Source organism: Mercurialis annua, linkage group LG1-X, assembly GCF_937616625.2.
Source record: "Mercurialis annua linkage group LG1-X, ddMerAnnu1.2, whole genome shotgun sequence".
Classification (NCBI taxonomy): Eukaryota; Viridiplantae; Streptophyta; class Magnoliopsida; order Malpighiales; family Euphorbiaceae; genus Mercurialis; species Mercurialis annua.
This window is the reverse complement of record NC_065570.1, coordinates 572092-644180: the sequence shown is the minus strand read 5'-3', so window position 1 is coordinate 644180 and position 72089 is coordinate 572092. Positions and strand designations below refer to the sequence as shown.

The window sequence follows — 72089 nt, the reverse complement described above, 5'->3', positions numbered from 1 at the left end:
TTTAATTATTGGGCAATCTTCTAAGCATACTATAATAAAATTTAAAATTTGGGTTTTCATTTCTTGCTAAGAAAAAAATAGATATTCTTACCTCACTTTTGGATCGTTTATCATCAACTTCAGAGGAAACTCCATCATCCACCATGGATTCATCACTTCCAGTGTTAGCTGTAAGAAGGTGCAATCCAGTCTGCAACCAAAATTCACCGTAAAATTTTAAGTAAGAAAAACAAATTTATATTTCTATAGAATTAGAACTAAAATTGTAGAATGAAAGAAATGGTTGACTTACATTCACACCAAGATTGGACCTTGGAGCGACATCACCATAAGAATTTTCTTTCTTGACAGAAATATTAGTAGCTTTTGAATCATCATGATCACGATCAACATCAAGATCATCGTTATTATTGATATCAGAAGCTACCCTATTCTTGTTATCGGAAAAGAAATCGAGTTCGCTAGCAGGCAGCCGGCTGCGATCATGATCGGCGGGAGAATGAGCTGGGGTAAGGTTAACCGGGCGGAAGGGAAACATTCTAACAGAATCACTCATGTCAAAGATATTGTTTCTCTTAAAATTTCCGTCCGGGCGGGTGGCGGTGGAGCTGGAAAAGAAAGAGTTGACGAGAGGGTGGTCTGCAGATTCAAGAGTAAGACCCCATCCTTTGTCCATATAAGATGAAGAAAATAAAGAAGTGATGAAGGTGGAGAGTGGTGTAGATATAGATGGAGATGCAGAGAGAGAGAGAGAGGAGATCGGAGAAGAAGAAAAGGTGTTATGTGTGAGAAGTCTGTGAAGTCTTTTACCGGTGCAATTGGGTCGGCTATAAAAAGGGTTGGACGTAGACCAAATTTATTAACAATAAATACTGTTAGATTTCCATTTTTCCATTTTTCAGTCTTTTTTGGGATTTTCATGCGTCAGATCCTGCGTCAGTTTGCCACCTGTCTACTCACTATTTTCTTCCTTTTTTGTTTACTTTTCCTTTTTCATCAATAAAACCATTTAATTAACCGGTTTTTAAGAGAACTTCTTAGATAGACCATCACATTATTCCTGGACTAATTTTATGCATAATAATAAATCATTAAAATGATGACAATTTAATAATATTACCATTCAAATGTATAAATAAATAATAAACGAATTTATAAAATTACCATCATTTTATGATGTGTCATTATGTGATAGGGTGAGTACACGGATGACGTGGTAAACTGAGTCTACCTAAAATTTTCTCGGCTTTTTAAATGAACAAAAAATCAAAGCGCCCCACATAGGATCTTTAACTCAGTTTTTATTTATTTGGCAACAAATTTTAAAATTCTTTATTTATGAGTTAAATAATCTCATAATTTATATTTTTATTATAAAAAATAAGTTAAGAATAATTTTCTCGCAACAATTAGGAAATTTTTTTAATTTTTATTTCGCATCACTCGTCTCTAATTTATATTTTATATGTTTTTAAAATGCAATTATAGAGTTATTTGATTTAAAAATAAACAAAATTAAAAATAGATGCTCAAATAAATATAAATAATTTTATACTAGAACTCCAAAAATTTAGGGAGTGCGTTGCCCTGTTCATTTTTAAATCGACTCACATTTTCATTTTGCAGCAACAAGGCCAAAACCAAAAGGTTTACAATATTTTTTGACTATGGATATATTTATTAATGTTGTAGAATCATTATCTATTACCCAAGTTAAGTTAAACGCTCAAAATAAATAACTATTCTTTACTTCATTTATATATTATTTTATCAATAACTCTCATGTGATTTTTATAATTCTTCAAGATAATTTATTTTCTATTTGTATTATGTGAGAAAAAAATAGTTATGAGAAATACTGAGGCAATAATTCTCAAAACTTTTCCAATCTTCTAAAATAAAAGAATTAAAAATTAACAATAATTTAACTAGATTTTTCAAAAAAATTGTACTATGTGATATTATGTAATAAAAAAGAATTATTAAATAGCATATATAGAAAATTTTATAATTATATATATATTTAAAGTTGGAGGTTCCGTGAGAAAAAATAAGTTCAAAATTCTAATGGAAACTGTTCAGCGCTTCATTTATAATTTAAGGTACTAAAATATATGTTAATAGTTATAAGTGTATTGTATTATGTAAATTGGATTGTATTATAGTATCCTTTATTTTCCACAAAGAACTTAGAAAAATAGAAAGAACAGAGAAAGAGAAGGGGTAGGTTTTCGTCAAGGAAGTGTTTGACTCTTTCCTAAATCAAATCCCTTAAGAAAACTATATAAAAAAACTAAGAAATCAAAGCTATGAAATAAATCCACCGCCCCGAATTAGGCGCCGCGTTCAACGTGACAAAATAAAAAAAAACATATGGAGTATAAATCTTACACAATTTTAAAGCTTTAAATATCTCCAAAAAAATAGTTTAAGATTTGTTTTGAAAGGTGTTAAGACATTATCTTTTGTTGGAAAAAATATTAGAGTGACGACTGGAATTTTTAAGATTTATTATTCAAGTGTCGAATGTATATTTCTTTTAAATTTATATTTAAACCTTTTATCTTTAAATATCAACTATGTCCTTTTAAATGTTTTCAATCACCAACAAAACTATACAAGTGAAACTTTTTTTTTTTGAAATTTAATAGTAGTATTTTGCAATTATACATTTATCTAGGTGAAATTTTAAAAAGAAACAAATCATATTACAAAACTAAATTTTTCTAATCTAAGCAACTAAATAAATTAAACTTTTTCTAATTTTTTTATAAATCTTACTAAAACTTTCAATTTCAATAATTCTATCATAATTATTAAAAGTCACCGCAATTTTAGCCAATCTCGATACTTGACATGTATTTTTAGGATTTTAAATGATGAATTAATTGTTTTAACCATATTTAACTTTAATTTGATATTTTCACATTTAGAATATCAAAAATAAACCTTTTAATATATAAGTTAACATGTCAATTAGGTAATTTTTACAATTATATTACTTTATTGTGAAATTATAGAATTGGAATAGAATTACGGAAATTAAATTTTTTATGTAGATTTATAAAAAGTAAAAAAACTTGAATTTTTTGGGTGATTGGGCCATTTTTTTGACCTTGTTAGTAGTTTATTGATTAAATATAGTTAAAAGCACTTGTTGGATACACTTTGAAAAATTTAAATACTAATCTAAAATAATTAAGGTTCAGATATTCAAATGGGATATTCAAAAAAGATTAAGCACCATTATCATTATTTTTTTTCTTTATACTTAAATTTGAGAAAGTGTTTATTGTGAAAAAGGAAATAAAGCCAGGTCAACGAATTTGACGGACATGAGTAGGGGGATGACTGGAGACCGGGTGTGGCAGTAGCCAAGTCGGAGGGCTGGGGCCCTCCACGAAGCAGAGACAAATTTCTTTAGACATCACGTTATAGTTCAGATCTGCTTTCTCCGGTAAGTATGTTGACTGTTTACCCGTGGGACCGAGTCACTTGCTTTGACTTTGAGCATCTCTTCTCTTTTCTTTATTCCTTTATTTTTTTATTTTTTTCTGGTTTAACTTGCCTAATTGTTTTTAATTGTGGTAGCATTATTTTCTTTTGATTTACTCTCACAATTCTTAAAGTAAAATAAAAAATGAGCATTTAAAAAAATTGCTTTAAGGGAAAACAAATTATGAAAACACATTAAATATTGTAGATTTTTAATACTCTTAGACAAATAAAAATTATAATTTAATTGTTGATATTTATAATTATAACTTTTTATGAGGTAAATATAAAAGAATTTTATTTTGATAATATAAAATGATAAATATTATCTTTTTTTTTTATGAAAAACAATAAATATTATTGATAACGTAATTAGCGACATAAAGGCAATAAAGCAGCGTCAACAACATAAAGAGTTAGGCAATTAGAGGACCCGGACCGAGCTACCTTCACTAAACAGCATACCGGACTACTAACTGCACGAACAGACGAGCTAAGAGAAATGATATCTCGGTATAAAACATGATCGATGCGGTGACCGAAATACTCATCCTAACTCAGCCAATTGCCTGACCAATTTCTAGTCCCACTAACAAACTCTCTGGGGTCACTAACAGAATCGGACACCTAAAAAATGTTCCTGCATCGCGTATCTTGCTTGATATATGAGACACAATGAGAAGCTGTCATATCAGTTAACCGATTTGTGGGGACCAAGAGAAAAGGAATAATCAGCTGAGGTAGGTTTGCACAAAGTGAACCTATATGAGACACCTAATGTGCAAATCATGAGATAATTATTTTTTTCTTATTTTGCACCTTCTTTTTCTCTTCTCTTCTTTTTTTTCTTTCTACAAATACTGACTAGACCGTACAGAGAGATTTGCCGGTGTTCCTCACCGGTATTTCTTCTAACGTTTCTGTTTGTTCTTGTTCTTTCAGATTCTGTTAACCCGATCAGACGACAGTGATTTATCAATTATGGATGGAGAGAATACACAATAATCATCTTAAACCTCCTACCCAAATTAATAGTCACGAAGTTTATGTTGTGTGCGCCAACTACTTGAAAAAGGCAGGACCACATATAACAATGTTATTTGCCCTTCTAGTCTTTACATCTTTAATTAATCAATTAAGCTACAACACTAACTTGTAGATTTAAAACATTATTAATTAATTGCTCAATCCGAACTCTTACTTCTTTCTATTGCACACGGAGTAACCATAGTTTTCTTAGTGATTAGGCTTTCACACGTTGAAATAATAGCATTGAATAAAAAAAGTAATTATTTTAATGTGGATAAAACATGAAAATATAGTTAGTGATTTTAGCACAGGGTATGGATTAGAAAGGTGGTAGCTAGCTTGAATTTGTATTCTAAACTTGGAAAAAAAATACTACATTGTAGCTTCCTTTATTTACCTTGACTGGCCAGCGTTTCTCTTTTTCAAGAAACTTGAGCTTAATTAGGAGCAACATACATAGATCGGAGAAATTTCGGCCTTCTTTTTTTGACTAATTTTCTCGTACGAATTTGACATTTTTTTATATTTTAAAAATATTAATATTTCCTCCTAATTATACATCACATAATTTAGCTATATGTTATGGTTACTAGCTAATTGGTCGAGCAATTGTTACACCATGATATACTTTTATCACCTATGCCATCTTATACTTTGAAACCGTTCAAGAATCCTCATGTTTGATGTAACCAATAAAAAAGAAGTAGAAGATTATGCTCATTACATGTATACATAATTCCAGTAGCTATTATTCTTTCAAAGCTCCAGTACATATAAATTGCAGACAAATTATATATAGGATGTCACATGAAAATTAATCTTATATTATAAAAATAACTAGCTAGCCGAACATCTTAATCAGTACTATTAAATGAAGTTCTAGTAATTATTTTTTTCGGTCTATAATATTTATCGCTTTTGAGAATATTTTTTGGTTCATAATATTTATCATTTTAATATGTATTCTCTCCACCTCGAATTAATTGTTCACTTTATTTTTTACACACAATTTAAGAAAAACAAATAATATTCTAAATTTTAATTAATTATCTCCATTTGCCTTATCATACCTTTATTTAGTGCCATGATTAATTCAATTATTTAATATAATAGCAAAAAATAGTAGACTTTAAATAAAAAAATATAGAAATATTGATTTTAAAATATTGTGAGTTACTAGAAATAGGCAAGTATTTAGAAAGAAAAAAAATAGAAGATGAACAATTTTTTTGGATGAAGAGTGTATATTATGTTATATATTTAATTAATTAATTAGAAATTGCCAAAGTTTGGACATTAATTCTAGAGCTTTTAATCATATAAAATCTAATAATATATATTAAATAGTTAATTTATTTAAAAATTTGAACTATTAGGCGAGATTATAATAATACTAATTATTATTATTGTCTAATAGGTAGAAGGTGTTTTAACTTTATTTTTGAGTTAATTAGACAAAATACTACAACTTCTCAACTTAATTAGATAATTACGTTCATATCTTTCTCTTTTGAAAAATACAATTTGTTCTTTTCTTTTTTGATTTTTATACTTTTAATTTTACACAAATATCAAATGTTCTTTTAATCTTTTCATAACCTAATTTCTTCAAATAAAAGTCATGGCAGCCAAGAGTAAATAGAGAGGAAGCAACTGTTGAACCACGTGAGACGACCGTCGGCAGTGAGACCGGCAATAGCAACGCCGATGTGGTCATCGACTTTGAAGATCTTCTTTTGGTGAGACGATAGCTCAGAATTAGCCCTATTAACGCACACGACAACCACGTGAGTATTAGATCAGAGTCCAATTGCCGCTGAGCCTTGCTTTACAGCCTCCATGGCATACTCTACCTAGAATAGCCGTCCGGCGGGGCTCCGATTTGGTTTCCGGTTGGGGTTGTTCTATTCTTTGTTGTGGCTGGATTCTTGAGTTTTGTTGGGTTCATTGTGGAGGTTTGTGGCATATTGTCGTGATTGTATAGATATAATCAATGGTCAGCCTGCACTCTAGGTGTTTGAAGAAATGCTTTTGAGAATTGTAATGTTTTTGGGGTGTTGGATAACTAATGGTTACTACTGGGTAAACCGTTTGGTAACTTTGTAATAAATTTTATTTTCAATATATTATAAATAAAATCGTTAGTTAACTGGTTGTCGTCGCCGGAGGTAGCGGACCTGTTGTGATGAAATTTATTTTGTTGCTATTTAACCAATCGTTAGTTAACTGGTTTTTCTTTTGTGAACAACGGTGGTGATGTGGTGGTGGTTCGATTTTTGGTGTTGCACTGCCTGCACTCTAAGTGTTTGAAAAAATGCTTATGAGAATTGTTATGTTTTTGGGTGTTGGATTACCAATGGCTAACATTAGGTAAACCGTTGGATAACTTGTAATAAACGTTATTTTGAATATATTATTAATAAAAATGTTAGTTAACTGTTGTTGAATTTTATTTTGTTGCTATTTAACCAATGGTGTACTAAAGGTATACCAATGACCTTATTTTTAATACATTGTTAGTTAACAAATAGTTAATCAATAATTTTAGATTTAAAAAGAGACGATTTAGGTTTTATTTGACGGTTGCTCTTGCGGTGATGAAAGCGGAGGGGTTTGTAATAGAATTTTCAACTAGTTTAATCGAAATTGAGGTTTAAATTTATAATAGTTTTGTTTGTTGGTTAACCAACAGTGTTAGTATACCGCTGGGTAACCAAAATCGTATTTCTGAGATTAAAAAAAATATTTTTGAGAATAAAAAATGTTATTTTTACAAAAAGAAAGTACAAATTGTATTTTTCAAAAGATAACTTTGAGATAGTATTCTTGAGAATATTTTATCTTTTTTTGATATTTATCTAAAGAGGTCTTTATTTTTCAACAAATTAAGCCCACGGATGGATTGGAAAAAGAATCCAAGAAAAAGTGGAAAAATTCTCTTTGTAGTCGATTGTCTTATTTAGACAATCTTTAATTTATGTTCAGACATACGGCGCACAAACTAAAAGGCTTTTTGAACTACTACTTCTGTAGAATTTATGGTCCCATTTTTTTCTAAAAATCAAGAAACTAAAGCTATGTATCTGTTCACATTTTTGGAACAGACAAAATTGTCTTTTTTTTGTACTTCAAATGAGTTAAGCTTTAAAATGTGCCTTAATCACTGTGTTGTCTGCTAAGTGATAGGAGTATTAGTTAATTAGAAGCATGAAAAATGTGGTTAGATAACTAAATGAGGAATGATAAGGCTTAACTAAACCACCGACTAGTTGGGACGAAGTTTGGAAAAAATTAAATCATATAAATACATGTTTATGCATGTTTTTTATTACAAAAATTTCGACTCAAACATCACTTTCTAATTAATAATTAAATTGATCTGCGTTCATATTAATTATTGAGTATATAGCTAGCGCCTTAATGGCGCAAATATAAACTTAATATTCAAATGGGTTATGTCGCCTTTATTTTCCGCGAGAAATTAATGCATTTGACAAATGAGATAAACCATCAATTGTGTATTTATTACTCCCTCCGTCCATTTTTAGTTGTCGTTTTAGGATTAAGGAAAATCGGAATAAGTTTATAATGTTGATCGCAGAATAATAAATTATATTGGTAATTATTATTCGTTAAAGCGGGTATTAGCGGGATTAAGGAAAAATTAAGGAAATCAAAATAAAATAAAGTATAACTCCCGAACTAATAATTTTTACACCGTCGTTTGTAAAGTATTTTTAAGAATTTATCGGTGAAGTTTTGTGTAATTCTGAGATCGTTTAAAAATTGAACGTAGACGTTAATTAAGGAATTGAGTTAAAGTACGAGATTGAGCTGCTTGAGTCTAGTTGTACTTTAACCAACCTATATATAAGTCATCTTCATCATTTTGAAATGAAGTTACAGACTTCATTTCATCTCCTTTCACGATCAAACTTCAGCATAATTTAGGTTTATCGTTTCTTAACCTAAATTTGACGGTTTTTGTTGCAAAAAGATCATAACTCGAAAGGCTATCAAGGTGAGCATGTTGTTTTGCCATTCGATTGATTGTTTTTTATGAGTATTTGGTTAGAACATTAGGGTTACAGCAAAAGCGTATCGAAGTGTCGCGACCCAAATTATTGAGCCGCAACCGGCGCTAGAGAATGGAAGTAATAGCTTCAAAACCCGTATCAAGCCTAAATTTACCAAAAACTTCTTCGCAAATAATATAACGAAATGCACGTCAACAGAAGCAAACATATATATATATATATATATATGTATATATATATATATATATATATATATATATATACATACAAGTATTCACACTACATTTTCTGATATCCAAGTGGGCTCTAGTTACTGTACCTCGTACAAACTAGCCTCACGGGATTCTATACATACTAGTATATTAAACATATCGTACGCAGCCTACAAAAAGATATAAACATAGACCACAAGTAAAACATAAACCAAAATGTATTGCTGTCAAGGCTACGACTCTGTCGACTCAGGACCACTACTGCAGCACTACGGAAGTTAAAGAACTATACATACGTAACTGACTTCCGGATCCCAAAACTGGCTTCTAGCTAGGTACAGAGACTAAGCACCTGAAAGACATCAAAAGTTAGGGGTCAGTATTTGGGAAAATACTGTGTGAGCTTGCATTTTACTAACGATATTATTATAAAAACATAACATCGCATTTCAAATAAGCATTAATATAAAAATACATATAAACAAGTATTTGATCCGTTCGAAACTAAAATCCTGAAACTTGACACGACTTACGAATATTCAAATCAGACTAATCTAAATGGTCCGACCCGGGAGTGTTCACACTCAACCACGTCGGCCGCGACCAATCTCTTAATCCCAAAGTGTGGGTCCAACCCACTAGATACGGGGCTCAGGCTACTTTAGCCGAGTTTTCGCTCGTATAGAATTCTTATCCAACTTCGAAATTCATATTCATCATTATATCATTTTTCATATTCAAACACACTAGACTGACTTGATAGTAGTGATCACACAGCCTATTGATACCCAATAGATAGTTAGTTTTTTCGGATCTCATACTAATTTCTCGTATATAAAACTTGATAGAAACATATAAAATCTCAACAAATCATATATAATGCGATGCGTATAAATAATACTCATATATATAAAATATAATATTAAATAACTTTAATACATAATACACAAAAGTAAAGTGCAACTCATAGTGACCGCTATCCAATCTATAATGAGGTCTATGTAATGGTATGCTCGCACTAGTCCACGTTTGGTGACTTCGCTGCTCTCTCGTACGTCTGATAAAACGTTTATTAGTTAGACGTAAATCTCATGTCTATACGTATAATACTTTAAAGTGCTATGTTTTAGGTCTCATTCTTATTATTATTCTCGCATTCAATAACTCTTAGCTGTAATTGCGACTTAACGAATACTACTCCTCGTATTCGAGAATCGTATAACGTTCTTAACGTTTTCCGTTATCGATACTCATGTGAAACGTCGAGTTAAAACCTTACATTTTAAATTATCGGGGTCTTTCATTTGCCTCTAAGGTTTAATGTTCGAAAATTGCGGAATCTAGATTAATTAGGGAAAAAAGCCCAATTTGGTCCCCCTTGGGACCCACTGTGCGGCGCACACAGACACTGTGCAGGCGCACACAGACACTGTGCGTCCACATAGAATGTGATGTGCGTCCTCACAGTTTGTTGTGCGGGCGCATACAGCCTTCGGCTGTGCGAGCGAACAGCGCGGCTCGCCGCACACAACCCCGGAAACGTCGTTTCCATGCTATTTCTCCGTACCCCGACACTCCCTACTCGTTTTCAACGCCTATTCTACAAAAACACGTAATTCCGTTTTCACCAAAACATTAAAACGACCTCAAAACGTCGAATTCCAATTTAAATATAATATAAACTAAAAACAGCCAATAAATTCGAATTTTCCACCTCCATAACTAAAGTTTACCTTTATTTGATAATTAAAAATAATAGAGCTTTCAATTCTGAAGAGATCGACGCGAAAATCGCTTTAATCGGACATCGAACGACGAAACCGCGAAGAAACGAGCGTGATCGATGAAAAGGAACTCCCTGGATGTAGAGGTGGCCACGGTTCATAACCCGGCGGTTCCGGTTCGGTACCGCCGGGTCACGGTTCAAAAAAAAGTGGAACCGGCCTGGAACCGCCTAAGAGACGGTTCCATGACGGTTCGGAACCGGACGGTTCCGGTTCCGGTTCCGGTTTAAGACGGTTTAGAAAAACAATTAAAATTTAAATTAGATTTTAATTACTAAAAAATATAATTTAACAATAAAATAACTCATGGAGATAGTATTATAAGAAAATAAAGATTTTAAAAAAAAAATTAAAATATTAACCAAAAATTTAACTAAAACAAATATACATATATTTTATTGTGAAAATAAAGATATTATATGATAAAGATATAATATGTATTTTAAATATATAATATATATTTTTTATCAACAGGTTCGACCCTTAAACCGCCGGTTCCGACCCGGAACCGCCGGTTCACGGTTCAACAAATCTGGAACCGGCCCGGAACCGCCCTTTGTACGGTTCCGGGCCGGTTTTAGTCCGGTTCCGGGTTTGACCGGTTCCGGGCCGGGTTTGACCAGGCCGGTTCCGGGCCGGTTCACGGGCTGACCCGGCCCATGGCCACCTCTACCTGGATGCTTCAATCTTCTCTTCTCATCTGATTTATTATTTCAAATGTAATATATATATATATATATATATATATATATATATATATATATATATATATATATATATGTAGTTTGGTCAAAGTTCTACTTTGATCCTTTCTTTCTTTATTTGTTACAAAATATCCTTTAAACTTTTCTTTCGTTCAATTTAGTCCACAACTAAATTAATTAACCCTTTAACTAATTCACATACGTATTATTTATATCCAATAAATAATACGACCCGAGAATTTATATTTTCCCGTCAAAACTTATAATTTCCATTTTTGAGCCGTAATTGGCTAAATTACCACTTTAGTCCCTAAACTTTATTTTGTAACTTTTCTTGACATTTTTCCTTCTTAATCCAATTCTAACTTTATAACTGAAATATAATATTAAACTCCTCGCAATAATCCTTTCGAAACCGACCTACTAAATTTACTTATCTTAACTTCTCGGAAAACATTCTGATACCGCCACTCTGACGACTCAAAACTGGACACGTGGCCCAATTAAATAATTCAATCTTTTGACGCATTACACGAAGTTACGTATTTGATTTTTTTAAGCATTTTTCCTATGTTTGTGCTGGTTTGGAGTACCGTTTTGATGATGGGTAGGTGCAGAAGTGTCGTTACCACGTCGGAATTGAAGTCGGGGTGATTTTTGTGTTTTTCATGAAGTGAGAACACCTCTTACGACGTGAGAGTAACTCTCACGACGTGAGAGTAACTCTCACGACGTGAGAGTGTGCCCTCACGATGTTAGGGACATCCTCACATCGTGAAGACTCTCCTCACGTCGTGAGGAAACATGCGAGGACCAATTCCGAGCCATTTTTCGTATCATTCGTGACCTATTTCGATGTTCCGAAGTTTGATACTTGATGTTTTGAGTTGTTTGAAGTTAACGGACTTCAATTTAATGGAATTTGGACATAGAATACAATTAGGGTTTGATATACAGAGTGAGACATTTAGATTTAAGGTTTAAGTCGTAAATGTAAAGTCGTATAGAGATAGTATCGAATGTCGATAACTAACGAAGGAATGAAATGAGATTAGACGCGGTTAGAACTCGATGAGTTACGTATATGTTTATATCTCGAGTCTAGAATGTATATAGAATTATATTCTTACTCGAGTTATATTTTTTTGTTTCCTAGATCCGGCGAGGCAACCAGCTACCGGACAAGGAGTCGTGTGATTAACGTTTTTGGAATAGCAAGTAATGAGTTTATATGTGTTTACTTTTAATGTACTGAAAATGCATTGTTTTCTAAATGCGAATTGTTTTATATGAATTGCATAACATGATGTAATACCCGTATTTTTATAAGCCACGTGTAAGGATTTTATTAGTTGAAAATACGTAAATTAAATTTAAACGTAAATTTAATTTATAAGTATTCCTCAAGATATATTTGAACTAAATTTTTGGATAATTAAACCCCTCTATTTTTAAAACTGCACAATTAGTTCGAATCCCATTGTGTCTTTTTTTAAGGAGTATGTTCAAAGATTTATTTGATTATCCAAAAATTTAGTTCAAAGATTTATTTATACTTTTATAGAAACTACTTAAATCTTTTGTCATTAAAAAAGAAGAAGAATATATAATGTTTGGATCGAACCGAGATGAATGAGAAAAAGGTAGCAGTTTGAGCCGTTAAACCACCAAACCTAATTGTTAAATGATATGACACCTTTAATGAGAATCTTGTTTTACACAACATATCTTATATAATAAAATTTCCCATTTTCATCCTCGTTTCTTTAAACAATCAAAAATGGCGGCATTACTTTATGAGAGTTTACAGGTCACATATTTTGAATTGGGTTTACGAGTGCCAAGTGAAGCACTCTTCAATGACTTCATAAATAGTATAAGAAAGAGTGGTGCAATCAAAAAGGATTTATTATAATCAAACATAGTCAATTTTTTTTAGCTCAAACGCCAAATTTTTCACACTCATGGACGAATTATGCTTACAGCTCCTCGGTGGAAAAGTGGGGAAGCAACCGTGGAAAGAAACAGTGAGAGTATATGTCTGTCAGATGGGGCGGCCGACGCATCTCGTCTCACCTTGGCTCTATCCTTAGCCTTATTTGAAATAAATGACTAATAACAATTAAATTCCATATGAAATTATAAAAATGTTTGGAGAATAGAAAAGTTAGATTCACAAAATTCAAAACTCTCGTGTACAATTTGAAGTTATCCGTCGTGAAAAAGTTCACAAATGCCCTTAATATTTTATATATAAGAAAAAAAGTTCACAAATAACCTTTATATTTTACAAATTAATTTTTTAGAAGTCTTTTATTGAATAAATTCTCAGAGATTAAATTTTCAGTAGCAAAACTGATCCCATCTCTAAAAGCTTCGCTCTCACGGTTACTAATTGAATCAAGCCTAAAGGACTCAAGTAAACACATGATTGGTATTGTAATAATGTTTTTGAGTTGTGTTTTCGACACAATGCAACCTGATTCGAATTTTTGTGTGTGTGTAAAATTTGATAATTTTGTTAAATGAATCTTTTAAACCATCTAATGAAATTCAGCATACACTATTCTTATGACTTACAGACATATTAATCAGCTTAGAATTGCGATATGCAGCTGTCTTCTTGGATCTCCAATCAATCTTTAACCATTCCGTGTAACCACTGCATCGGAACCCAATTAAATAGAGGGATGAAGAAATTACCTTGAACTCCAAATAGAAATCAGTCATAATCAATGTTATAACAATAAATCTATAACCTTCAATTTTTCTATCGGTATGAACGATTTGCCTTTTGAGCAGAGAAAAATCAACTCTCTGTGAGTGTAGAACACCCCGCTTGATCAAACGACTTCCTCTTATGCTATCAATGAAATGATTGAAGCGTACTCCATTTGCTTCACTGGCCTCCTCTTGCAAATAAAACTCAAAAAACCCCACCTGCAAACTTTCAAACGGTGCCGCCATTTCTATTGTCTAAAGAAAGGAGGAAAATGAGAGATATTATTATATTAGGTTTGCATGAAAACAAAATTCTTTTAAAAACTGTCTTACCATTTACCAATTATGTTTGGTGGCTTAGCGGCTCAAATCCTTCTACTTTACTCATGACCTTGGTTTGAATCCCATTGTCTCTTTTTTTTAAGGAGTATGTTCTTTTTTTAATGGCAAAAGATTTGAAAATGCCTTTAATATTTTACAAATTAATTCTTTAGAAGTCTTTCATTGAATACATATATATATTAAGGACTGAATTGATATTTTTCCTTTTCAATTAAAAGAAGAAAAAAAACTTTAGCGACTAGAGGTTATCCGTCGTGCAGACTTCATATTTTTCTCCTATTTTCGATTGATATCTTGTTATTGCCTTCTCGGCGTACACTATATAGCAAATGTTTATATCTTATTCTTTAAATTATATATAAATATATCAAATTTAGTCAGGACCCATTTGATCTTACACTCAGGGGCGGATCCAGCCTTAAGATTAAGGTGGCGTCCTCCCCCTCAATTTTTTTGAAAAGTCAAATATACTCCTTCAACTCTTTTCTTTAAAAAAATGGTTATTATAATTTAATTTCTATACAATTCGCTCTTTAAAAAAATAGTACCAACAAATTATTTCATTTTAAAATTTCTAATTCCACCCCTGCTTAAGCTATAATTATTATTCAAAAGAAAAACTTTATGCTTGCTGGTGTTTTTTTTATTATTCTCCCTTCATTATTTTTTCTAATTATATTGATATTTACTTCATAATATATTAATATTACATATTAAACTGTATAATTTATATGGTAATAAGTAATAACAGAGAGAATATTACAATAGAGAAATACAAACCTAAGTTTGGATCAGACAATACTTAAGAGTATACGAAAGTAGGGGTGTGTGTCGGTCGGTTTGGTTCGGTTCGGTTCCTAAAAATTGAAAACCGACTATATCGATTTAAGACATATTTGAAACCAAATTGCATAATATAAAATTGAAAATCGATTAATTTTTAACCAAAAATTGTCGGTTCAGTTCGGTTCGGTGTCGGCTCGGTATTTCGGTTTGGGCCTTATCATGACCCTTTAATAAATAGTCATCAAATAGACTGTAAAGACAGTAAAGTATAAAATATTACAGAATTACATACTTGTAATGTATCAAATGATCTATACCCCCATCCTTAAATTAGTTACAAGTTTTCCCCTATTAATAGTACATAACTACTAATACAATTATATAAAAATTCCCTCATGAATCAGAAAGTAGCAATATACAAAACAATAGAAATATTCAAAAATTACACAGTTCAAATAATCAAAAAAATGATTCAATGAAAGCAATAAAAAGAAGCTGCTTCCAAATTTTCAAGTTCAAACCAATTGCATAGTCTCTCTGTGTTGTATGTACACAGTCAGTCTCTTTCATCACTTTCAGTTGAAGCCCAGGCAAAAAAATGGACATTAATGGAGAAGCTGTTTTAAAATTGAAAGACAACAACTTCTAATTATTGAAATTAAAAATTGTACTAATTAAAAACATAAGTGTAGTTTTTTAAAAAAGGTTATAAAAACGGGGGCTCAGTCTAGTGCTTTTCTGGTCATTTGTAAGGCGAACAAATGATATGGTGGCTCAAAAAATGTGCCATTAAAATATCATATCACAACTATGCAGGCCTTACAATTTCAGTTTGTGGTGGAAGCATTATCATAGCCCAAAAATGAAGATTATAAACAATTTTGAAACTGAATTAAAAAGAGGAAAAGATTCAGAGCAGTCAATATAGTTTTAAAAGATTTAAAACTGAGAAAAGTAGAGTTCAAAGTTTGAACTTTGAAAAACAAAAGACAACTAGTTTTAAAAGAGAAAGTTAAAACTGAGTAATGCATCATATTTACAAAAAAGATTGAGTTAAACAAGGTTTTCAAACCAAAAGATATTAAAGCATTATAAAATAAAATACGTCAGTAAATAAAGTACAAGAGTTTAAAAGTTAGAAGTTCATACTTTGAAGTTTGAACAAAATTCAGCATTAGTTTTTGCTTCCACCACCAAAAATCATATTATCAGAAGGGACAGGGACATTAACTGATACTTAGATCAGTTTTCATTCAGAAGGGACATCAGGCTGGGACAATGATCTGATTTGGCTTCCACCAGAAGGTCCAAATTATAAATCCACCAAAAGCAAAAAAATGTGTCATTCTCTTTCTCAGATTGCAACAGGACCAACATTTGGCAATTCTGAATTAAAAAATCAAAGAGAAGAAGTTCAGAATGCAATGACATAATATAAGGCAGTTTAACAAAAAGAAAAAATAAAGGAGAGAATTGCATAACGTTTGTCAAATGCCTCTAACTCATCTAAGATTTCCTCCACAACAAAAGGTTCTTTAAAGCCTCTGAACCAATTTTGTGTGCATGCCAGAGCTTCCACCAGTTTAGGAATCAAAGAGCTCCTGAAGCTATCAAGGACTCTGCCTCCAGTACTGAATGCAGACTCAGATGCAACAGTGAAAATGGGAACTGCAAGAATGTCACGAGCAAGTTTGGATAGCACTGGAAACCTTTGTGCATTTTGCTTCCACCAAATCAAAACCTCCATATCATCATCCAGTAAATCCTCACTAAGGTATACTTCTAGTTCACTCCTTCGAGTACTTGAAGTTTCCATTTCCTTTCTATGCTTCTTGAATCTGGTTTTCATAACTGAAGCACCCTTTTTTGAACCAGAAACAGACACAAGAATAGATCTAGTTGCTATGGCATTGATAAACTCTAGCACAATAAAGACACTTAGCACTCATGACTCTACCACATTCATCATACACACGCTCGTAATGTTCCCAAACAAGTAATCTAGTAACCATGGGTTTCCTTTTCCTTATCCTAGTGGCCTCAGCAGGAGCAGCAGCAACAACAAGCACAGGAAGATGGATTGTTGAACCCTCTACCACCAATGGCACATCAACAAGAGCATTGGGAGTCCCAGTGGGAGCAATATTGCTCCTACCAGTCCCAACTTCTTCAACTGTTGGCATCTAAAAAATCAAAAACAAAATAACATTAGTACATATCCAAAAACTTAAAAAAAAAAGTTAAGAAGTAAAGAAGATGGTTTTACCATTGAATTTGCCATCGAATGATCTGCAACTGCAAAGGCCAAAGAAGCAGGTCTGTTGTACTCGTAAAAAGCTTCCACCAGGGTCCAGGACCACCACTTTATTCTCAAACAGAGATTAAACACAAAAAAAGTGCATCAATAACACTAACTAACAAAAGTTCAGAATAATCAAAATGAAGAACTAACTAACAAAAGTTCAGAATAATCACCTCTTTCTTTTGGATCTGATGTTATCAACACAAAACCAGTCTCAAAGACACAGATGAGATGACATGTCCATTAAATGCAAGCAACATACAAGAATCAAACAGACCCATTAGTTTTACATAATAAACAAAACAGAAAATGAAAAAAAAAAGAACACTTTGAAGCACAAACACTCACCAATAAACGTATTTGTACTGATAATTAACAGATCGTTAATAATAAGAAAAGAAAGGCATGTCGTTTTCTTTTTCAAAACACAGAAAGCTCTTGAGTTAAGACTTCAGTGATTCATAACTTCAAATCAAAAGATCCAGAGTACAAGAAGAGCAGCTATCAAACTAGAGTTTAATTGATGTGTGTATGATGATGAAGTGAGTCTGAGTTATGATAAGTGCAAAGAGTAACTGAGAATGAGGCTGGGTTAGGGTTAGGGTTTCAGTCGAGTCGAGAGAGAAATGAAAAGGAGAGAGGACAGAGAGAATCAGAGAGAGAAATGAAAAAGAGAGGCGCTGAGAGATAATGAAATTTTAGAGTTTGAGAAATTAACAAACCTTATATACCCTATACAAAACACACCGTTTTGTATAGGGTTTTCTCATACGTGCAGAGCTTTGGAAGCTTCTTGCACGTATAAGAACTGAGATACAAAACAACGTCGTTTTGTATCTCGGTTTTTTTCGGTTAAATCGGTCTTGACTAAGCTGAAATCAAATCATTTATCGAACACCGATTTTCTTCACTACCCAACTCAAACCGCACCGTTTTATCATAATTATCAAATTGAACTTCATATTTCGGTTTGATTCGGTCAATTTAATTCGGTCGATTCGGTTTATGCACACCCCTATACGAAAGAGAGGAGAAAAAGAAAATCAACAAGTTGACTAAGATATCAATCATTGACCGGACTTTGTTGATACACTTCTGATAACCCCACGTGGGTGACTTGCATGACGTGCAAATTTGGTGCGAGGTTAGGTTTTTGGCAGCCATCAAGGAGACGACATTTGGACAAACATGTCCTTTAATTTATTTTCTTGATGCTTTTCATATTCTATATTTTACTATTACTTCTTCTATGGTCCCTTTAATTCTACATGTCATCTTTGAATTTTAGGCATTTCTATTTCAAAATCTATAAACTAAGAGTTGCCTTAATTTCAAATCATTTTTGAAAAGAAGAACACACTTTATGACAAATCTGAGCAATTTTTTGAAATTATTGTCAAACTACTGGGTTCCTGGTTTTGGTGCACTTGGCTCGGCTTTTTCCTAACATTATAATTAAACTAACAACTCCTTGTTTTAATATTGCTTCTGCTGACGCATTGTGACTTAAATTTCTAACTCAGTAGTTGGCATTAATCAAATGGTCCAATTATATTCGTAGTTTGAGATGCCTTGTTGACTCAAATATCATTGTTACAACATTGAAAAATAATTTAATGAAAAATGAAAAATATAGGTTTATTTAATTTAGATATTAGCTTCCATGTTATTAAGTGCGTTTTTGTTTGTTTGTGTGGTCTGAAATCGAGGACCGACCATATTTAAATTCAATCCAAATTTCCAACGAATAAAAGCCTTGTACAAATAATCAGGCTGGTCTAATATTTTGCAGTTTTTTCAAACCCAGTTGCTCTCTAAGTTAGAACTTAGAACAATGAATGAACCTGAGACCTATTACTGTTTGTCATCATGGCCCATGCACGTTCGTTCGTGTTTATTAAGCATGCATTTAATTTCTGTGTCCATTTTCCCTTAACTTCAAAACACTTTGATTTTTTTTTAAAGACTTTAATTAAGTTTGACTCTCAAATTTTCTGTTTTGTACATCATTTTGCCTCTTCTTTTTATTAAAGCTTTTAAAATTATAATGACTTTTAGGAGCGTGCGTTATTCAGTCAAAACTGAATTGATAGATCGAATTAAATCAATTTTTTTTAAGGCCTAATCACTCAAAAACCCCCGACCTTTAATGTTTTTTTCAATTCTACCCTGACGTTGCAAATTTGTCAATTTTACCCACTTTTGAATTTTCCGTTTTCAATTGTACCCCAATTTTTTAACTTTTATTAATTTTTTTACTTAAATGATGAAATCATTCAATTAACTAAGTATAAAGATGAAATTAAATTCTTTTGTATTCAAAAAAGTACAAATAAGTCCTTTATTTTTAAAAACTAATTAAAAACCATAATCAAATTAACACTAATTTAAATTCCTAATTAATTTAACAAAATTTAAATAAATTTTAAAAACATGCAATTAATATATATTAGACGTGGAGAATGTTTTTAAATTTTTTTCAAATAAAAAAGGCATTAATTTAATATTTTAGGGTACAATTGAAACACAAAAATGCAAAATAGGGTAAAATTGACAAATTTACAACGTCAGGGTATGATTGAAAAGGGGCTAAAAGGTCGGGGTTTTTTAAGGTATTAGGCCTTTTTTTAAATATAATACAATTTGATTTCAGAATTAGAAAAAATTAATTAACTGAACTAATTAAAATATATTTATTTGATTTAATTATAAATAGATCATAAATTTTAGCGTATTTTGTAATTACAATACGGATTTTAGATTTTAACAATGCTAGATACAAACTGTCATTTTTTAAATGTGGAGTAACAAATATTTTGACCAAAACATTAATTATTCATGTGAACACCATAATTTTTAATGTTCTGACATTTAGATAATTATTTTTTGAGAAATTACATGATGTTCTGAAGTTTTGGTTTAATTTGTTTTAAACTTTTTATAGTCGAACCGTTATAGGGCCAGAGGTGGTCTGGTAACTGAACCGGCTGCTTTTCGCTTATGAATTTAATCTATCAATAATTTTGTTGTCTTTATCTTTACTCTATGCTTTCTTTGATAAGGAAATCTAATACGGAGTGAATTATTTATTTATAATAAAGATAAATTAGTATATGAAACAGTTGATAGTTATGGTGGAATTATGGGCATGTAGCATAATGTATAATTAAGTGTATAGTTTAGTTGGTTTTGAATGTGATTGGGTTATGACTCTTTTATTTATATGATCGGATGTTGAATTGCTTTTTCAAAGTTTTGCATTTATGGATTAGACTTGAGTGTTCACAACTTGACACAGCAGCTGCAACTTGCTTCCATTTTTCGTCACAGCAGCCACTGCTGTGCCTAATTAGTATAAATTTTGATGTATTATGTTGACTGTATTCAATCTGTATGTACACTAAATTAACCAATATTATCAAAACCGACCCGGTCTTTTGAACCGGTAAGGACAGAAAATTAAAGATTAAAGGTTCAACCAAAAATTAAAAATAATAGTAATTATTTATATAATTATATGAGAAATAAATATTTTAAATAATAAAATTACTAAAAATAGGATAATATATTACATAAATTAAAATAAATTACTAAAATAATAGAAAAGGAAAAATATACGTATATTTTATCAAAAGAGTTTAGCTCAAAATTGTATAAAATAATGTATACTTCTATTTAATTGAATAATATAATTAAAAACTATAAATTGTACATTTTAAAAGTAACGTTATTCGGTTATAAAAATATGTTTAATACTAGATATGATGAGTTTTATATCAAAATAAAATTCAGTTAATTAATAGATATATTTTATGAATACAATCTTAGAAATATAAACCATTGTAATGTAATGATCATACATATGTTATACTCACTTCAAGTACACCTAGATTCAATTCCCAGCAACATCAATTCTTTTTTAGTAAGGGTGGTTTACCCAATCGAACTGTAGCCGATTTTACCGGTTAAACTGGTTATTCAGCCGGTTTGATTAAAAAAATAAAAGTTCTTTGATTAGCGGGTTATTGAAACAACCCAAACCAATAGCCTGACCAGTTTTTAGATTTTTTGGTCAAACCGGCTGGTCCAGCTCAAATTTGACAACTATTTTTTAACAATAATTTACAGAAAGAAAAATAGAAAATAAGAAGATACTTTATGTATTACTATCTGTATATATAATCTTTATTGCCTAAAAAAATAATCTTTAAAATAAAAATGAGTAAATGACAAAACTATTCAAAAAAAGGAAGAAAATAATAAAAATGCTAAATTTGCTAAAATATTACATCAGCACCTAAAAAAATTGAAACTTTACATATAATACCTTCTCAATAAGGATGTAACACATGTCACACTCAAAACAAATGAAAAAAAGTCAAAAACGTGTCAAAATTAGTCAAAAACGCGTCAGAAACGCGTCAGATATGCGCCTGACGCGCGTGTCAAGAAAATGCATCAGTCTTACGTTAAATATTCAAACATGTATCATTTATGTATCTGTTATGTATCCGCAATGTATTAGAAACATATTTGATTATCATTTTTCCTTATTTTTAAAATAATTATAAATATATAAATACACACACACACACATATATATTATTTATATTCATTATTTATATTTCTCTAAGGTGTATGTATAATATATTTTAAATTAAAAGATACATGTATTATATATTTTAAAAATACATAAATTATAATACAAAAAAGTATATATAAAAAAATGTGTTTTTCTAATACATGTTTAATGCTTGCATTGTTCTTTTGTTAATTACTATTATAACTTTTGAAAGAAATAATTCTTTTATTTAAATTTATTTGAGTTGTATATTTAACGCATTGAAATATATAATTTACGGGTAGTTGAAATGTATCAATACCATATATTAAAATAAAATATGTCATATGCTCTGTAAATTGTATAAAATATTTATCAATGATACGTATTAAGGATATATTTATCATGTTTTGTATCTAACAAATACATCTAAAGGATATTGTTGGACCTTTGTCCTTTCAAACTCCTTTTGTTTTGACTTTGACAATCAACTATGAGTGATCTAATCATGTTTATTAGTGTATAGGAACTCATAGGAACAATCGGAAGTCAATTCGGAGCTCTCTAGCAAAAATCGTGTTTTTGAGTAGAAAGCTGTCCAGTAGCATATCTCGCCCGTGATGGATTTCCATCTCGGGGGCGATATATATCACGGGGGCGACGCAAATATCACGAGGGCGATATTCGAGCTGACAAAATCCTAGTCGATCGTTGGAACGAATCACGGGCGCGACGAACACATCTCGGGCGCGATAAATGAGACCGTTAAAGATCCAACAGATACATTTTTGAAGACCCAATGAAGCATTGACACGTGGCTCTAGCCGTTGAAGGTTTTTGTCTCATTCAAATATCTCGCCCGTGATCCATGCATCACGGGGGCGATATGTGTGCAGAGATCATTTTTTTGTTTTGTTTGTTAGTGCTTTGTTTGGGGATTGCTTTGGGTATAAATATAAACCCATTTGCAATGTTTCAAGGCTAATGATTTACACACCTTGAAACAACAAACATACATTTTTAAATCACTTAGTTTTGTTGTAGTTTTGGAGTAATCTTGGAAACTCCTAATCATTGTGAGTTAGAGTTTAGCTTTGGAAAAACTCAACCCTTGTAGGTTCTTGATTATCCTTGAAAAATCAATTGTGAGTTTGAGATTATCTCTAAGAAATCTCTTTGTAAAGTTGGTGCTTATCTATAAAGCACAATCCCATTTAGTGGATTCTAAAATCTCAATCTTAGATTGAGTAGTTAGTAGGATCGTGAGTTGATCCGAACCACTCTAAATCTCTTGTGTCTTTCTTCTCTATCCCTAACTTGTTTGAAATTCTAATTCCGCTTTAAAAGAATTTTAAACTTCCGTTTTCCAAATCAAAACCGGTTTGCCATACCCCATAGGATCTTTCAATTGGTATCAAAGCAAAGTGCTCTTCTTTTCGCTTAATTGCTAGAGTTTTCGATCAAAAATGGCAATCGAAATTTTTTTCATCACTCTCAAACCTTTTCTTGATGGGTCAAATTACAAAGTTTGGAAATATATGATGGAAAATTATCTTGATATGCAAGGGGTTGATTTATGGAGTGTTTTTCTAAGGGGATGGACACCTCCATGTGACAAGAATGGAGTTCTTTTGAAGAGAGTAGAATGGTCTAAAGAGCAAGAGAAGGAAAATGGTATGAATAGAAAAGCCATCACTACTCTCCTCTCCTCAATTTCTAGAGAAGAACAAGGTAGAATTCAACACTTGAATTGTGCCAAGCAAATGTGGGAGACTCTAGAGAGCTACTATGAAGGTACACATCAAGTTAATGGTAAGAAGCTTGAGTTGCTTCTTGGAGAGTATGAAGGTTTCAAAGGCTTGCCTAATGAAGATGTTTCTTCTATGACCTCAAGACTTCTAAAGATTGTTCATAGTCTTGAGCAACTTGGGAAATTTTACAAGCTTAGTGAAATCAATGGTAAAATCCTTAGATCCCTTCCTATTCTTCTATGGCAACCTAAGACCACCGCCATCATTGAAACTCATGATTTGTCCACCTTGAGGACGGATGAGTTGATCGGGAAACTTCTTCTCCATGAGATGTCTTACATCAAGCTCATTGAAGCTGAAATGGCAAGGGAAAAGAATATTGCTTTCAAAGCTTCAACAAGTGATCTTTTAGAAGAAAACAAGAAGGAAAGTAATGAGGAAGAACTCTTGAGGCTCACAAAGAGAGTAAAGGAGCTCAAGATGAAGGGAAATGGCAATCAAGGTAGACCCTCCTCTTCAAGGAAAAGCTCAAAGGGGGGTTCCAAGACTTTTTGGGATGGTGATTCTCAATCGGATGGTGATAGCCACCATGATGCCAACTTATGCCTCATGTCTTTTGAGGAGGAACCAACACTAGAGGTAAACCCCCAATCTTTTATATCTTGGGATGGTATTGGTGTTGAATCACATGATGCATGCTTAAATATTAAAAATGATATTGTTGATGATGTTATTGATGATATTGTTGTTGATGATGCTCATGATGATGATGATGATATGTATAGCATGCTTGATGAACTAGTAATTAAATGTGGTGATTATAAAGCCAAGATGCTATTTTTCAAAAATGAGGCTTCTAAAGCCAAAGATGAAATGATTGTTTTAACAAAAGAATTTCATGAGCTTAAATTGTCAAATGAAGCTCTCAAGTCATCTTTAGAATCTATCCCTAAGCAAGGTTTGAATGTTGATAACTTGCTTAAGGAAAATGATCAACTAAAGAATGAAATTCTTGAATTAAAAGATTCACTTTCAAGATTTCAAAAAGGGAAGGCAACTTTGGATTCAATTCTTGTATCTCAAATATGCCCAACCATAAAATATGGACTTGGCTATAATCAAAATGCTTCTAGTTCCAATGGGACTAAATTTGTGAAGTCCATTTTGCCTCAAACTTCTTCTATAGAAGTTCCTCCTAAATTGGTCAAACCAATTGAGGCAAAGAAGGTGCATGCTCAAGCTCCTAGGCCTAAGCCATTCTTGGCTTAAAAGGCTAAGAGCAACAAAGGTACAAGACCCTTGAGACATGGCTATGCTTCTCAATATAGTCAAAAATGGAACAAGAAGACTAGAAAGAACTCACATGTTCATGCATCTTCAAATGTCAATTCTTGTGTACATGCTTGTGCTTGTTCTTATGAGACCATTAGAACCAAGCCACCTCAAAAGCAATCAAATGTGAACCATAGAACTCAATGTTTTTATTGCATGCAATATGGTCACATTAATGTTCATTGCTATGTGAGAAAAGTTCAATTAAGGCTAATCCCTTTGAACTATTCAAGCATTAACTTTCAAGGACCCAAAGTTGTTTGGGTACCTAAGTGATTTGCTTTGTAGGTACAATTGATGTCCACTAAACCAATCTCAAATCATAAGGTGGATGATCAATGGAAGTTTTTGGAAAATGGCAACATAGGTAAAATTTGTATCAATCTATATGCCATGTTTTCCAAAATTGTTGTTTTGAGGGGGAGAATCAATTTTTCAAAACTTAATTCTCCAAAAAGTTTTGATATGCTTTAAAACTTTTTTAATGATTGGACTTGCCTTGGTACAATTCAATTGATGAATTATTACCTATTTTTGATCATTTAAATCAAATTAGTTCAATCAATTGAGTTTTAGGCTTGATATGCATATCAAATTAGTGTCTTGCGCCTCAATTGAATGAGAGACTAAAAATTGTTTTCAAAATCTCCTTCAATTAGCTCCTTTGTCCGTGTTCTAAACATGCTTTGATTCTTTTTGTGCTTGACAAAGGGGGAGAAGTTTCCATGCTCAAATTGCTAAGTTTTTTTTAAAAAAATTTCTTACTTATGCATTATAAATTGCTTATATCTTTTGTGCATAAAGTGAGGGGGAGCCAAAATCAATTTGACTCTTACTTAACTTAGTCATTTTAGCATGTTGATTGTCAAACTCAAAAAGGGGGAGATTGTTGGACCTTTGTCCTTTCAAACTCCTTTTGTTTTGACTTTGACAATCAACTATGAGTGATCTAATCATGTTTATTAGTGTATAGGAACTCATAGGAACAATCGGAAATCAATTCGGAGCTCTCTAGCAAAAATCGTGTTTTTGAGTAGAAAGCTGTCTAGTAGCATATCTCGCCCGTGATGGATTTCCATCTCGGGGGCGATATATATCACGGGGGCGACGCAAATATCACGGGGGCGATATTCGAGCTGACAAAACCCTAGTCGACCGTTGGAACGAATCACGGGCGCGACGAACACATCTCGGGCGCGATAAATGAGACCGTTGAAGATCCAACGGATACATTTTTTAAGACCCAATGAAGCATTGACACGTGGCTCTAGCCGTTGAAGGTTTTTGTCTCATTCAAATATCTCGCCCGTGATCCATGCATCACGGGGGCGATATGTGTGCAGAGATCATTTTTTTGTTTTGTTTGTTAGTGTTTTGTTTGGGGATTGCTTTGGGTATAAATATAAACCCATTTGCAATGTTTCAAGGCTAATGATTTACACACCTTGAAACAACAAACATACATTTTTAAATCACTTAGTTTTGTTGTAGTTTTGGAGTAATCTTGGAAACTCCTAATCATTGTGAGTTAGAGTTTAGCTTTGGAAAAACTCAACCCTTGTAGGTTCTTGATTATCCTTGAAAAATCAATTGTGAGTTTGAGATTATCTCTAAGAAATCTCTTTGTAAAGTTGGTGCTTATCTATAAAGCACAATCTCATTTAGTGGATTCTAAAATCTCAATCTTAGATTGAGTAGTGGAGTAGGATCGTGAGTTGATCCGAACCACTCTAAATCTCTTGTGTCTTTCTTCTCTATCCCTAACTTGTTTGAAATTCTAATTCCGCTTTAAAAGAATTTTAAACTTCCGTTTTCCAAATCAAAACCGGTTTGCCATACCCCATAGGGTCTTTCAGATATATATATATATATATATATATATATATATATATATATATATATATATATATTCTGTGAGCTGTTTCTGATATGTATTGTTAATGTATCCGAGATGTATGGAAAATGTATCTCGAATGCATTGAGGTATCACCATTGACAAGATGACGCGTATACCATTAAGGATATATTTATCATGTATAAATCATATATCAAAAATTATCTAACAAATACAACTGAAAAACATGCCAAACACGTTTAATGAATTAATATATATTTAAAAATGAATGTATTTGAGCTGTTTCTGACATGTAACTGAGATGTATAATATATGTATCCAATAAATATCAAATATGTATCTCGAAGACAGTCACATACTATTAATGAAACACATTTGATACATAATCTTATAATTATTTAAAATAACAATATAAAAAACGATATATTCACATAAGATATTCATTTTTACATTTTTTTTCTTTTTGTAAGTTACTTTTTTTTTTAAATATACCTCATTTGCTATTTTCAGTTTAATTATATTAAAATATGTACCACAAATGCATTAAAAAATAATAGTGGAGAAAAGTATCAGTTTGCCCTGTTTGAGTCAATCTAATACTTTTTCCATCTTCCTCACCCTTCACTCTCATTTCCTTTGCAATCAGATATTCCTCTGCAATTAGATCTAATTTTATTTTTTTATTATGAGAATAAGGCAAAATCATCAAAGGAAATTCATAAGAATCAACATCCCAATTGATAAATAAAAAATAGATATGAAACCAGAATATAAAAATTTAAGATTTTATCATATTATAATTTCTAAATATTACCCAGTCACCCAAAGAAACAAATATCATTGCATGACGTATCGAGTGATGTATCTATAATGTATCGTTGATATATCTAATATGTATATATATATGATATATAAATAAAAAAGATGAACCAATAACGATATAATACCGTCATAAAATTTATCACAAACTGAAGTTAATTTTTGAATTTATATAAAAATGTAAACATTTACAACTTTGTATTTTACATGAGAAATCATATCTCATAAATAGTTCAATTAATACATCTCAGAAATAGTTCATGTATATTTTAAAATATTTATAGATACATCACCAATAACATTTAGCTTTTATCAACAATATTATAGAGATTATAAGTTTTTCGAAATTTGATAAAAAGAAAATAGTAAGGCATAAAGCAAGTATGTAAACATAAAACAATGATTATATTTTTTGAAAATAAAATTGGGAAGAAAAATAACGAGAAAATAACTATTCAAACAAAAGAAAAAAAATTAACTATTCTCTTTGCTTAGCTATAATGATCATCAGTACTATTGCAGAATTTCTCAATCTTGCTTGATTTTGATAAAAGGGAATTCACGAGTAAAAAAAGAAGAAGGTTGAAACACATTTGTGTCTCCTTGTACACATAATTTTGAGGTTCATAATTCCAATTTGGTTGTTGCATTACGAAGATTTGATTTACTTGAATTATTTATAGTCTCCACAAAATCTAACTCATCATCTTCACCTTTTCTCAGGATGTTTTTATCTTTTAATTAAAAATCTCAAAAAGACTTGAAACCAAAACAAAATTCACTAACCCAAAAAAATAAATGAATTGAAAAAGAAGAACATTTTGGTTATTCGATTGTCGGTAATAAAAAAAATCCAGGATAAAGTGTTTGTTTTTTTAAAAAGAAACTGGATATAAAAACAAGAAGAGAAGACATATCATATAAAGAATTTGAAAATTTAATAGAAGAGTAAGGAAGAAGAAGAGATGATATAAGAGATTAGTTCTTTTGAAATTTAAACTTTAAAAAAACGGCAGTTCATGAAAGAGAGAGGAAGAGGAAAATGGAAGAGAGTAATGGAGAGGAAACCAAAGACCAGTGCATGTGTTGCTTTTTTTTTTAATCGTATGCCACATATAATACTATGATTAGGTATGTATTTTGTGTAATAATCTACCGTTTTCAGCTCTATGGTGTAAATGTCAAGTTAGCATTTAATGAAAAGAATTAGCTCATTTAGCATTTTTGTAAAGATTCAACGTTTTTGAAAATTTTGTGTAATTTTTCCAATAAAAATACCATTAATTGGAATGCAGCCCATGGAAGAAAGGTTACCCTTTGTTAGACCCACAATTGGAATACAGCCCATTATTTTAAGGCTCAAAGTTTTAGCTGCTTCTTAACGGAAAACCCATTTAAGGCCCCTTTATCCGGTTTTTCTTAATAATTTTTTGGCCTAATTATTTAAAAAAAACCCCACCTTATAACATTTTTTCGTTTATACCCTCACCTAAGAAAAAGTTCATTTCTACCCTTTTTTTGATTTTTCATTTTCATCTATACCCTAAAATTAAATTTTTTGACAATTAAATTAATTAAAGGATGAAAACATTATAAATAATTAATAATATTAATGTTTAATTAGAATATAAGCTAAATATAAAGGATCATTTTGAATATTTTTCCAAATGAAAAGAGGTCAAATTAGCTCTTTAGGGTAGAGACGAAAATGAAAAATCAAAAAAAGGGTACAAATGAACTTTTTCCTATATCAGAGTATAAACGAAAAAATGTTACAAGGTGAGGATTTTTTTAAGTAATTAGGCCTATTTTTTTGTCTTTAACTAGTCTATATACTTAACTTACTTGGTCTTCTTTAAAAAAATACATTACACTAACCGTAAAATACATGTGAGACCAAATTTAAATACTAATTTAACACATTAACAAAATATGCCGCATCATCAAACTTTAAAATGGAGCATATAAACAGAAATCTAAAAGTATATTGGCAAATTGAACTAATTTAAAAAAAAAACAGATAAACACAAATTTAAAAATATAAAAATTTCGACTGAACCACATGCTCATAACTTTTCATCCATTAAAAAACTTATTAAATAAAAAGTAACAAAAATACAAGAACCTATTAAATAGCAACATTTCAAGAGGACCAAAATAAAAAAAACTTGAAAATACAAAAGCATTTTAATGGATGAAGCATTTCTTAAACATAAAAGCCTAATTGTAAAGAAAAAATTTCAAACCTTTACGAATAATTGCAATTTCACCAAACTTTTAAATTTTATAATAATATCCTAATTTCATAATTTCGGTACAATTTTAACAATTTTAATCGATTTAATTTTGTAAATCTTTTATCTTAGTGCAATATCTATATTGCTTTATTTGGCTCTTGTGAATAATTTTGGCTTCAACTTTGTTTTTTTTTTACTTTAGCCATCAAAAATTAGAAAATTTAAAATTAAACTTTAATGCTATTTATAATTTTTAAGAAATTATAACTAAAATTTAAAATTTTAAAAAATAAATTTTGCTAATTTTGGAGTTAGTATATATATTTAACTGAAAATTAGGAACACTTAAATTAATTAGAAAAAAATTAGCTAAAATTACAGCAAAATGATGAAATTGAGATAATATTACAAAAATTAAAAAATTTGGTTTAAATTGTAAATACACGTAAAAGTTTAGATTTGTTTTACGATTAGGCTTAAAAATAAAGTATGTTCTTCAAGAAACAGCATGAAACTTTGTAGTTATACACATAATTAGGTAAATCTCGAGTTTGAAACACTTTTGGGAATAAAGAAAATATGTTAGAAAAATAAGGGTGGAGATTTTCGCACTCAACTGTTTATATTTGCACTCCAATTATACCTGTAAATTACTTAACTATCCTTAATTAACTGTCCTTTATTTTTTTATTTTTAAATGTCCCATAATTACCCTTATATTGACATCACCTTAATCTTACTCCTATTGTTTCTTTTTTCAAAATCTTTTGTTACACTGACATCTATTTAAATTATTAAACCAAAAATTAAACATACTTTTTTACATGGACAAATCAAAGTTTGAAGATTTGAAGCTTGGAAATTTCCAGAACACTGATAATAAAAGCAACTCAATTTTTTTTATCAAAATCTCATATGCTTAATGATTCTAATTTCTTGAATTTTTTTTAATGTAAATATTCATTATGTTTTTTTATTATATTTTTTAAATAAAGTTATAATATTTGTTCTTCATTAGACTCGTCAAAATTTAAATAAATATTGTAGTATTATTATGCTAACTACGACTAATAATAATATTTGTTTTTTATTTTCTTATTATGTTAAACACGATTTTTATAATATGGCTTAAATTTTTAATATTAATGGATATGAATCCATATCTTTATTTATTTATAGAAAATCATCTTTTATAAGGTCCACTACTAAAATGGAGCTTTTTAGCGACGGATTTTTCCGTCGCTAAAAGCCCAAATCCGTCGGGAATTGCTTTCCCGACGGACGTAATCCGTCGGTAAATGTGGCGTCGCTAAATACATTAGCGACGCCACAAAACAATCCGTCGCCATTTGGCGACGGAAAAATCCGTCGCCAAATGGCAAAGGTCCGTCGCCAAACGTGTCGCCAGGCGACGCGTTTGGCGACGTTCCAAGACGGATTTGGCGACGGATAAATCCGTCGCCAATGCCCGTCGCCAAATGGCGACAGCTTTGGCGACGGATTTATATCCGTCGCCAACTCCGTATTTAAATTTTATGATTGGGTTTAGCGACGGACTCGATCCGTCGCTATTCCGGACAAATCCGTCGGGAAATTGACAAAAATCAAGCATAATTTTTTTTGTTTTTTTGGCTTTTTAAATGAATGCATACCCTGTTTAAATACGCATAAATTGACGCAAATTACAAAAACAAAGAAAATATCATATATATATATATATATAACGTACGATACATGAAAATTGTATACCAAAAACGTCCCTACACTACAGTACTACAAATCTTTGACGTCGTCATCTGGGACAACGTCATCAGTAGCCGGTGGAGCCGGTGGTGGAGGAGTGGGTAAAACATCTCCCGGGGCCCGCTGCTGCATCTGCTGCATCGCCGCTGCAACCGCAATCTGGACCTGATCACGGATTGTATCCGCAAACTGAGCGATGAGATCAGTGCGGAACCTCGCATCGTCGGCTGGCGACATGGTCTGAGCGGAGCTGCCGGCTCGTCTACTAGAAGTACCCCGCTGCGAGGCTACGTACTCAGAACCAACTGAGCCTAATCCGTAGATACGCCGCTTTCTCACCCCCTCAACAGCAAGATAAACTTCGTCCGGATCCACTGGGGTAGATGTTGTACTCCCCTCGGATGTCTGTGTAGCGGCCATCATCTCCTGCTCAAAACGCTCCTACAATAATAATTTAAACCAATTAGTTTCATATGAATTACATGTTTCAAACAACTTAAACGTTATTTCTAATAAAAATTCGGCAGCATCTCGTTTATAAAATGAACATCACCCATTTTTCAGGGAAATCCTGCAAACTTCAAATTGTACAAACTAGCACATATCAACAACCAAACCACTTAATTCAAAGGAACAACAAAGATACCTAATTCAAATAAAATAAATTACGTGTTTCAAACAATTGAGATATTATATTCAAACTATTGAACTACTTAAACTATTTGAATACTACTTTCAATCAATATAATTTTAAAAAGATACTTACAGCCGCAATCCTCGCGCGCTCATCCACGAATCGGGTAGGGTCAGCCTTCAGAGTGTGCATCCGCTTATGCACCTCAGCATGTGTCGGCTCGCGCCCCAGCTCCCTAGCCTGCCAGACAAATGTAGTTATTTATAAGTTCATTTAACAACAAAATATAACATAAAATACAAATATCATTCAACTCTTCTCTGGACTTAGCATGGTCTTTGGTCTTCCCAGGAACATTAAGCACTGTATTGAAAATGTTGTCGAATACATTTTTCTCAGTATGCATGACATCCAGATTATGACGAATCATATTCGTTTTCCAATACGGCAAATCCCAAAATATGCTTTTCATATGCCACCCATGATGCTTTGATTTCTGAGCATTCGTCTCCTGAGCTCCAACCTCGTATGCCTTTTTAAAACCAAGGCTATCAATCTCTTGTTCAATTTCCTCTCCAGTTCTGTATCCCCTGAATGATTTTCTTTCTTTGTAGCCCTTTTTAAAATCCGTAGTGTTATTACGGTACGAATGTTCATGTAATACCCCAAAATACTTAATTAGCTAATTGGACCACGTGTCCAGTTTTGATTCGCCAGAATGGTGATATCAGGAGAATTTCTGAAAAAGATAAAGTAAATAAGTTTCAAGTAGGTCGGTTTTGAGAAATTAACTATGAGAAAATTTAAGGTTATATTTCAATTCTAAATTTAGAATTGGAATTGAAAGGAAAAATGTCAAGAAAAGTCCAAAATAAAGTACAGGGACCAGAGTGGTAATTTAGCCACTTTGTGTCGGAAATGAAAATATTGGATTTTGATGGGAAAGTGTTAATATCGAGTTTCGTATTATTTATTGGATATAAATAATACGTATAAGTCATAATAAAAGGATTTATCGATTTAGTTATGGACTAAATCGTATAAAAGAAAAGTTTAAAGAATAAATGATAATAAACAAAAAGAACAAGGATTAAAGTGGCACTTTAGCCGGATTATATATGAAATGAAAGATGGAATTATAGAAGCAGAGAAGGATCGAGAGAAATGGGAAAACCTTCGACGATACCGTCGTTTCGCCGCCGTTTCGCCGTTCGACGTCCGATTCGAGTGATTTTCGCGGCGATTTCTTCAGAATCCCGTCCTCTATCAATCCCAAACTCCGTTATAAGGTAATTCTTTCATATTGGATGTTAAATTTGGATAGTAAAGGGCTGTTTTGAGTTAGGATTTTGTTTGGATTGAATTTGACGTTTTTGAAGTTATTATAGCGTTTTAATGAAAACCGAGATGCGGGTTTTGTATAGTTGGATGTATAGCACGTCGGGATAGCTGAAAAGCCCCGGAAAACGACTTTCCGGGGGGCTGTCAAGGGTGTGCGTTCGCACACATTGAGTGTGCGTTCGCACACTCCTTGAAATTTAGGGTGTGCGTTCGCACACTCATTGTGTGCGTTCGCACACAACCTAAAATTTGGCAGATTCAAAATCCCAACGGTCAGTTTATAGATTTGCCTCTTAGGAACGCGTCTGTCAAATTTCAGCTCGATCCAACGGTTCAATTGAGAGAGATCGTCGTTTTACTAAACAGTGTCAGTGTGCAGGCAGCACATGCACATTGTCCTGAAAACTCCTTAAAACTTCATCGAAATGAAACTAAACCTTAAAACTTAAAAGCATTATACGTATAGGAATACGAGATTCACGTCTAATCATTAAACATTAATTATTTATCAGACGTGTCAGAGCAGAGAGGTCAGTAGACGTGGGATAGCAAGGGCATATCATTTCATCGACCATATTTGTGATTGGATTGCGGTCACTGTGAGTTGCTCTTTACTTTCGTGTATTATACATATAAAGTTATTTTATATTGATATGTATACTGTTTTTACGCATCACATGTTAGATGATTTGATTAAATATTATATGTTTCTATCAAATGTATATACGAGAACTAGTATGCGATCCGAAGAAACTAGCTACCTATTGGGTGTCAATAGGCTGTGTGATCACCAGTATCGAGTCAGTCTAGTATGTTTGCATTGAGAAATGACTTGACACAGCTGGGAGCTGTTGATGAATATGATATTTACGATTGGGTTATGATTTCGATACGCAGAGTGAACTCGGCTACGGTGTAGCCTGGAAGTCCCCGTATCGAGTGGCTGGGCCACCAGCGAGTTGGACTCGCAATTGATATTTACGATTGGGTTGAATGATATATGATTATTCGAGAGATGTGTCGCATGCTAGGATATTAGTTTCACACGGATCGAATACATGTTTATATGTTTTATATTATTGTTTTCTTGAGATGCGATGCTATGTTTTTAAATTAATACCGTTAGTAAAATGCAACCTCACTCAGTATTTTCCCAAATACTGACCCCTCACCTTTGATGTTTTCAGGTACTTAGTATGTGGACCTAGCTAGAGGCCAATTTTGAAGTCCAGAAGTCAGTTGTATATGTTTAGTATCTGACTTCTGTGAATGCTGCAGTAGTGGTCCCGCGTTGACAGAGTCGTAGCCTAGACAGCAGTACACATTGAGTGTACATATTACTTGCTGTCCAGTTTAGATGTTTTGTAGGCTACGTGTTTTATATGTGGTGCATGGCACTAGGTGCCAGTGATATGTTGGATACACTAACTGATGTATATAATACCGCGAGGCCAGTTTGTACGAGGTACGGTAACTAGAGCCCGCGAGGATAACAGAACAGTTAGTGTAAATGTTTGTGTATACATGTTATGTATACTTGCTTCTGTTGCTTTATGCTATTTGTTTATTATTTGCGAAAAATTAATAGTGATTTAAGGCTTGCTACGGGTTCCGGAGCTACCACTCCCGTTCCCTAGCGCCGGTTGCGGCTTAATATTTTGGGTCGTGATAATTGTGGTATCAGAGCAGTTGGTCCAGTTACCACTGCAAGTTTGTTTTGATGATTGTTTGAGAGCAGTTGGTCCAGTTACCACTGCTAGTTTGTTTCGGATGTCTGTCTGAATTGTGAAACTCTGTCAGTAAGTAAACCTAGGAACTACTGCAGCAAGAGAGTCAAACCTTAGTTGTTTGCATTTGATTGATGTGTGCATTATTAGTAAGTTCCATAAAGCGTGCGAACCGAGATGGTTAAATGGAGAAGTGATGAATATTTGTGTATATGAGCGGATAAGGCAACTAAGTGTTTATTACTTGTGTAAGGGATATTCAGTGATTACGTATTTGCGAATTACGTATAGATTGATTTGAATTTAATGTTTGTGATGCCTTACGAGGTGATATTGAAGTTAAGCAAGGAAAAAGAGGGCTCAGATGGTCGCTGGCATTGGAGTTGTTTCTTTTTAGCATATCTGGGCAGAACGGAGCTCAGTCACATGTTGCAGAGGAATGGGAGGAAGCACCTCCTATCTGTCAAAATGGATTTCACAACGAAATAGGCGGACCATCTGAAGTCCACCAGAATGGATTACACTCAGATGCTAGGAGATCACCTGAGATATATCAGAATGGTTTCATGTCAGTATCAGAAATTGATAGTTCTTTTAGGGTTAGAGGTAGAACTCACTTGCTTGAAATGGAGTACGATGAAGAAAGTGAGGAAGAATCAGAATAAGTTCATCAAGAAGAGGACTTTGAAGAAGAAGAGTTATCAGGTAAGTCAGACGTCGAGGAGTACCGAAGTAAACATTTCCGGTCCAATGTGCGGAGGTACCGCAATTTGAGAGAAGATGGAGGGCTAGTAAATGGCCAGGCACAAGGGGTTTTGAATCAGGTTAGGAGACAAATGCGCTCCTTTTCTGGAGGAATACTACCAGTGGGACTGTGTTCCACTGACTTTTTACGTATGGTCGAGGGAGTCCCAGATCTAGATAAAGATAATGAGACAATTAATCGTAGATATGTCAGGAGATTAGGACCAGAGTTTGATGAGCTATACGAGTATGTTCACGAGCACTTTGGAACGCTCACTATGATGGCCCGTAAGATCGAGGCTGACCACGAGTGGGATGGCAATCCTGTTCGACCCTACTTTTTCAGATGTACGTTCTATCCAGATTATACTTGTCAATCCTCTGGTATTAGGACTAACCCCCACTCCGTGCATAGAGGCGGAGTCAACTCCAGTAGAAGAGTTAAGGGTCGACACACTGGAATAGTTATTAGGAAACCTAGCGTTCCACATCAGGCACCCTTAGGTATAAATGATTAATATGCTTTGAGTATTTGTGTTTATATGTTGCATTGTTGTGTATATGTTTACTGCATGCATGATAGAGCATAACGAGTAGAATGTACCTATAGGATAATACCTCAGATAGGTAGGGCCTATAGGAAGCGATATTGACAAACACGTGCTTAAAAAAATGAATATATAAACATAATTTACAAAAACAATAATATAATAAACGATAAATAATACATTTATCGCGAACGTAATTCCTGTATTACGTTCTAGAAGTTGTGAAGAAAGAGATGGGTTACCAACAGGGAATCGATATGAAACATCGGTACCTGCGTTTGTACAGGACATGACATGGTACAGAGTGTTAAAGAAGTGGTTGTGGTGATTACAGCAGTAGAAAATGTTGAATTAAATTAAGTTATCGGAGATATGGAGAAAGAATTGATGTGATAGGAGAATAGTCAGGAAAATGACAGAAGGTGACAGCAATACAAAAATTTGAAATGTACCCAATAATAATAAAGAAAGCCGTTAATAGTCGCAGAGTGTACAACCTGGAGTAAACTTATGTTTTATGAAAAGTATGAAGAATTCTTAAGATTTTTCAAAGTACGATTGTGCTCAGACATCGCATATGACATTGCATAATCACGATAGGAATACATAAGAAAATGATTTTCGAAATGTAGATCATGCATCATATCTTTACAATGATAAAGAAAAATGCGATTTTGAGCAACTCTTTGGTGATGAGAGGTGTCATCACTCTGAGCTACAATTGTACTAATGATTTCAAACGATTTATGAAAAGTGATTTAAAAGAGCTGGCCAGCCAAAAGATGTTTTGAAATCTTTTATTAGTAAGTGAACTCAGATGTGAAACTCTGCGACGGATAATAAAATGTTCTTAGTAAATAAGAATAAAATTTAAAAGCAAATCCCAATAACAGAATAAAGCCCTGTTAATGATAATTGCAATAATGTTAAGGGAGCTACAGTGAAATGTGAACGAGGAGTTATTGCCGGAGAGCGAACGCAGTCAAGATGCAATGCGCTGGCAATATTTAAGGATATAGTAATTATCCTTATGATAAAGTAAAGGATGAAATGACAGAGAGTCATATTAAACGAAAGAAATACAACGAAAATGCAAGAATGAAGAATATAATGAATATCATTATGTTGAGATAAATAATACTGCGATCGTGAGTCATATCGGAGGAGAGAAATTAAAAGTATAAAAGACGATAATATGAATGATGAACATCAAGTGATATTTTAAGGATATATAACCTTATCAATATCAGTGTTTGAAGATATAAAAGTAGAAGGAGAAGGAATACGAAACGACGAAGAAGATAATCTTGTAAGACGTGAAAGTTTGAAATTAGATAGATCAAAAGATAAGTGATGCTAATTAATTGATATTAGGTGAAGTCACTAATATCAGCATTAAGAGTTATAAGTTGTGTTAACAGAAAAGAGAAGAGTTAAGTTATGAAACTCTAGTATAAGGACAAAAGCACACGTATAGGTATACATGTCAGTAAATATAAGAATAATGGATAAGATGAAAGAAAGTATAATGAAGGGACTCATATACCCTTAAGATTTAGTAAGATGAATAGAGAAGTGGAAAGTTCTAGAGATACGTCAGAAAGATTATCAGAGTGGAACAACATTAATAGAGCTATTATAAATAAAGGAAGAACGTAATGAATACAGTAATTAAAGGACAAGATGATACTTCATTACTATTGGACCGATAGGAGTAAATTCTATCTAAGAAACCACGGTATCATATTAGTACAGAGAAAGTAAGTTGTTTAAAAGATAATTAGAATCTTGACATAAATGCTGAAAAAGCATAAGGTGTATAGGACGACAAGTCGGAACTACTCCCTAATTTTGGGAGTTACAAAGTCAATTACAATCTAAAATGTTAAGAATAAGCGGAAAACACTTCAAGAAGAAGATGAAAAACAGAATAAGGACAAACTAAGAAACAATCATAACCAGTATTGAGCCAATACCTTGAAGGGTGAGAATAAAATAGTGGAACTACTCAGAAGCAAGAAGTAGAAGTGTAAGATGAAAAAGAAAGTTGTTTATACAGTAAGAAGGAATAACGATAAAGAAAGTAAATAAGTTATTAAGAATCTACTGCATCTGTTAAATATTAAAGGTAAAGATGAAGTTAAGCAAAGGCTAACTAACGATAAGGATTCTTGAAATAGTTAAATGTTAAAGAAACATATGAGATTCTTACGAGATCATCATGAAAAAGGAACGGTAACACAAAGGTAAGACAGCTTTGACTGGAAAGTCAATAAAAGACTCGAAACGTACCTCAAAAGGGTAATGAGAGAGAAGTGAAAAGGATAAGAATACGAATAGTATTAGTAACAAAGGCAACTGTACAAGCCATACGATTAAAAGTAACGTGAAATGAAACGTTTAAGACAACAGTAAAGGATGAAGGATCACGACCAACAGAATGACGTGAAGTTCACAATAGATTAAAGGAGCAAAGGAAAGAGAAATGGAAGATAGTGAAAAGAGTATCAAGTTTAGCTACGTTAAGAGAAAGTGAAGGTATTAAACATAGTGCAAGTTGAGAAAGATTGGTTAATGAAGAATAAAGTGTCAGAGAATGACAGCAAGGAGTGGAAAATGACAAGAACCAGTTAAGAAAGGAAAGTGATAACTACAGACGATAGGAAAGATCATAACTGCAAGTTATGATTACAAGAGAAAATATTCATAGGAATATGAATAAAGTAAGTATGTCATCAAGATGAATTGGCACGTCGTGACCATTCACATATAAAGGAGACGAGTAGCAACCCTATGGCTACTAAGAATGAAATGATGAAACGAGAAAACATTAGATTATGATTAGTGACAACTAGGTGGCAATGATGTAAGGAATATGACATCAAGAATACGTCCAAGAACCATTCTATCTCGGAAAAGATAACAGATGAGACGAAGGTACCAGTAAGAGAATTCTCAACGATTTAACAGCAAGCAACTATCAAGAGTTGAATAGACAATCGATTAGCAACAAGTATGAAGTTATAGCTGTGCATGGAAAACTAAAGTTAAATAAAAGGAAAAGCTGTGATCAAAACGTATTAATGGACGTCAAGGAAACTGTAAGGATAAGTTAAGATCCCAACAAAATTTATGAAAATTCGAGGACGAATTTTTATAAGGGGGGAAGAATGTAATACCCCAAAATACTTAATTAGCTAATTGGACCACGTGTCCAGTTTTGATTCGCCAGAATGGTGATATCAGGAGAATTTCTGAAAAAGATAAAGTAAATAAGTTTCAAGTAGGTCGGTTTTGAGAAATTAACTATGAGAAAATTTAAGGTTATATTTCAATTCTAAATTTAGAATTGGAATTGAAAGGAAAAATGTCAAGAAAAGTCCAAAATAAAGTACAGGGACCAGAGTGGTAATTTAGCCACTTTGTGTCGGAAATGAAAATATTGGATTTTGATGGGAAAGTGTTAATATCGAGTTTCGTATTATTTATTGGATATAAATAATACGTATAAGTCATAATAAAAGGATTTATCGATTTAGTTATGGACTAAATCGTATAAAAGAAAAGTTTAAAGAATAAATGATAATAAACAAAAAGAACAAGGATTAAAGTGGCACTTTAGCCGGATTATATATGAAATGAAAGATGGAATTATAGAAGCAGAGAAGGATCGAGAGAAATGGGAAAACCTTCGACGATACCGTCGTTTCGCCGCCGTTTCGCCGTTCGACGTCCGATTCGAGTGATTTTCGCGGCGATTTCTTCAGAATCCCGTCCTCTATCAATCCCAAACTCCGTTATAAGGTAATTCTTTCATATTGGATGTTAAATTTGGATAGTAAAGGGCTGTTTTGAGTTAGGATTTTGTTTGGATTGAATTTGACGTTTTTGAAGTTATTATAGCGTTTTAATGAAAACCGAGATGCGGGTTTTGTATAGTTGGATGTATAGCACGTCGGGATAGCTGAAAAGCCCCGGAAAACGACTTTCCGGGGGGCTGTCAAGGGTGTGCGTTCGCACACATTGAGTGTGCGTTCGCACACTCCTTGAAATTTAGGGTGTGCGTTCGCACACTCATTGTGTGCGTTCGCACACAACCTAAAATTTGGCAGATTCAAAATCCCAACGGTCAGTTTATAGATTTGCCTCTTAGGAACGCGTCTGTCAAATTTCAGCTCGATCCAACGGTTCAATTGGGAGAGATCGTCGTTTTACTAAACAGTGTCAGTGTGCAGGCAGCACATGCACATTGTCCTGAAAACTCCTTAAAACTTCATCGAAATGAAACTAAACCTTAAAACTTAAAAGCATTATATGTATAGGAATACGAGATTCACGTCTAATCATTAAACATTAATTATTTATCAGACGTGTCAGAGCAGAGAGGTCAGTAGACGTGGGATAGCAAGGGCATATCATTTCATCGACCATATTTGTGATTGGATTGCGGTCACTGTGAGTTGCTCTTTACTTTCGTGTATTATACATATAAAGTTATTTTATATTGATATGTATACTGTTTTTACGCATCGCATGTTAGATGATTTGATTAAATATTATATGTTTCTATCAAATGTATATACGAGAACTAGTATGCGATCCGAAGAAACTAGCTACCTATTGGGTGTCAATAGGCTGTGTGATCACCTGTATCGAGTCAGTCTAGTATGTTTGCATTGAGAAATGACTTGACACAGCTGGGAGCTGTTGATGAATATGATATTTACGATTGGGTTATGATTTCGATACGCAGAGTGAACTCGGCTACGGTGTAGCCTGGAAGTCCCCGTATCGAGTGGCTGGGCCACCAGCGAGTTGGACTCGCAATTGATATTTACGATTGGGTTGAATGATATATGATTATTCGAGAGATGTGTCGCATGCTAGGATATTAGTTTCACACGGATCGAATACATGTTTATATATTTTATATTATTGTTTTCTTGAGATGCGATGCTATGTTTTTAAATTAATACCGTTAGTAAAATGCAACCTCACTCAGTATTTTCCCAAATACTGACCCCTCACCTTTGATGTTTTCAGGTACTTAGTATGTGGACCTAGCTAGAGGCCAATTTTGAAGTCCAGAAGTCAGTTGTATATGTTTAGTATCTGACTTCTGTGAATGCTGCAGTAGTGGTCCCGCGTTGACAGAGTCGTAGCCTAGACAGCAGTACACATTGAGTGTACATATTACTTGCTGTCCAGTTTAGATGTTTTGTAGGCTACGTGTTTTATATGTGGTGCATGGCACTAGGTGCCAGTGATATGTTGGATACACTAACTGATGTATATAATACCGCGAGGCCAGTTCGTACGAGGTACGGTAACTAGAGCCCGCGAGGATAACAGAACAGTTAGTGTAAATGTTTGTGTATACATGTTATGTATACTTGCTTCTGTTGCTTTATGCTATTTGTTTATTATTTGCGAAAAATTAATAGTGATTTAAGGCTTGCTACGGGTTCCGGAGCTACCACTCCCGTTCCCTAGCGCCGGTTGCGGCTTAATATTTTGGGTCGTGACAGTTCAGGTGGTAAGAACTTTCTGTGGCAATCAAACCACGATTGTTTACCACTCTTCGGAAGGGTAATTGCATCAGTTTCTTCCATACAGTGAGGACATGCCCGTTTACCCGATGTGCTCCATCCAGACAGCATTGAATAAGCCGGAAAATCATTGATCGTCCACATAAGAGCGGCTTTCAATTGAAAATTTTGCCGCCTATGAATGTCGTATGTCCGCGTCCCAAATTCCCACAAATGGTTCAATTCTGCTATTAGCGGCTGTAGGAAAATATCCAAACTGCCTTTTGGACTATTGGGTCCGGGAACAAGAACCGTTAAAAACATGAACTCGTCTTTCATGGCCATGCCAGGAGGCAAGTTATACGGAGTCACAATTACCGGCCATGACGAGTATTGTTGCCCAAATGCACCAAATGGTTGAAACCCATCCGTACACAACCCCAATATGATATTTCTAACTTCTGCTGCAAAATCTTGATGTAACTCCGAAAAGTGTTTCCAAGCTGGCGAGTCAGACGGATGATTCATCACACCATTCTCCATCTCGTGCTCGGCGTGCCACCTCATATGTTTAGCTGTTGCCCTAGAAGCGTACAACCTCTGCAGCCTCGGAGTTAAAGGAAAGCAATGCATTTTTTTATAAGGCACATTCGTCTTTCTTCTTTTTGAATTACCCGCAGTAGCTGGTTTCCACCTGTCATGCCCGCATACTTTACACAAAGTCAAACCCGCATCGTCACCCCAGTATATCATACACATATTTTTACAGCAGTCAATCACTTCAACTGGAAGCCCAAGCCCTCTGACTAGCTTTTTATTGCTGTACGAATTTTTCGCTAACTTGTTGTCTTTAGGTAACAGTTGATGTACAAACTCGCTCATTTCATTCATCAGACCGTCAGACGCTTGAAATCGGCACTTGAATTCTAAAAAATTTACGGCTGCAGACAAAGCGGAGTGTCTGTCATTCCCAGGCCATATGGGTTCTTCGGCCGCACGCATCATATCATAAAACTTCTGAGCTTCTGCATTCGGAGGCTCTTCTGTCCATACTTCGGGACCACCCGCATCAGTAACCATTCTCTGGAATGAACTGCAACCCTCGTCTTCATTTCTATGCTCCCACATGTTGTCCGCTTGCAGAACATTAACAGGCACCTCGACCCTCCTATTTTCCTCACCATGGTGAGTCCAGACGTGGTAATTACTCACAAACCCGTCTGTGTAGAGATGAAACTCCACTTCGTCAACAGTTCGAAAAGCAGTGTTCCGGCATTTGGGTTTAGGGCAAGGGCATTTTATCTGAGCCCCGCTCATACACTCGGGGTGTTGCACAGCAAAGTTCAAAAACTCCCTAACGTTACTGATGTACCCTTCAGTCAACAATCCTCTGACCAGTCTCCCACTATACATCCAACTGCGATCTGAATTCATTTCTGTAGCACGTACATTTAGGTGGGTTTATTACTCGGTTACAGCAAAGTCAATGTAATTGACCGCTTAAAAAGAAAGGGCCCTATCCCATTCGCAAAACTGGGTCTACTTAATACGATCACGATATATGCATAAATACGAAGAAAAATATTTGGCAGCCTTCCGGCGCAGTTCTCCAAGTGCATTATCAAATATATGCTGAATAACGCCAAATACATATTCCGTTAGGAACTAGCGTTACGCAGCATATACTAGATAGCCACCCGAAGAACATACGACGGAAAAACTACCAAATATTTTTCTACCGCATCTATACGTATATTTTTTTCCGTGATCGAATTACGTAGACACCAGTTTTACGAACTGTACACACGTACAATCCCGTGTCGTTCAATCTCTTGAGGACACGGGATGAGTTTTCTACGGCTAGGTGAGATTTTATTCGGTGTGAATAAAATCTTTTTTTGTTTTTTTGTTTAAGATTATTCAGTATACAATAATTAAATAAAGTAAAAAAAATAAACAATAGTATTTACTTGTTGTAGAGCAGAACCGCAACTGAAAGGGTAAAGTCGAATGTACAACAGCGGCTATCAACTCACCAACGGGACACAAACCTACAATAAATAGTTTGAAATCGTTTTTTTAGAATATTACAAATTTTATACTAAATCTATATTTAACTAAATATATAGTTATTATATATTTTTTTAACGAAAATTAGGCAGCACTTCCCCTAAAAATGAGCATCATCCATTTTTCAGGGAAAGCCTGCAAGTAAACAATACATCTCAAAAATATGCAACACACAAATTATAACAATTAACACTATTATACCTAAAGTAATTCGATAATTTTTATTAATAATATAAATTCACTATCTAAATCACAACAAAATTTATTACAAACAATCGACAATTAAGCTAGAGTGATTCGATAATTTTTTTAATAATAATATAAATTTGTAATTCTTTTATTAATAATATAAAATAAACCGCCTAACAAAAAAACCTAACTAAACCATTACAATTTTTGTAACCTATAATTGAACCAAATTAACAAACTTTAAAAACAACCTAATATTATAATCAACCAACTTCAAAAAGAACCTAATAAACTAAAAAAACTAGTAAATTAATCTAACATAAATAATAAATATTTAGCCTAATAATAATAATAATTTAGCCCTAATAAACTAAACAAACTAATTAATTATTCTAACATAAATAATAAGTATTTAACCTAATAATAATAATTTCGCCCTAATAAACTAAACAAACTAATTAATTAATCTAACATAAATAATAAGTATTTAAAGTAATAATAATAACTTAGCCCTAATAAACTAAACAAATTAATTAATAAATTAACCTAATAAATAAAATTAACCTAATAAATAAAATTAATCTAAGCAAATAAATTAATCTAACACATTACCTGGTTCAGCAGCGGCAGCGGAAGAGGCGGATGATGATCGGCGGACGGCGGCAGAGGGAGGAGGCGGACGGCAGCAGCAAAGGAATTCCGGCAGCAACTTTTTTTCCTATTTCAAATTTAAAAAATAAATAACTAACATATTTATTAAAGAAAATAAACATATAAAAGAAAACTTACCTTTAATCCGGCGACAGGCAGCAGACAGCGGCGGTGGCCTCCGACCAGGACGGAGGAGATAAACGGCGCGAGTCAAATGGAGGGGGGAAAAGAAAAGAAGGGAAAACGGCGGTAAGGGGATGACGGCGGGGGAAAACGGCGGTAAGCGGATGACGGCGGGGGAAAACGGAGATGGGAAATGGGAAGAAGGAAACGGCGGGGAAATGGGAAGAAGGAAACGGCGCTAAGTGATGAATGAAAAAAATAAGAATGGGGAGGGAAGAAGAACGGTTTCTGGGTTTAAGGGTTGCATTTGGCGACGGATTTTACAATCCGTCGCCAAATGCCACCCTTAAATGCACCGTTTAATTAATTGGCAATTTAGCGACAGATTTTACAATCCGTCGCTAAATTGCTCAATGAAAACGGTGCGTTTTGGCCAGTTTCCCACCTAAATGCCGTTTGGCGACGGATTTAACAATCCGTCGTCAAACGGCGTCGCTAAAATTGGCGGGCTTCATCCCGCCAAATTTTAGTGACATTTGGCGACGGATTGGAATCCGTCGCCATATTCCGTCGGCAAATGTACATTTAGCGACGGATTTAGAATCCGTCGCTAAAATTCGTCGGTAAACATCAGCTTTTTAGTAGTGGTCATGTGTTTATTGGCAATTAAAATAGAAAATTAAAATTTAATTAGTATATATCAATTCAAATACACATAAAAGCAAGTAAGTTTAGAATGAAAAAAGTTATATCCATTACAGTAGCTTTTATAATTAAAAAATTTGTTTAGCGGCCACTAAACTAAAAAAGAAATATACATCAGAATAGCTTCTAGTATAAAAAAATAAGATTCAATTAATATATTTGTGCTTTTTAGTTGTGAAATTTTTTAGAATTCAATTAACATTTCTAATTACTGTAGCAAATATTTTTAGTTTTATTTTTTCGTATCATTTGCACCTATTAAATTTTTATTAGTAATTTTATTTTACAGTTATATATCTATACTTACTATACATGCATGAACAATATTAATTAAAATTAAAGAAATAATTATAGAATATTTTAGGAAAACTAAATATATCATATGATATGTGAATATAGTATAAAAATAAAAATTTAAATACCATGCTATTGAATTGTCAAGTTTAAAGAATAAAAAATAATATTTAAAAAATTAATGTATAAAAAAGATTAAAATAAATAATAAAGAAGCTCAAATTAAAGAGTGGATTGATTAAATTCTGTTTTTTGAGATTTACACTTTTTGGGTGGGAATTAGACGAATGAAACTTTACCACGTAAGGTGGGTTAAAAGAGTTGGTACAAAGTGTTCATTTTCCTAACCTTTATATATATGCCTTGCAATAAAACCAGATTCACTGCAAAAACATCTCATGCAATTAAATTCTTTTTAAGACAAAAGACAATAAAAGAAAAAGAAGTGCTTAAAGATTCTGTATGCTTCCACTTTATTCATTTCATTGCTACCTTTCTTTAAATCACCCACCACCACCGTCCTCTTCATCCACTGCAATACCATGTCACATTCTTGCTTATTATATCACTCTTTATTCTCTCTGTTACTCATCCTAACCACCGTTTCACTTTTTAAACTCATAATAGCTCAACCTGCTGCTCATTGCAGAACATCTTGCGGCACTATTCCAATAAATTACCCTTTTGGTATTGATGACGGCTGCGGCAGCCCTTATTACAGCCGCATGCTTGTCTGCTCCGATTCGGGAACCCTCGAGTTTCGAACGCCTTCGGGAAGATACCAAGTTCATAGCATTACCTACTCCGATCCTCATTTCATAGTCAGTGATCCATTCATGTGGAATTGCCAAGATGGAAGCCACTTCAGGGAAACGAGGCCGTTTAGTCTCGACACGAGTACACATTTTACGCTTTCCTCTCAGAATGATTATCTTTTCTTCAATTGTAGTGAAGAGAAAGTGATCGTGGAGCCTAAGCCGATCTTCTGCGAGCGATTTCCTGATAGGTGTGATTCGACGTGTGATAGTGCTAGTTACCTCTGCAGGCATCTGCCTGGATGTGCTACTGCATTAGGTGGAAGTTCTTGCTGTTCTTACTATCCGAAAGCAACCGAATCTTTGAGGCTAATGCTCCAGTATTGTGCGAGTTATACGAGCATTTATTGGAGAAACAATGGTGCTAATTCTCCTTATGATCAAGTTCCTGAATATGGGATCAGGATTGATTTTGATATTCCTGTGACTACACGTTGCCTTGAATGTCAAGACATGACCAAAGGAGGCGGAACTTGTGGGTTTGACACACAGTCACATAATTTCTTGTGCTTGTGTAGCAACAGAAATGTCACCACTTATTGTAGAGGTCTGCCATTAAATTCTTCTGCTAATGTCTGTCTGTCTTATCTAATAGTTTCTGTTTTTCCTATTAATTTGATTACTCTTTTGTAGATGATCACGCCGCTTCCGGGCAGCACAGCAGGGCAGGAGTCATTGCAGGTTAATTATGTACTCAATTCTAATTAAGGGGCCGTTTGGTTCGCCATAAAAAGGGGGGAATGGGAATGGGTATGAGAATGATTCCCATTGTTTATGTTTGTTTTGTCAAATTGTAATAGAGAATGGGAATGTGATTACCCCCTCAATGGGAATCACCCATTCCCCCCTTACCCCATGGGAATGAACTTTTGGGAATGGGAATCAAAATTTTACAAATATTTTAATAATAGATAATAAATATATAATTATTAAAAAAAACTATTTTAAAATATTTATTTTAAAAAAATATACTTAAAATAATAAAAAAAACGTTTTTAATATTTTTTTAAAATTATTTTTTTAATAATTTTTAAATAATTTTTATTTAAAAAATAATAATTTTTTATTTTTTTTTAAAAAATAATTTTTTAATTTTTTTAAAAAATAACTTTTATTTTATAAAAATAATTTTTTTAATTCGAAAATAATTTTTTTTATTTTTTCGAAAATATTTTTTATTTTTATAAAATATTTTTTAAAATTTTTTTAAATTTTTTAAAAATTTTTTTATTTTTTTTTTAAATATTTTTTATTTTTTTTAAATTTTTTTATTTTTTTATATAAAAAAATATTTAAAAAAAGTATTTTTAATAAACAATAAATAATTTTTTTATTAAACTTTATCCATTCCCATTCCTACACTAATTTTGAATCAAACAAAAAATGAAAACAATCATTCCCATTCCCATTCCTTCTCATTCCCATTCCCATTCCGATTCCCATTCTCAACCTTGAACCAAACGGCCCCTAAATGTTTTTTAATTGTTCAGGGCTAAACTCAATTACTTGAAAAATTTGTTATTTCGGAGCGCAGGGACAGTAACAGGAGTTTCAGCTGCTGGAGCCTTAGGAGTTGGTGCTGGACTATGGTTTTGGAAGAAAGTAAGAGCTAAAGCGCCCGTAACATGTGGGGTTCAAACCAATGACAATAGGCTTTTCTGATAAAACCAATCAACTAAAGTAAAGTGCAAACACACCATACTTTATTCTTTCTCGACCTTTTTCTTTATTTATTGTTTGAATTGCTTTTTGACGTGCCTTCCTCATTAAGTTACATATGTTCTCAGTTTAATGCTTAATTATAATGTAATTTTTGCACCAATCAGAAAAGCTGCAGGTTTTTGATGGTATCACATGATTGATTGATGACTATGTATCTCTTGAAACTGTATGAATTATGTGATTTACAAATTTGAGTTGAAGTAACTCAACTAATGTAACTTTGTGACATGTTTACTAATATGCACATGATTTCCTAACAACACAATTTAAAGGACCCGCCGCAGATGTTAGAGCAGGAGCCAATGATCCTGAAGCAACAGGAAACGACTGAGTTTTTGAGTAAGGTGGAAGTATAGTTCCATATCCTGATTGCACAAAATATGCACCGTTCTTGAATACATCTTTTGAAGACCTCCATTTCCAGTTTGTCCACCCACTTTTCACTTCTCTCTTGGTAACCTGTTATGCACGCAACAATTAATTAGTTACATCATTGTTGATGAAAATAAAAATTCCAGCAATTGTGATTGATCATAAGCATTTTTATGTATATACCTGCTTTGAAGAGTAGTCATTAGAAGCATCAAAGTAGTTCCCTTCACTGAAAATTGTTGGATTAGCACTACCACCAATTGCATACATTTGCCATTCATCATACCGATTGTTGGCCACATGTGCATACCCAAATCTCACCCTGCAATTCCATATCAGATTTAGTCATATTATTGCAATTCAAATCATGTAATTTATCACACATCTCTGTCACAAATTTGTGACAGGAAAACTTGGTATCGCAATTTGTAACGGATTTTGATGTCACAATCCAGACTCTTTTTTGTAGTGGTTATGTATAATACCTAGGCATCCTCTCGATAAGTCCGGTGCCAAAGCGGTTGAAGGCTATTGTTACTTTCATTACTTTATCCGCCGAGTACCCATCATTGTGTCCGAGCAACATTACCTATTGAATTTGTGCAAATACACTTAATTATATTACTCATAATATATATAAATTGAGCTTTCAGGATTCTGGAAGAAAGAATGAAAAGAAATTGTTACCTTGTCATGGTTAGCAAAGTAATTATTAGAGATGGTAATTGCATTAGAAGCATGAATCACGTCAATTAGGCCATCTGTACAATGTGCAACATAGCAATGGTCAATCCAGACATATGAAGAAGCAAAAATAACAATTCCATCGCCATCAGAGCCGGTACGTTGGCCGACATGTGTCGGACTGTCCCTAACCATGCCTGATTTCCCTGGCTTGCAATCATGAATGCTAATCCCATGAATAATTACATGGCTAACGTCTTTAATTGTAATGCAAGGTCCATTTGTTATCTCTACTTTAGCCCCTCTTCCATCTATAGTCTTGAAGCTATTCACCATCAGCTCATTCTTAAGATTGATAACCATATCCTTGGCAAATATGATCCATAAAGGCTTTGTTTGGATGACACCATATCTAAGTGTGCCTGGTTTAGGGTTAGCTGGATCATCTAATGGAGTGGTGACTACGTAAATAGCACCAAACTTGCCTCCAATGGCGGCTTTGCCGAAGCCCACAGCACAATCGGCTAAGGCTTGGCGGCTGGTTGCCCAGTTGGCATTGGTGCGCCAGCACGAGTCTATGGTGTTCAAGACGACCTTGTTATAATTACTTGTTGGAACATAACTCGACGAGGGCTTGTAGCCGTAGGAAGCCGCATGAGCTTGCGAGGTTAAAGCAAGTAGAAGAGACGAGAGTGCAAAGTGGAGTAGTGAGGCCATATTTTTTAATATGATTGGGATATAATACAAGAAATGGATGTCAAATTATATACAAGATATATGAGAAGAAATGGGAGACACGATCTTTGAGCTAAATTGTAGCTAGTTAGAATTGTTTGGTAGGATTCATAACGTGAGTGCACGAAGTTTTAATATTCTAAGACATGTAGTTAGGTTTAATTAAACAAAACATCTTTGCATGTGTCAGCTAGTTGACTTGCTAATACTCAAATCACTAAATACACTCAGGGGTTAGCATACACTCAATATGGATGTAGTTAGCAAGAATGTACATTCCGTACATAGACATTTGTATTTAATATGTTAGAACATCTAATTATCAAAAAAAAAAATATGTTAGAACATCTATATGTCTATAATTTATCTATCTATCTATAATCTATCTATCTATAATTATTTTATACGGGGGACAGGTAAAATTACAATATTAATCTTTAATAACTAAAAAAATTACAAAGTTAAATACAAGTTTAATTCTAAAAATAATAATTAAATGAGTGTTTGATTTGAATAAATACTAAAAGTTCAATTGCAAAACTAATGCTAATAGACATAGCCTTCAATACGCTGATCTTTAAGAGATGAGGGTTATTTGCTTAAATTACAAAGATATCCATGAAGAAGCATTTTACTTAAAGTAGTTAGCTAAAGCTTGCCCATCTACATGTTTTACTAAGTGAAGTATTTTTATTTAATAAAAAAAACAATAGCTTTAATTTTACTTCTAAAAAATAGCTTTAATTTAGATTTAAAAAAATAGCTAAAGGTATAACAGATTTAGTTTTATATATAAATTTAAATGGAGTTCAGTTCTAATAAAACATAAAGTTAATTAAGCATTTAATTCTAATTATAAAATATTAAATAACTAAAAAGTTAATTTTAATAAAAAAAGTATAAACTAATTAAGAGCAAACATATTTTCTAATGCTAAAATTAGGGACCGTATAAAATTACTCACATGATAAGATTTCAATTAAATTATTACATATATATAAGGAAATTTATTGCCCAAAAAAAAGCATTCAAAAAAATAAGAATACTGTCTATCTCAATATATATTTAGCATATGCCATATTCATATTGGGCCAAAACTATTGTCTTTAATATTAAAAGAGATTTTTAGACAAATACCCATAGAACACCTAAATATTCTCAAGGGCACCTGTTGACTAAAATTAATTGATATTTACAGTTTGACTAAAGTTTTATTGCAAAAGTAAATTTTCTGTTTTGAAAATTACGACTTATTGCAGTTATTGATATTGCTTTGAAATATTATGCTCGTGAATGTCGTTTTACTGTTCTTGGCTCTGAATACTATCGGGTATGTTGGGTCGGCGTCTGTGCTTTGACTAACGGCGCATAAAATCTCGTCGTCAGCTTCTTCTTTTTCATCATCGATTGGTCGTAAGTTCCGATCGGCGGTTTGAATCGGTTTGATTTTGATGTCGTGGGACGAGGGTTTATACTCAAGATTGAGATCAATCGGAGATAAAGGGTGAGAGTCTGATATGAAATCGCGATTAAAAGCCCATACCCGTTTCTTGGCGGGTAAATCCGATGCGCCGCCTCCGATGAGAAGAAAGTATCGTCTCGGTTATCGCAGATCCAGAAGCTTCTTCAAGAAGCTGAAGAACGTGCTAGCTCCGCCGGGAATGAGCCGCCTCCAAAGGTAACACTGGGTGGGGTCTTTCAATTAATCAATTTTTCGTTTTTCTGTTTCAAATATTTTGAAAATTGAACTAAATAAGGTTTCAATTAAGTAATTTAATAACGCATCTGCTTGCAGACAATATGACGATGAGCTTTGATAGAAGCGGGGGGACCTGGAGGTCAAAATGTGAATAAAGGTCTGTTTTACTGATTTTATTTACAAACAATTTGATTATTGTGATTTTTTGATGCTTTTACTTAGTGTGTTGTGTTTGGTAAATGAGATAGTGAACACCAAGGTGGATATGCGCTTCAATGTCAAGGATGCTTACTGGCTCAGTGACAGGATCAAAGAGAAGATTATGCAAATGGTATGCCAACATGAATATGCTGTGCACAATTATGATATTTTGTACCTCAAACCAATTCCATATTGCTGCAAGTACTATTAGATTCGTTGAATGTTTTCTTTATTACATCGACAGGAAATTACTGGCAAATTTTGTTTATTTATTAAGTATAAACTGTTTACTTTGATTTGAATTTTTCCTACTTAAAAATTTGCAAAATTAAACTAATGTACAAAAAATACATACTACACCAAAATTTGATTCATTTTCAGAATTTATCACATAAAAATTGGTTAGAGAACGGATATTATAGGCAAATATAATTCAAAAAAAAAACGGTAATAGCCACAGACAGTCTGGCAAGAGGTCTCGTGTTCGAGCCTCGCTCCCCCCTCACTAATTATCAAAAAAAAGATAAACGGTTTACTCACGGTTAACTAACGGTATTCTAAAAATAAAATTATAAAAAGAATAAGAAGGCCAATAGATTTTTTTATACAAAATACTACAACTTATAACTATATATTCAAAATAAAAATTACTACACATTTACCAACAGTTAACCTAACTTCTACTAACAGTGTACTAAAAATAAGGTTATCGGTGTACCATTAGTACACCACTGGTTAACTATCAACAAAAATAAAATTCAGCAACAGTTTACTAACAATTTTATTAATGATATATTCGAAATAAAATTTATTACAAATTAAACAACGGTTTACCCAATGTTAATCATTGGTTACCCAACACCCATTCATTTTCAATTACTAAAAAAGTTGCTTTTTAGAATTGATTTAATTGCTATTAATTGAACTCATTAAGAATGGTCTTTTTTAGGAGTGGTTTAATGGATTTTATTTTAATTTACCAAAAAATAAGTTTACTAATGAATTGTAATCGGTTTATTTAAAAAATTTATTTACTATTAAAGTCATTATATAATCTCCTATTAATCAGTTCTCACACACACACCACATATATAATCATCTATTATATAATCTCCTATTACTATCGTTTTACTAAAAATATAGTTAATTCATTAAGTATAAATTATAGTTAATTTTATTATCCGTTTACTAACAGATTACTATATGTTTACTAAAAAATAAATTATTTACTAACTGTTTACTATTGTTTTACTAAAAAAATAGTTACTTTATTAAGTATAAAGTATAATTAATTTATTATCCGTTTACTAACTGTTTACTAAAGTATAGTTAATTGGGTAACTTTTTTTTTTCTACAATAAACACTTTGGCGTTGATGGGTAAATAAAAATTGTATGATATAGACAGGTTTTCATGCGATACAAGGAAAAAAATAATGTACTCAGTTTCTATATTAACTAAATAGAAACTATATATAAACCAACGATTGACTATCAGTTTATTAAAAAGCAATTTACTATTGTTTATTTATAAAAATTATAAAATATTAAACTTATGGTTTATATCGGTTTACTAATTATAAATTTATTAACGGTTGACTATCAGTTTACTTAAAAAGCAATTTACTATTGTTTATTTTTTATAATTATAAAATATTAAAATTATGATTTATATCGGTTTACTAAATATAAATTTACCAACAGTTGACTATCAGTTTACTTAAATTTTTTTTATATGGATGAAGCAACCAGTGAATAATCATTGAAACAATTAAATTGAGTAGAGAGGGATAAAAGATACGGAGACAAATTGCTTAAAAAACTAAGACTACAACAACAATAATAAAACATTATATTATATGTATTTGTAGCAGATATTCTGATACATGGTTGAAGTAGTTTAGTTGAGAAATCCATATAATCTTAGTCCCTCCAAAAAGATAATAAACATGAAAATAGAACCCCGGTAACAAGATTTAATTAGAATTGGCCTGATTTTGATTAAAACTACTAGAGCTCAGATTCAGGTCAATCATGCTGCTGTAGTTGGCTGCAGAATTTGATTAGGTCAGCTTCTGCTTGAGCTCTAATAGTAATGCTTGATTTTCCTGGTTCATTATCTGTGCTTTTTTCTTAGCCTTTCATTTTCCTTCATTATGGTTTAATTTATTGGTAAACCCTTAGTAAACCATTGGTAAAATCATTACAATCATAAATTACAAAATAAAATCACAAAACATAACAGGTTCAATTTTTCTCTTTCAGGTGGAGACTCCATTTTTCTTCCAATTCGAATCTATCTATTGTAGCATCATTAGAACGAAGAGTTTCATTGAGCTGTGACTCCATACTTTTAAATTTTGCCTACATCAAAGAGTGAGTTTAAAACATCATGATATACAGGTAGAAATTATACTAGTTGTAAATTAAGAAAATAAGTAAATATATAGATAGTATATCATAATAAAAACTAGCATAAAATTGGACAAAGCAAGAAATTCTCGCTTTATTAAATACATGGTAAATATGTATGTTTGTTTCTTCATTTTTAGTTATTTTCTATATAAATATCTTATGTCCTCTAACTGTTTACTAATATTTTACTATCTATTTACTCATAGATAAGTTAATTTACTATCTGTTTACTAACAATTCGTTTACTTAAAAATATAGTTAATTTATTAAGCATAAAATATAGTTAATTTACTATCCGTTTACTAAATGATAAGTTAATTTACTAATCGTTCAATAACAATTTACTATCGTTTTATTAAAAATATAATTAATTTATTAAGTATAAAGTACAGTTAATTACCAACGAGCTATAACTCAAATGGTATAAGCGCTGGCAGCAAACTGCTAGGTCGTGGGTTCGATTCCTCCCACAAGCGCTCCCCCCTCCCCAATTATCCAAAAAAAAGTACAGTTAGTTTATTATTCGTTTACTAACAGTTTACTATTCGTTTACTAAAAGATAAGTTAATTTACTAACTGTTCGCTAACAATTTACCATCCTTTTACTAAAAAGACAATAGTTTTAGAATTACATATCGTGATAAAAACAAATTATAAATTGTTAAAGAAAATATTACTTAGTTTACTATCGGTCTACTATCAGTATTATAAACATGTATCAAATTATTTTCTTTCTTTACTTTCAAATTACTAAAAAACAAAAATAACTTAAAACATAAATTTACTATCGGTTGGCTAACAAATAAGTTAGTTTGCTAACGGTTTACTATCAAATTTTTATAGTAAACTAACTATTTTTTTTAAATTATAAAATATTAAAATAACTTATTACTTAGTTTACTATAAGTTCACTAATAGTCAACTATCAGAGTCTAGTTTATAAAAATAAAATTATTTTAAAATATATGTTTAAAAAACTAAAATATTTTTTTTCTCTATAAATAAATACAATACATAAACTTTTACTTAAAAATGGTCATTACAACTAGTTGTTGCCTCCACAATCCTCCTCCTCTAGGCTTCCCTTCCCCCGCTACAAAAAACACTACTCAACAACTTACTTTATAAATCTTAATTAATTTCATAATCTAATTAGTTCACTAACGGTTTACTAAATATCCATTCACGTTCACTAACAGTTTACCAATAGTTTATTATCTGTTTACTTAAAAATCAAATTACTAGTTTTTATTTTACTAAAATTAAATTGAATTCGTACTTAATTTATTAAAATTATTAGTGTTACATTAGTAAACAATTGGATAACCAACAAAAAACCCATTACAAATACACAAGTGAAAAAAAAAATACATAAAAAATTAAGAGCATCATGAAAAAATAATTATAAATTTATCAACGGTTAACTCAAGATAGACTAACAGTATTATTAAAATCAAATTCATTAGTATACTATTAGTAACTATTAGTAAACCATTGGTAAACCAATAACAAAATTATTACAATCATATATTACAAAATAAAATCACAAAACATAACGGGTTTGATTTTTCTCTTCCAGGTAGAAACTCCATTTTTCTTCTGATTCGAATCTCTTTGTTGTAGCATCATTGGAACGAAGAACTTCATTGAGCTGTGACTCCATGCTCTTGATTTTTGCCTACATCAAAGAGTGAGTTTAAAAACATTATGATACATTTTACTAATGGTCTACTGTCGGTTTACTTAAAAATCAAATTACTATTTTTTATTTTTAAATTATAAAATATTAAAATGTATTATTACTTAATTTACTAAAATTATTGGTGAACCATTAGTAAATTATTGGTTAACCACCAACAAATATACTAATGATTAACTCAAGGTTTACTAACGATATTACAGATACACAAGTGAAAAAAAATTATAAATATACTAATGATTAACTCAAGGTTTACTAACGATATTACTAAAATTAAATTGGTTAGCTAACGGTTTACTATCGGTTATACTAGTTGAAATTAAGAAAATAAGTCAAAAAAAAAAACCATAAGCTAAGGGCAACATTGAGCCTACAAACGGGATTAGTAGCTCAATATCAAGTGGCTAATAGCATTTGGATATGTCCTCCATATAACATATAGGGAGCAATGTCCTCCATATAATAACACCGCAATCAAAAAATATAATTCCTACTACATTTCATAGGAATGGATGGATATTGGCCATATTGGTATTTGATTTTAGCACCCAAAATCAAATACCAATATCTTACTGTCATTTTGTCAAACAGTTTGAGTGCATCCATTGCCTTTCCATCCAAGCACATACCTTTAACCAAAGTTCTAATAGTAACCAAATCAGGCTTAAAACCCCTCTTCATAATTTCACCAAACGCACAAAAACAACACCGCAACCATTACATTGACTAATGATTTCAACTCTTTTGCTTAATTACCAGTGCCTCATAACTAATCTTTCCTTTTGTATTAGAAAATGCACTTTGCATTAGAAATGAAAGAAATAAAAAATCACTGGCTTGAGAATATAAAACGAATTTAAGAAAGTATTATGCCTAGACTTGAGACAAATTTAAGAAATAAATTTAAGAAATGAAACAAATTTAAAAAATCACTGGCTTCAGAATCACTGCAACTCTTCCGACTAACACACTGTAGAAGATAAAATTCCTAAGTCCCAATTTGATAGCTCCGGTTGACCCCAACCCAATAGCCTCTACCAGCAAAGGCTTTCACGTTCTGGACAACAGCGCCGCCTCCGCCTCCGTTGCACAATAGCGCCGCCTCCGTTGCACAATAGCGCCGCCTCCGCCTCCATTGCAAACCAGCCGCCGCCTCATGATTAAACTTTAGGGTTTGAAATTTTTAATTGGAGGTTTTAGGTTAATGGAATCTAGAATTGAAAAATGTGGAGAGTGTTTTATAATTGAGATTATAAATTTCCATCAGATCGTATATTTTTAAAGCAAAAGTACAAAAATCAAAAAGAAAAAGTTCAGATCGTATATTTCAAATGGAAAATATACTGACGTATGTATGAGAATATTTTACTGTTTGGCGGTGCCTCGCGTAATTTCCTCATATTAAAACTCTATTGATTTGATATTATAGAGTTGGGCAAAAACTATCATAACAATGTTAAATTTATTATTAAATATAATATTACACAATCGTCTCACTTGAATACTACCATTATAATTTTAATAAAAAAATAAATTAATTAATCAAAATTTAAATATTTTAAAATTACTAAAATATAACCATTAGCTAATTTTTAATTTAATAATTAAACTAATATTTATCTAACTTTTATATTTAATAATTTAACTAAAATACATACATATAATTATCAATTAAAACTATTAGGATAATTAAACTAATATTTATCTAAATATATGAATCATGTAAAACCACTAAAATGCTACAATTTTAATTTTAGTAAAAAAAATCATTAATTTAGGTAGTATTAATATATCAATTATGCACTGCAATTTTCATTTGAAAAAAAATATACAAATTATATAATATGTATACCGGGTAATATTTATTTCAGAACTTTAAAATGAATATTATGTTTCAAAATATATTTACTGAAATTTGTTTAACTAAATTAATCAACTAAATGTATAATATTACTCTTTATTAAAATTTATAAACAACGTGTCATATTTTTATATCTATTTTATTGTATAATATTATATTTATTTTAGTTAGTACTCTAGAAAATTATCTTAACATAATATTATAAGTATTTTATTTTAGTTAGTATTCTAACTGTAATAATGTTTTAAATATTTTTTTAAATAATAATTATATAACGGGTCATGTAAATGTCACTCACGTGCGTAGCACGTGGCGAAACGCTAGTATTATATATAAAAGCACGGATATAGGGGGAGGGCAGACAAATTTACTAAATAACCCTTTATAAATTATTACTAATTGTTTAGTTAACTCAAGGTTTTATGGTAATTGTGTAATTAAAATTATAGTAATTAAAGATATAGTTCATAGGGGTGTGCTCGGTTCGGTTTGGTTCGGTTCGGTTTGCACACCCCTAAAACCAAATTAAACCACTCTTAAAACCCCTAAACCAAATTTCCCTATTTTGGAGTATGGTTATTTCGGTTCGGTGAACCGAAATTTCGGTTTTTATCGGTCTGGTTCGGTCTGTGAACCGAATTAAAAACTTAGTGAAATTAACCATTTTTTCATTAATCAAGTAAAACTTTAAAAAATATTACCCTTTCAATATTTTGAAACAGTTTCATAAAATTACAAACTGTTTACCTAAAAATAGCCTAACTTGCAAATTTACATATCAAATTAGTAATAATTACAATTACTAAACTTTACAAATCATATAGGCAATAGGCTATACAAAAAAACTGATTCAGGCATTCAAAAAAACTGCAGTGAATCAAAATAGCAAAAAAATAGTTCAAAAACTGCAAAATAGTGCAGTATGCATTTCAAATGCAATGAATACTGCAATCAATCTTGATTGCTTCCAAAATATGCCTCCACCAATCAGTTTGCAAAAGAACACATTTCCTGCAAGTACAAACAAAAAACCAGAACAAGTAAAGGGCAATAAAAACATACAGCAATTGAACATACAAAGAAAAAACAGAAAATAAGGCTCAGACTTCAATTTTTAAGCCATATATAACTCAACTCTTTTAAAAGGCAACATTTTATGTCGCACAGTTAATGGTTAAGTATATTTACAACTTTTAATGGTGGAAGCTTCATCATAGCCTTAAAAGACATAGTACTGACTAATGATAGACTAACATAAGAAAGTTTCAGAATCATAACATAATAATGATCCAAAACAAAAAGACAAAGATAGATCTCATCAATGTTAATTGCTTAAGAGGGCTCAGATTGAAAAGTATATCAAACAAAACACTAAAGGTCATAAAAGGTGGCAACAACAAAAAATAAGTGCCTCAACAGTTACAACCTATAGTATTCAAAGTCATTGACAGTGGAAGCATCATCATAGCCCATAAACAAAATACAGAGAAATCTAACAAGGTCAGCCTAATCACATGCCAATCTATCATTTCAAGCAGCACTATTCTAACATGGAAACACACAAACTTAGCAAGAAAGTTCATCACAGAAGCAGCAAAAGCTTCCACCAAAAGAATAGATCAGAGAATAAACAGAGAATAAACAGAAGGACAAACAGAGAGTAAACAGAAGGACTTCAAGACAAACTATTGATCATTGAGAGCATTAGCTGGATCTTGAAGACCTGAGAAAAAAAATGGAACCAGTTAGTGAAAATTACAACTACAAAAACTTAAAAAACTCATGAGAAAATTAATTAAATTTTACCTTCTTCATGTTTCTCCAACTCTTCTAGTGTCTCCTCTACAGAGACTGGTTTTGATGGATCTCTTAACCAATCCTGAGTACAGACCAATGCCTCCACTATTTTTGGAGTCAAGCAACTCCTGAAGTCATCAAGGACTCTTCCTCCAGTGCTGAAGGCTGACTCTGAAGCAACTGTTATACACATGTAATTTAATCTTTGGTTAGATGTCCAGGAATCACTGGTAAGACTAACTCTTTGACTCTGAGTTTTAAAAAATTGTTTCAGTTTTAACTTTTCCTCAAGAAACATGGCATAACAATCCCTATTGACAGTCCACCTAGAGGGCATTTTAAACATAGGACAAGCAAGACTCATGACTCTCCTAAACCCCTGCTTTTCAACAAATTTGAAAGGTAATTCATCAACTATAATCATGTATGCAATAGCCTGCCTAACTACTTCTTGGTCAAATTTCCAAGTAGCCACAGAAAACAAATTATCAGTAGGAGCTTCCACATTAACAACAGGTTGAAAAGAGAGTAATGCCTGCCTAGTTTCTACACTATGTGGGTGCTTAGTGCATCTGATCAAGTGGCTTCTCAAAGTAGAAGTACCATTTTTTTTGGCATGACAATTATACAAACGAGCACAATAACGACACTTAGCTTGCATAATGGTACCTTTAGCATCTTTGATAGTGTCAAAATGCTCCCAAACAACTGATCTCTGATGACTCTCCTTCCTTTTTTTAGGATTTGCTTCCACAGCATTTGGTACAGGATCACCAGCAGGGTCAATATTGGCTTCCACATTGCCAGATTCAGATAGTCCAGGTGAAGCAGCAGCTTCTTGACCAACAGAGGATTGGCCATCAACCGCTGCTTCTGCTAGGACTTCTAAATCACTCAGTTCAGGATCCATCTACACAAATCAAGGTAGACATGAATCAATAATATTTATAACACAATGCAAGTAAATCATAGCTTTCACCAAAGAAAATAGCATAGAAACAAATTACCTTAGTTATAACTGTAACAGCTTCCACCAAAGCCTTTTTTCCTAATATAATCCAGCATATGTTCATGCAAAACAGAACATAAACCACAATTTAGCACACAATTCCAGAACAAATACACAACCAGCTAACAAATTGCAAGTAAATCACAGAAAATCAAAGGTACAAGTGATAGAAAAAACAAATACCTCTCAATCGATATGAACTAGCTTCCACCAAGAGAATCCAGCAATTGGTTCATGAAAAAAAGAACAAAAAACACAATAAAGAAGACAAGTAAATAACATTTCCAGAAAGCTATCAAATTGCATAAGAGAACAGACACAGAATATCAAAGGTCTATAGAAACAAAATACCTTAAAACTCAATCGAAGGTAAGAGCTTCCACCAAAGCCTTGTATTTTTATCAATAATCCACCATTGGTTCATAAAAAACAGAGAACAACAATCAATAAGCAAAACCCAGAAAAGTAAACATACAATAAAATATAAACCGCCACTATTTTACCTTAAATCAAGACTTTACCATACAAATATCCAGATCCCTCTGAGAAAAAAACAAGAAATGGAAGAGAAGTATTAGAAAATAAACTTTAAAATATTTTTTATAATCAAAACTGAAAAACTGGAAAAAAACCTTGATTATACCTTAAACTACTGTCGATTAAACCTCTGAGCACCAAAATCCTCATATGCAACCATGGCTTCCACAGATTCAAATATTTTCACAACCAAAGCACTGCAAACCAGAGGTTCACAGAGAGTCGACACAAACCAGAACCAGAACCTTCGAGAGGAAGATGAGAACTTCGAGAATCAAAAGAGCAGATGAAAGGTTGAATCGACAGAGAATCGAGAGGAAGATGACAGGTTTAATCGACAGAGAATCGAGAGGAACATGATGATTAATAGATGATGAGAGGTTTAATCGATAGAGAGGAAAAGAATTACAGGTTTAATCGCCATTGAGAGGAAAAGGAAGGAGAGATTATCAGAGTTTCAGAGAGATTAGGGTTAGAAAATTAGGTTTTTTGAGAGGGAATGAATTATCAGAGAGAAGAGAGAGGCGGCTGAGGAGAGAAATGAGGGTTAGGGTTAGAAAATTAGGCTTTTATATCAGGGGGTAGATGTTAGGGTTACAAATGCTGGGGGGTTTTTGGAGACTTTTACCCATACTCAAAACGACGTCGTTTTGAGTATCGGTTTTCGGTTCGGTTCGGTTAACCGAGACCTGAAACCAAATCACCTCCACAAACCGTTATTTTTCAAACCCTTGCACCAAATCACTCCAATTTAACCACTTTAACCACTCCACAATTTTTTTCGGTCCAATTCGGTTCGGTTTTTCAATTTGGTTCGGTTTTTGCTCACCCCTAATAGTTCAGTTAGAGTTTAATTTGAATAAGAAAATATTAAACTTAGGTGCAACAAAGATATAGGTAATTATCTAATTAATTAAAGATACAACACAGTTAGAGTTTAATTTGAATAAGGAAATTGTTAAACCTATCGTACGATAAAGATTACATATAAAGGCAACTTGCTAAATTGTTTATAATGCAATAATGATCCTCCAAACAAGTACAAATTGTGTAATACCAATAAACAAATTTGTTAAAAAAGAATTCAGCCTTCAAATTGCTTGGTATATACTAAAACATTCTACGTGCATGATGGACTATTGATTAGTGTTTGATAAATTATTTTTGACTCTTTTTAATTAGCTATTTAAAAATATTATTCTAAAAATCAAGTAAAGTCAAATTTTACTATAATAATTCGCAATAAATATAATTATTTGATGAGTCATATTAAGAATCACGTGTGAAACATGTAAATAAAACAATTAAAAATATAATGTAGTTAGAGTTTAATTTGAATGAGAAGATAAAGCAGTTAAAGAGAGAATGTAGTTAGAGTTTAATTTGAATGAGGAATGCCAAATCTACGTACAACAAAAATTATTTACAAAGGTAGCTTATTAAATTGTTCTAATTGGAATAGGATTAGGCTATAAATAGAAGAAAGGAACCAAGCAAACTCCACACTACTTAAACAAGGAATTATCAAAAAATTAAAATCAAATTCAAATTCAAATTTTATATTTACAAAATATAATTATCTATTTAAAATTATCATTAAAATTAGAATAATAAATAAAATAAACTATTTTAAATATTTAACTTTTACTATCTCACTTTTTATTTAATCAATTAGAATTCAAACTAAAGTAAATCATTTCAAATAAAATATTGTTTTAATTATTATTTGATGTTTTTATTTATATTTTTTTATAAATAAAATAAATTATAATTAACTATTATTTTAATTCTTATTTGAGATTTTATACTTAATTATCAATTAAATATGAATATAATTACTAATTATCATTATTTGATGAATTATACTACGAGTCAGGTGTGAAACACGTAAGAAATTTTCCAATCCAACAAAAACTCTAACTAATTTACTAATATACATAAAATACATTGGTAAAATTATAATTAAGGGTTATTGTCAAAACAAATTACGAACTTTACACGTTTTCTCATTTTAATCACGAAGTTTAAATTTTCTCATTTTCATACACGAACTACCACTTTTTCCCAAATTCATACACGGTGCTGAGGTGGCACTCATTCATTGCTGGAAAATGACTGTCACGGCCCAATTTCATGAATCGTGACCGGCGCTAGGGTATGGGTATGGTTGTACCAAAACCCGTAGCAAGCCTTGCGGAAATCAATTAAACATTTAAACCTGCAGAAACTGCTCGGGGGCAACCGAGACTCCAACCTAGGTCTAGCAATTTATGTTACGGTTCTAATATAAATAACTTAAATATCTTGAATATTCCATAGCATGCCTTAAATATAATAATATCGTAATCCAGAGTAATCATGCCAAATATAAATAATCGAATATATCGACAAATCCAAAGTGAAATATCAAATGAAATAAATAACTAGTTCTACTGCGGTCTAAGAGTTCGAAAACAGAAACTAGTTTAATAACATGAAAACCTCCGAGGAATCAAAAGAATCGGAGTGAACTAGCTTTCAAATCATAAACCTGGAAAATTTGGGAAAACAACGGGGTCAGATATACTGAGATGAGTTCGCAATACTATTTACATTTATTAAGTTTTAAACCCTTAAATCAAAACATTTTTATACTAATATAATATGATTATGGAAAACAGTATTGAAATGATCCCAGCGTAAGTATGACATAGCATACCGATAAACCCATAGTGGACGGGAACAAATCCTCGTCATATAAATATACCAGCGTAAGCAAGACTTTAGTCTGCCGTTTTCCAGAGTACTTACCGGTGCACAAAGTCTCGATACAAGCCTATCGAGTAGCTCGTTTCAATCCAGATCCATAATCCGTAAAAACAGTTCACAAACATTTATAATATTAAAATATGATGTGATACTTAATAAAGCGGTAAATAGCACTACAAACTCACTGCTTGCTTATCCACGTGATCTTGGCAAACAGCTAACCCTGCGTAGACTCCGAAGCACGAGCAGTCGACGGGTCTAAAATAATAAATAGGTTAATATCCGTACGACCCCTAACTCTAAGATCACTAGACACCACGTGGGACTAGCACAATTAAATAACCAGATAAATCACAGAGAAACACAATTCTCAAATAAATTGTAATGCCGTAAATTAATTCAAGACTATTGAGTTCGCACTTAAATCCAATCCGAAAATATTATTAAAATAATATTTAATTGATAAATAAAATCAATTCCTCAAATAGTGGGCTAGCCGAGTTTTTCAAAACTACCAAGCTAAACTCACATGTCGGTGACCCAAGTCCAAACCGACCCAACTAATATTCCAGAGTTTATAAACCACATTTTATAATTAATATTAAATAAAATATTAATTAATATCAAAATAGAACTCAATAGCTTAAAACTCAAGTAAATAAATATTACCGGCAATTTACTTTACTAAAATAATTTAATAAACAATTAAAAACAAAATTAAAAATTTAGTCAAATTGGCACTCTAAGCCAAAATCTCGAAATAATAATATCCATTTTGTCATTTATATTAATAATAATTATTATTAATTTAATTATAAATGAACCAAATATTATTTTTAGATTTTAAAAATAATATCAAAATTTTCTATTTAAAATGAAATCCCCAAGTTAAAATCAAAATCAAATAACCCATAGATAATATTTAACTTAAAGAATCAATAGGTTTAAAACAAAATCACTTAAAGATCATTCTTGCCTTTTAGCCACCACTTGCAATCATTTGAAACATAACAATTTCATTGTAGCAGATACGAAACCCACCAACCTCTCATAACCAACAATTCCAAATTTAATCATATCTTCTAATATTAATAACCCAACAAAAATATGATTATGAATGCTAAGAAAGCCACTGGAACTAACTTATTAAAGACAACGAATTTTATGACTCATTAACACTTTCTCCTTCTTCTTTAATACAAACACTATCCCGCCATTTTCAACACACAACCCAGAAACTTCAATATCAAACAATCATGAATTCAAAGCTTCCAAAATCAACCCAGTTAACAAATAACCACCAAGAATACAAAATCAAGCAATCAAGAACATCACATCAATCATGCCATCGCAAAAAGATAGGAGCCGAACTAAAAGAAACGATTGATAATAACTTTAAAACCATCGAAAATCAATAACACATAAACACTAAAAAACGACGACGACAATCACAAGTTAAGGCTTAATGATTAACAACCTGTAACCAAGAAATTATAGTCAATAGAGTATCCAATTATCAAGATCAAAGAGTAAAACCCCATCGGCAACAACCAATTAACATTCACAGTTAAGAACTATTAAAAGCGGTAAAACGGCGGCGATTGATAAGGGTTCGTTTACGTACCGTTTGACGAGAGGAAAGTGTTGAATCGTAGAGGCGTGAGTCTACTTTCACGGGGAATGAACGGAATTGATTTCGACCTCCGAACGGCGTTGTGTGAAAACTAAGCTCGGACTTGTAGATGGCTGAGTCTACAATCTCAGGAATCAAACGGAACGAAATTTGGAGCTAAAACGAGAGAGTTATCACTTATGAACGGAGATGTCGATATTAAGCAAAACTAAAATATTCAAGCCTAAGGAAACTTACTGAACGGCAGATTTTTGAAGAGGATTTACTACGTTTTCTTCAGGAGATTCCAGGGTATAATGACGGCTAGGGTTTAAAGAGTATGTTGTATGAATTAGGGTTTAAATAGCTTTAAATATCCAAAGAAAAAGAAACTGATGCAACACGCAATTTATGCGTGTTGCTGTTTCTCTTATAACATGAGCAGGTCTCCCATGAGACTTGCCAATTACTTTGCATGGGCTCTTGGGGGCCCATGCAAAGAAAGGAGGAAATTTTAATAATATTTGGGTCTAACCAACCCAAATCCAATCGAACCAAAAATGAACCATGTCTGAATCAACGAACGACTCAAATAAAATAAAATAAATTTTTTAATAGGTTATTTAAAACTTGACGGAATCAAAAAGTAAAAAAAAAATATAAAAAAAAAATTATGGGATATTACAATGACCTCCACCTCAGCGAAATACACCAATGGAGCCGTGACACCTCAATACCGTGTATGAATTTGAGAAAAAAGTGGTAGTTCGTGCATGAAAATGAGAAAATTTAAAGTGCATGATTAAAATGAGAAAACGTGTAAAGTTCGTGAATTTTTATGACATTATTACCCCTATAATTAATTATAAGTAAATGTTTGAGATGTCAATTAATTTATTAACATTATATTTATTTATAATAAAAATCTATAATAATTTTAATACTGATTATAAATAAAATACATCCATATAATTATAAAAAAATTAATTAATACATAAACTGACGAGACACATTACGCGCCACGTGTGTAGCATGTAATGCGAAAGTAGTATATATAAATGCTTAATATATAGTTTAACCCTTGAACTTGTACCCTTTTACCCATCTAACCTCTAAACTTAACGTGTATCCTATCGAACCTTTAAACTTGTTAAATAATCCCTTTTGACCCTGAATTTGATAATTTCAAAACGTTTAACCCCTGCTCGTCCACCTGACTTTGCCGTGTGTGTTCAAATAAAAATTGGCGTGTCATGACAGAAAAGCAAAGTTTAGGTGGACAAAATAAAATAGTTTAATACGTCGTTTGACCCTTAAACTTATACTAGATTATCTACTTAACCCCTAAATTTTTTGTTCAACCCATCAAACCTATAAATTTGTTAAATTATTCTTCTTAACCCTTAAATTTGAATGTTTTAAATTTATTTTAATTTATATTTTATTTTTAATATATATTTAATTTAATAATAATAATTAATTAAATAATTTTATATAAAATAATTACTCTTTTTCAATACTTTATAATATTTTTTTAATATATATCGTTTATTTTACACTTATTTTGTTTTCATTATTAGTTCTAATAAAATTTTAACGAAAAATAGTTATACCTTATATAGTAATTATTTTCATTTAATTTAATATTTATTTTATTTTATTTTATTTTTTAATTAATTATTATTATTATTTTCTAATATAATATTTATTTAACAAGTCTCACCCGATCATTCATATTTTATCTCGTCTTTTGCAAAATAAATAAAAATAATTATTTAATAAATTATAACTATTTTTTATTGGAGTTTTATTAGAATTGATAATAATAAAAAATAAATGGTATCACTTAAACAAATATTATATAAAGTTTGGAAAAATAATATTTTTTTATTAGTAATTATTAATTAAACTGAATATATATTAAAAATAAAATGTAAATTAAAATAAATTTAAAACTCTCAAGTTCATGGGATAAGAATGATAATTTAATAAGTTTAGAGGTGTGATGGGCTCAACAAAATATTTAGGGGTCAAATAGGTAAATTAGTATAAATTCAGAGGTCAAACGATGTATTAAGCGTTATGTTTTTGGTGATGTCGCAAACGAGTTGGCATCCCGGTTAAAGGTCTTTTGCCATGTCAGTGCATTTGAGACTCAATTTCCGTTTCAGGGGATTAAAAAGGATTATTTAACAAGTTCAAAGGTTCGATAGGATACACGTTAAGTTTAGAGGTTAGATGGATAAAAGGGTACAAGTTCAGAGGTTAAACTATGTATTAAGCCTATATATAAACATCTTACTCTATATATTAGACTCTGTCTATTTACACTGCAAGAATTTATTGGATTATCAGCAGAAATTTCCGTCGTTAATTAGAACAATTCCACGAGGAGATAACTTTCCTGATAGATTCTCGACAGATTAAATTAGTTGATAATATGTCGGTTTAGAAAATTTTACATTTCATAACCATGAGACAAACTGCATATTACGGTAACTTCCTACAAATATTTCCATTTGGATATCATTCAGAAACTATAGCATCAATCATATTTTTTGTTAATTCTGTCGGTAAATACCAAAGGATATGGTTGTCTGAAATCTACTGGTAAACGCATCAAGTAGCCAGTTGTCGGATTATCAAATGCGAGCTGATCGAATATGAATTTTGTTTTTCATGCAAGCTGAATATGAATTTTGTTTTTCTTACAGAGCCGATTTTTAGAGTAAATTAATAAAGGTTTTCGTGACACTATTTTCAGAACGATAATTAAATGTGATAGAGCAAATATTTTTATTCTCTTTTATTGATAAAAAATGAATTCAAAGTAAAAGATGATAATTTTGTTAAAATAAAAAAATATTACTTCATCCAATAAATAAAACTGTATTAGGAATTTAATTTATTAAATATTTGATAATTCTAATGTAACTCTATTTTTTTTTTGATAAATGATGTAACTCTATTATTAATAAATAAAACTACCATTTTTAGTAAAATAATAGTATTATTTATCCATCACTATGATCAAATTGACAGAAATAAATTTAGAAAATAATTTTAACTATATGGTCTATCAAGTTCTTAAACAACTACACCCAATTAGTTAAAAAAATTGAGTAGTTAATCAAGAAAAAAAAAACTCTTTCTAGTCATGAAGGAGTAAGAAATAATTCAATCTCTTATGTTTTTTTTTCTAAAATTTCTATAGTAATAAAATACAGATTTTCGTAAAATAAGATACATAATTTATGAAAAATTATAGTATCAATTATAAATTAAATGATTATAAAATTAAGTTAAAAGCTTATTTTTTTTTAATTAGCCGTCCTTTATTCTTTTTATTTACTGTTTGGATAAAATTTCGAGGAGGTAAGAGTTGTAAAATTAAAAATTCGGACTGCCGAAATGATTTTTAGTAATATTTCTTTCAATTTGGTCATTGTGTATGGATAAAATTATTTTGTCTATTTTTTTTTTTTTTGCTGAGAAATTTAGATCGCATTGATTAATTAAACCAAGTAAATTATGTCTTGTTTTTATTTGATTTTTTTTTATATATATAAGTAATGTATAACCCAATACATTATAGTACATAGTTACTATTGCTCCTTCCAAAAGGCACACATGCTCAACGAAAATCAATACAAATATAAAGAAAAACTATTCTAATTACTTGGGTGTTGGATTTCAAGAACACTCCATCAATAAAGCCGTGTATAAATTTTGTATAGTTTTTTCTATAAAGAATCCTTCCAAGTTCCATTAATATGTTAGTTGGAGATTTTCTAGCTAGCCATCAGCAAGCTTTTCCGACAGTGCAGGTTAGGGGACCGGCGTCCGATGTTAATGAGGGAACCGAAGTTGCCGGAGCCACCGTGAAGGACTGAGATCGGGAATAAAGTGGTGTACAACTTCCATATCCAGTTTGAACAAAGTAAGCTCCATTCATGAATAAATCTTTTGAGGATCTCCATTTCCAATTTTTCCAGCCTCCACTCAGTACCTCCCGCTTTGTCACCTCTTTGATATTCATCTGATTTGGAGCTATAAAGTAGTTACATTCGCTATATATGGTAGGATTTGCACTTCCCCCTATTGCATACATTTCCCACTCATCGTATCGATTGTTTGCAACATGCGCATACCCAAATCTCACCCTGTAAAAATTCAATTTGATCGTATAAATTTGTAAATCCTCAAGAACTTTGAAAAAATTTATTCAAAAATGAATAAATACGGGTTTATCTTTTTATGATGACTGAATTATAAGTTTTTATAAAGCTATTACTATCGTTTTATTTGTTATATTTTGGTAAGTGAAATTTCATTTTTACACCAAATGAAGGTTATTGTATAGCAATTTTTTTTTTTTTTTGAGAATATAGTAATTTAATTAGGTCGAAAAATTGCTTGTATGGAATCTGAAATTTATATGATTATCCAACAATGTCCACTGCCATATAAAACCTGATAACCATGTAAAACTTTGACCCTATAATATGCATACCTTGGCATTCTTTGGACTAGTCCAGGGCCGAAATGGTTTAAGACAACAGTTACTTTCATATTTTTATCTGCCGTGTAATCATCATTGTGCCCTAGCAGCATCACCTGTATAATCACTACCAATTAAACCTAACATTTCTTATAAAACTTAATCAAATCCAACAGATTTTGAAATAACAGTGTTTGGCTAGCTACCTTGTCATGCTGTGTGAAGTAGTTGTTTGATATAGTAACATAATTTGAAGCATGAATGACATCGAGTAACCCATCAGTGCATCTAGCAAGATAGCAGTGATCAATCCAAATGTTAGAAGATCCAAAAATAGAAATTCCATCTCCATCAGACCCTCCACGCTCTCCAACATGTGTGGGACTGCTTCTTACGAGACCACTCTTCGACGGCTTGCAATCATGGACACTTATCCCATGTATAATCACATTGCTTACGTATTCAACTGTTATGCATGGTCCGTTTCCGATCTCCACCGTAGCTCCTCTTCCATCTATGGTCTTATAACTATTCACCATAAGCTCATTCTCGAGTTTAATAACCATATCACTCTCGAATATTATCCACAGGGGCTCTGATTGTATAACGCCGTATCTAAGTGTTCCCTCTTTAGGATCTTCAGGATCATCTTCAGGAGATGTGACTACATATATTTCTCCACCTTTTCCTCCCATGGCAGCGTTACCGAACCCCACTGCGCAATCCGCCAGGGCTTGGCGATTTTCCGCCCAGTCTGAGTCGGTACGCCAGCATGAGTCGATGGTGTTGGAGGGACTGTCGTAAGTGTTGGTGGGAAGATAGCTGGATAAGGGTTTGGGCTTGTAAAGATCTGCATGAGCATGAGAGGTTAGAGCAAAGAATGCAAGTAGTAGACAAGGAAAGGATGTGGAATACTGTAGTGCCGCCATAGATGGTGCTGCAGATGAGAAACAAGGAGAATAGTATATGTATATATACTGAAGATAAAGAAGGTGGTGCACACGATCGAATTCTGTCAGTTTTTAGTTAAGATTTATGGGATTTGATATTGCATTATAAAACGTGGTTGCACAATATGACTAGTTCTCAAATTTGATTTTGTATCACAGCTATTAGATTTTATAGCTAAGAAGACAAATAAATATTTTAAGCATTGTTTACTTCGAACCAACTAACTTGGACCTGTTCTCAGTTCTTTTAGCCAAAAGAGTAGTTATAAAATGCACAAAAATCCCTGCAGACTGTGTGGTGGCAGTCTCCTAGGCTGCCACCACACAGTCTTATTAATTAAATAGGAGTTGGTTAATTAAGTGCCGGATTATATTTCTAGATTTGAGATATAATAGGTGTTTTTATATCTTAATTTGATAATAGGTGTATTTTTTTTAACTAGAAGATGGTATACATTGGAGAAGGCAT

General features: G+C 32.2%; 6 protein-coding genes and 3 long non-coding RNA genes across 11 annotated transcripts in view; 2 read left to right on the top strand and 7 right to left on the bottom strand.

The window, feature by feature from the left end:
- The window catches only part of LOC126665515 (probable WRKY transcription factor 31), a 2716-nt gene extending 1874 nt beyond the window's left edge, over window positions 1-842 (bottom strand). The window contains exons 1-2 of one of the 2 annotated variants that reach the window (XM_050358336.2): window positions 293-842; window positions 92-190 (exon numbers count right to left, since the gene is read on the bottom strand). In XM_050358336.2, the coding sequence (XP_050214293.1) occupies window positions 92-190; window positions 293-676 (483 nt within the window). In that variant the 5' untranslated portion in view covers window positions 677-842. The remainder of the gene's footprint in view (window positions 1-91; window positions 191-292) is intronic. The other variant, XM_050358335.2, reaches the window with a different exon arrangement.
- Window positions 843-31740: 30898 nt separating this feature from the next.
- Window positions 31741-35572, bottom strand: LOC126664461 (uncharacterized). The gene is made up of 4 exons (XM_050356853.1): window positions 35525-35572; window positions 32733-32960; window positions 32477-32584; window positions 31741-32151 (listed from the first exon to the last, which is right to left on the bottom strand). The coding sequence occupies exons 1-4, from the start codon at window positions 35570-35572 to the stop codon at window positions 31741-31743; spliced, it is 795 nt and encodes a 264-aa protein (XP_050212810.1).
- A 2970-nt stretch (window positions 35573-38542) lies between these two features.
- On the bottom strand, window positions 38543-46808 carry LOC126664450 (uncharacterized). The gene is made up of 8 exons (XM_050356842.1): window positions 46757-46808; window positions 46640-46647; window positions 45104-45209; window positions 44203-44283; window positions 42944-43668; window positions 42267-42832; window positions 38681-38708; window positions 38543-38581 (listed from the first exon to the last, which is right to left on the bottom strand). The coding sequence occupies exons 1-8, from the start codon at window positions 46806-46808 to the stop codon at window positions 38543-38545; spliced, it is 1605 nt and encodes a 534-aa protein (XP_050212799.1).
- LOC126669509 (uncharacterized) lies at window positions 46665-48929 on the top strand. Its single transcript, XM_050363030.2, has 3 exons — window positions 46665-47626; window positions 47713-47760; window positions 48614-48929. Exons 1-3 carry the CDS (start codon window positions 46807-46809, stop codon window positions 48739-48741), a joined length of 996 nt encoding a protein of 331 aa, XP_050218987.1. The 5' UTR covers window positions 46665-46806; the 3' UTR covers window positions 48742-48929.
- A 12-nt stretch (window positions 48930-48941) lies between these two features.
- Window positions 48942-50584, bottom strand: LOC126669423 (putative pectate lyase 2). Its single transcript, XM_050362915.2, has 4 exons — window positions 49861-50584; window positions 49659-49762; window positions 49357-49495; window positions 48942-49260 (listed from the first exon to the last, which is right to left on the bottom strand). The coding sequence occupies exons 1-4, from the start codon at window positions 50572-50574 to the stop codon at window positions 49036-49038; spliced, it is 1182 nt and encodes a 393-aa protein (XP_050218872.1). The 5' UTR covers window positions 50575-50584; the 3' UTR covers window positions 48942-49035.
- Window positions 50585-52385: 1801 nt separating this feature from the next.
- On the top strand, window positions 52386-52623 carry LOC126682922 (uncharacterized). Its single transcript, XR_007641561.2, has 2 exons — window positions 52386-52448; window positions 52540-52623. It is a non-coding gene; the product is annotated as an uncharacterized LOC126682922 (long non-coding RNA).
- An 8970-nt stretch (window positions 52624-61593) lies between these two features.
- LOC126682929 (uncharacterized) lies at window positions 61594-62098 on the bottom strand. Its single transcript, XR_007641563.1, has 3 exons — window positions 61916-62098; window positions 61776-61814; window positions 61594-61661 (listed from the first exon to the last, which is right to left on the bottom strand). It is a non-coding gene; the product is annotated as an uncharacterized LOC126682929 (long non-coding RNA).
- A 2064-nt stretch (window positions 62099-64162) lies between these two features.
- LOC126666117 (uncharacterized) lies at window positions 64163-66506 on the bottom strand. Of its 2 annotated transcripts, XR_007637764.2 has the most exons (4): window positions 66428-66506; window positions 66182-66346; window positions 64743-64815; window positions 64163-64339 (listed from the first exon to the last, which is right to left on the bottom strand). It is a non-coding gene; the product is annotated as an uncharacterized LOC126666117 (long non-coding RNA). The 2 variants fall into 2 exon arrangements; XR_008790402.1 differs by lacking the exon at window positions 66428-66506 and having other exon boundaries at window positions 66182-66410.
- A 3178-nt stretch (window positions 66507-69684) lies between these two features.
- On the bottom strand, window positions 69685-71730 carry LOC126680152 (probable pectate lyase 16). Its single transcript, XM_050375210.2, has 3 exons — window positions 70877-71730; window positions 70683-70786; window positions 69685-70332 (listed from the first exon to the last, which is right to left on the bottom strand). Exons 1-3 carry the CDS (start codon window positions 71597-71599, stop codon window positions 69972-69974), a joined length of 1188 nt encoding a protein of 395 aa, XP_050231167.1. The 5' UTR covers window positions 71600-71730; the 3' UTR covers window positions 69685-69971.
- Between the last annotated feature and the right edge of the window lie 359 nt (window positions 71731-72089).

Coding starts and splice junctions, on each gene's coding strand:
- LOC126664461 (XM_050356853.1), bottom strand. CDS start 35,572: ATGGAACTTACTAATAATGCACACATCAATCAAATGCAAACAACTAAG. Junction 32,585..32,732: donor TCATGCATACTGAGAAAAAT/GTATTCGACAAC, acceptor TTTGTCTGGCAG/GCTAGGGAGCTGGGGCGCGA. Junction 32,152..32,476: donor AGCGCGCGAGGATTGCGGCT/GTAAGTATCTTT, acceptor TTATTATTGTAG/GAGCGTTTTGAGCAGGAGAT.
- LOC126669509 (XM_050363030.2), top strand. CDS start 46,807: ATGTCACATTCTTGCTTATTATATCACTCTTTATTCTCTCTGTTACTC. Junction 47,627..47,712: donor TGTCACCACTTATTGTAGAG/GTCTGCCATTAA, acceptor ACTCTTTTGTAG/ATGATCACGCCGCTTCCGGG. Junction 47,761..48,613: donor CAGGGCAGGAGTCATTGCAG/GTTAATTATGTA, acceptor TTCGGAGCGCAG/GGACAGTAACAGGAGTTTCA.
- LOC126664450 (XM_050356842.1), bottom strand. CDS start 46,808: ATGGTATTGCAGTGGATGAAGAGGACGGTGGTGGTGGGTGATTTAAAG. Junction 42,833..42,943: donor CGGGTTTGACTTTGTGTAAA/GTATGCGGGCAT, acceptor CCGAGGCTGCAG/AGGTTGTACGCTTCTAGGGC. Junction 38,582..38,680: donor TTTTATTCTCACCCTTCAAG/GTATTGGCTCAA, acceptor TTAACATTTTAG/ATTGTAATTGACTTTGTAAC.
- LOC126669423 (XM_050362915.2), bottom strand. CDS start 50,574: ATGGCCTCACTACTCCACTTTGCACTCTCGTCTCTTCTACTTGCTTTA. Junction 49,763..49,860: donor ACTTTGCTAACCATGACAAG/GTAACAATTTCT, acceptor CAAATTCAATAG/GTAATGTTGCTCGGACACAA. Junction 49,261..49,356: donor ATGACTACTCTTCAAAGCAG/GTATATACATAA, acceptor CGTGCATAACAG/GTTACCAAGAGAGAAGTGAA.
- LOC126680152 (XM_050375210.2), bottom strand. CDS start 71,599: ATGGCGGCACTACAGTATTCCACATCCTTTCCTTGTCTACTACTTGCA. Junction 70,787..70,876: donor ACTTCACACAGCATGACAAG/GTAGCTAGCCAA, acceptor GTGATTATACAG/GTGATGCTGCTAGGGCACAA. Junction 70,333..70,682: donor CTAGTCCAAAGAATGCCAAG/GTATGCATATTA, acceptor GAATTTTTACAG/GGTGAGATTTGGGTATGCGC.